The sequence below is a fragment of the Ziziphus jujuba genome, chromosome 2, assembly GCF_031755915.1.
Source record: "Ziziphus jujuba cultivar Dongzao chromosome 2, ASM3175591v1".
NCBI classification, from domain to species: Eukaryota; Viridiplantae; Streptophyta; class Magnoliopsida; order Rosales; family Rhamnaceae; genus Ziziphus; species Ziziphus jujuba.
The window spans coordinates 23,427,650-23,499,738 of NC_083380.1; the positions used below are offsets into that span (position 1 = coordinate 23,427,650).

Below are 72,089 nucleotides of genomic sequence, written 5' to 3' on the forward strand. Positions count from 1 at the left end.
AGTCATCACCAACTCTCCTTCGGGTGTTTTGCTCATTGGTCCACCATTGGAGTGCATAATGACCGAATTCCATTGCTGCCAATTTCACCTTCTTAACCTCTGAATAGTTGTGACAATCGAAGATCATCTCCATATGCTCCTCCCATTCCAAGTAAGCCTCCAGGTCACTTTTCCCCGTGAAAGGTGATATGTTTACCTTGATGTTGCCAAGATCATCATCTATCTCCTCGCTGCTATGCCTCCCATGGCCTAGCCTCACTTGGACAGCAAGTGTTTCATCCATTCCTTCCTCGAAATCATCTCCAAATTTTTCCTCTTCAAACTCCTCTCTAGGTCGTCCACGGCATCCTCGGCCTCAACCTCGACCTCCATGGAACTCTTGCCTCAAACTTGGTCCTCCATGAGTTGTTTCTATTCTGTCCACCCTTTGATTTATGTGGTCGAATTGAGCATTCATCCATTGCAAATTTTCCAAGATAGCCCTCATGTCCACTTGCTCACCATTCCTTGTAGTGCGGGAATAACCATGGAATCCTACGGATTCTTCTTCATTAATTCTTAGTGGTGAATGTCCTCTCATCAACCTTGAACCTGCCATGTTAGTATAAGTTATGCAAAATAAAATATATTCTCACCAAAAATCACTCCCTCACGTGTTTCACTCAATCAAGGTCTCGGCACTCGTGTTTTAACACTAATTTCAGCTTTTACCCTCTTCTAAGCTCACACACTCTTGCTTTTTTCCACTCAATGAATTATCACAAAGTTCTAATTAAAACACCCATAAAATAGAAATTAGATCACAAGTGTATTTTAATTAAACTTATCAACAAAACAGTAGCAAAAAGAAAGCAATACCGAATGAATTAAGAAAACCTAGTTTTCGGCTTTTTTAGGCAAATCAACAAGAAACTTTTGGAACTAATAAGAATTGGACTAGATGGTAAGAAATTAATAATCCAAAAATGAAATTTTAGAGAAAGAAATTCAAAGTCAAGCAAGAATCAATTTGAACAAAATTAAAGAGCAATGTTGGTTGTTGTTCTTGTAATTCTAGTTTTGTATCAATTTCTTTAATTAATTTTAATCCAAATAATTTAAGCACCCAAAATCCAAATATCCAGTAACAAAAATAATTCTCCAGAAACTCCAAATGTTAAATAAACAATTAACAAAACAGCATCTCCAATAAATTTGTAGCAACAAATTTCAACACCAAATTCAACAAGTCAAAAATTTTTAATTTTTTTTTTTATATTCGGCTTTTTCTGCTTCTTTTTTTTTTTTCCCCTCATATAACATAAGAAAACTGCAGTAGCAAAAATCAACACCAAAATTGCAATTCCAACACCAAACAATCACCAAACCCGTGACCTCCCAAATAAAATACAAATTGTGTAGTTTTTTTTTTTTATATATATATTTGTTTGACTTTTTTCTTTTTCTTTTTTGACTATATGAATGCAAATATTTAAGGCTAAAATGGCAACGAAAAATCAACAAAAACCAAATTAACAAGAACAATGCTAAAAGGCAACCAATAAACTAGGAAATAAAAATATAGTAAAACTAGGAAAACCTAATTTAACTAGGAATGATTTTTTTTTTTTTAATATGCAGAAGGTGTATGATGATAGAAGCAACCTTAACCTAATGCTAAAATTGTAGATTAGCATAAAAACAAAGAAATCAAATAAAGATAGATCAAACCTAAACAAAATTTGGCTCTAATACCATATGATACAAACCTAGGACGACCTGTGCCTAAACCTGTATTATATTAGCCCGGGTCTAATTATGTTCAAGTTCTAATGGTCACCTTGACTCCTAACCAACTTGTGATTAGAAACTTTGGTATATAATGAAGATGCCACAATAGGTGATGGAAGGCTTATTGATAAGTCAAACTAAAACACTCATTTACTAATGGTGTTTTAAGTGTTCAAAATAACAAAGAGAATTCAATCTCACAAATAATTTTCTATAAAACATTCAAGCCTGATTTCTTATTGAAAATAATTCTTTAAACATGCTAAGATTACAGAGCAAAATCCCTAAAAAATTAACTCAAAACTGGACACAAAGTGTTGAGAAAAAGAAACTAGGGAAAAGGAAAATGCCTAATTTTGCTTAGTTTTCTAAACTAATTTGGATTAATTAATTCCTTTATTTTGAATTAGGAATTAATTAATTTATAATTGAAATACTAAAATAATAAATTTTCTAAACTTATTTTTCCAGAAAATAAAAAAATAAACATCAAAGTAAATGACTAATTTCCTAAAACGAAAAGTCAAAATCAAATTAGAAAACTAGTTGACTACTTTGACTACTAAGGTATCTTTGACTAATCTTCAGCTTGTTTGGGCTCCAAATCAACTTCCATACGCCATGTAGGATACCATATATGATTAATAATGATTCACACATGTTGCCCCTTGATTGGAATAATTCAAACAAGAAGAAAAGTCAAAGCCAACGGCAAAACAACACATTTTAGGCCAAATTGAGAGGCTGTCCATACAAGTCCTTTTTAGATGCTTTTGATTCTGTCTTAGCTGGATTACATGTCCTATTAATGATATTCATTGAGTTCATGATGTGTTAGAACCATTCCTTGCTGCTCGGAGTCCAAATTTGCATGAAAATAGCTACCCGAGTTCGTATTAGTCTCCACCACTTGAAGGCTTAAAACGGGTCTTGACTACTGCCGCCGAGATGTATTCAGCCTCTGCTATTGATTATTCCATGGTTCCTTGCTTGTGTGAGCTCCATGGAAATGGACCTGAATCAAACATAAACAAGTATCCAGAGGTGCACTTCATGTCTTCCAAGCTACCTGCCCAATTACTATCACAATAGCCAACTAATTCACGCATGTTGCCATGCTTGTATAGGATTCCAAAGTTGCTCGTGCACTTTACATACCTTAGGACTCTTTTATAGATTGGTAATGGTTTTGTGATGGTGCACTCATGAACCTTGATAGCACACTTACAGCATACATAATATCAAGTCTTAAAGCATACAAATAAAGCAACCTTCCAATTAAGCTTCTATAAACCGAAGCATTCACTTTCTCACTACCATCATCAAATTCAAACTTGGCATTTTGAATCATTGGTTTTTCAACAACCTTGGCATTTTCTAGTTGAAACTTATCAAGCAAATTCAAATCATATTTTTCTTCAGATAGAATTATACCTTTACTTGTTTGCTTAATCACCGAACCTAGAAAGTAATTCATTAATCCAAGGTCGGACATTTGAAGGTTTCCATCACTTTGTCTTTGAACTTTTGAATACCTATGGTATTGCAACCTGTTATGAGCAAATCATCAACATAAAGAAAGATTACCATTCCATCTTCATGTGATTAGCTTTGATATCGAGTGTAGGCTCATTACCACTTCTTAGAAAGTCTTCATGATGTGAATCTGCCAAAACCCGCACAACCGTCAACCCACTGGGGTGCCACCCCAATATGGATGAAGATCGGGCCGATCACTAAGGCTCAAGCTAAGAGGTTTAGGGACAACCTTCTTGGGTGCCATCCCGATACGGATGAAGATCGGGCCAATCACTAAGGCTCAAGCTAAGAGGTTTAGGGACAACCTTGCTGCCTTTATCCGGGGAGTAATTCATTTTCAAGAAGGCTTGTCCATACCCGAAGATACAAGGCATGTTTTGAGCATACAAGTGGTGGAAGCCGATACAGGCCCGAGTAGCCATTTTGGTGCATTTATGGAATTTGGGCAGTATGAAATGGTTCCAATGCTTAATGGATTCAATAAATATCTCTAAAAGGACATGGAATCAAGTCCATGCAGCTTCAAGGCATCCAAAAAGGGGTTGTGCGCACAACATGACAATTTGGCCGGTTTTGCTGTATTATTTGCTTGCTAAGTTGTCTTTTTCTCTTTCGTCCAAGCAAGGAAAACATGTGGGACTCTTTAAAAATCTTATTTGGCATCCTAAAAAGGATACAGAAACCGATTTGGAGTTTAAATTGGTCAAAGATTGGTCAAAGTCAACTCAGTCAAAAAGCTAGTATTATAGTTTCCTAATTTGATTTCTACTTTTTGTTTTACGAAATTACCTTTACTTTCGGTTTTTATTTATTTATTTGCTGGAAAAATAGTTTTGGAAAATTACTATTTTATTATTTTTATTGTAAGTTAATTAATTGCTAATTCAAAATAAGGGAATTAATTAATCCATATTAGAGTAGGAAAAGGTGTGAAATTGAAATCAGGCAATTTCCTAATTAGATTCTATGTTGGCCGAAATTTCCTAATCCTTTTAGGGTTTTATTTTTTTCATTCAAAGCCTATTTAATGGCTTGTTTTCAATGAGAAATTAGGCTTGAATTTTATGCAGAAATTTATTTGTGAGGTTGAATTCTCTTTGTTCTCTTGGAACACCTATCAAACCATTAGTGAATGAGTGTTTTAGTTTTGACTTATCAATAGGATATCCATTACTTATTGTAGCATCTTCAATATATACCAAGGTTTCTAATCACAGGTTGGTTAGCGGTCAAGGTGACCATTAGAACTTGAACTTAATTAGATCTGGGTTAATATAATACGGGTTTAGGCGCAGGTCAGCCTAGGTTCGTATTATTTGGTATCAGAGCAAAATTTTGTTCAAGTTTAATCTATCTTTGCTTGATTTATTTGTTTTTGTGTTATTCTCCAATTTTAACATTAGGTTAAGATTGCTTTTATCATCATACACGTTCTGCATACTTTAAAAAAAATAAAAAAATTCATTCCTAATCAAATTAGGTTTTCCTAGTTTTACCGTATTTTTTGTTTCCTAGTTTGTTGGTTGTCTTTCATCATTATTCTTGTTAATTTGGATATTGATGATTTTTCTTTGCTGTTTTGGTCTTAATTATTTGAATTCATGTATTCAAAAAAAAGAAAATTCATTCCTAGTAAAATTAGGATTTCCTAGTTTCATCATACTTTTGCTTCCTAGTTTGTCGGTTTTTTTTCATCATTGTTCTTGTTAATTTTGGTTTTTGTTGATTTTTATTTACTGTTTTAGTCTTAAATTATTTGCATTCATATATCCACAAAAAAAAAAATAAATAAAGAAGAAGGTTTTGCGGAATTAAAAAATAAAAAAAAATTTCACATTTGTTTTTTGTTGGAGGCCACGGGTTTAGTGAGATTTTGCTATTGGAATTGCTATTTGGTTGCTAATTTTTGTTGTTGGATATTTTAATTTTGGGTGCTTAAATTATTTGGATTAAAATTAGTTAAAGGATTTGATACAAAACTAGAATTACAAGAACAACAACCAACACTATTCCTTAATTTTGTTCAAATTGATTCATGTCCGTGTTTGAAATTGTTTTTCCTAAATTTTATTCTTGAATCCTTAATTTCTTACCATATAGTCCATTTCTTATTAATTCTAAGAGTTTCTTGTTGATTTGCCTTATTTTTCCTAGAAAAGCCGAAAACTAGGTTTTGTTAATTCATTCGATATTGCTTTCTTCTCGCTATTGTTTGATTGATAAGTTTAATTGAAACATACTTGTGATCTAATTGCTGTTTTGTGGGTATTTTAATTAGAACTTTGAGATAATTCATTGAGTGGAAAAAGGCAAGAGTGTGTGAGCTTAAAAGAGGGCAAAAGCCGAAACTAGTATGAAAACATGAGTGTCGAGACTTAATTGAGTGAAACACGTGAGGGTGTGATATTTGTTGAGAATTTATTTTATTTTACATTATCTATACAAACATGGCATATTCAAGGTTTAGGAAAGGAGATCCACCACTAAGAATTAATGAAGAAGAATCTATAAGATTCCATGGTGATTCTCGAGCTACAGAGAGTGGTGAGCCAACAGACATAAGGGCTGTCTTAGAACAATTGCACCGGATGAATGCTCAATTTGACCACATAAATCAAAGGATGGACAGAATAGAAACATCTCATGGTGGACCAAATTTGAGGCAAGAGTTCCATGGAGGTCGAGTAGGCCGTGGACGACCTAGAGAGCAGTTTGAAGAGGAAAATTTTGGAAATGATTTCAAGGAAGGAATGGATGAAACACTTGCTTTCCAAGAGAGGCTAGGCCATGGGAGGCATAGGAGAAAGGAGGTAGATGATGATCTTGGCAACATCAAGGTAAACATACCACCTTTCATAGAAAAAAGTGACTTGGAGGCTTACTTGGAATGGGAGGAGCGTATAGAGATGATCTTTGATTGCCATAACTATTCGGAGACTAAGAAGGTAAAATTGGCAGCAATGGAATTTGGTCATTATGCACTCCAATGGTGGACTAATGAGAAAAACACCCAAAGGAGAGTTGGTGATGACTTAATCACTACAGGGCAACAAATGAAAGGAGCTATGAGGAAGCGGTTCGTACCATCACACTATCATAGCTTGCTACATCAAAGACTTCAACCTTTATCTCAAGGAACTAGGTCCGTGGATGATTATTACAAGGAGATGGAGATAATTATGTTGAGGTTAAGTGTGAATGAAGATAGAGAAGCAACCATGGCAAGGTTTCTTGGTGGTTAGAATCATGAGATAGCCAATCAACTAGAACTGCAACAACATGTGTAATTGGAGGAGATGTTGCATGTGGCTATTAAATTAGAGCATCAATTCAAGAGGAGGGGTGTAGGCTCATGGTTTGGAGGTGTTTCAAATAGTGGAAGATCAAAACCAAGTGGCTGGAGAAACAATCGTACCTATGAAAACAAGCCAAAACCGAAAGTTGGAGAATAAAGTTCAAATCGGCCAACAAGGGAGTCCAAAGCCAAATCTGTCCAAGCACCAAAGAATGAGGTCAAATCTAATCCTAAACCTTCAAGATATACATAAATTGTTTGTTTTAAGTGCCAGGGATGAGAACACATTGCTAGCCAATACCTGAATAGAAGAATCATGGTGTTAAAGGGTAATGGTGAGCTCGAATCGGAAAATGAAGAAAGTGAGTGTGAGACAGAACAAGGAGAGGAAGAATTTGAAGATGAAGCCGAGACACTCCATGCATCCAATGCCAAATTAAACTTGGTTTCTAGGAGAGTACTTGCTATATACAAGGATGAGGATCAAGTTTAAAGGGAAAATATTTTCCACACCGGATGTGAAATCCAAGATAAGATTTGTAGTATGATTATTGGTAGTGGAAGTTGTACAAATGATACGAACCTAGGACAACCTGCTCCTAAACCCGTATTATATTAGCCCGGATCTCAATTAAGTTTAAGTTCTAATGGAATGGACCTCAACCCCTAACCATCCTATGGTTAGAAACCTTGGTATATTGTAGACGCCATAATAGGGGATGGAAAACCTATTGATAAGTCAAGCTAAAACAACCAATTCTCTAATGGTGTTTTAGGTGTTCTCAAAGAACAAAGAGATAATTAATCTCACAAGTATCTTCTTTATCAAATCAAAGTTCTATTCTTATTGAAAAATAATCCTTTAAATAGGCTACAAAGCCACGAAATAAAACCCTAAAAATAAAGGGAAAACCGGCCATACAAAGTTGTTTCCTATGGTGGCCGAAATTCTCACTCCTTTCCTAATCTAATTTGGATTAATTAATTCCTTTATTCTGAATTAGGAATTTATTACTTTACAATGAAAATAATAAAATAATAACTTTACTAAACTTATTGTTCCAGAAAATAAATAAACAAAAACTAAAAAGTAATGGTAATTTCCTAAAACAAAAAGTAGAATCAAATTAGGAAACTATAATACCAGCTTTTTGACTAAGTTGACTTTGACCATTCTTTGACCAATGTGAGCTCCAAATCAGCTTCAATATGCTTTTTAGGATGCCGAATAAGCTGAATATGAAGTCCCACACGTTGCCCATGCTTGGAAGAGGAAGAAAAAGCCAACTCAGCAAAATACAGTAAAGCTAGTACAAAATACAGTAAAAAACAGGCCAAATTTGAAGCTGTCCGTACAACCCCTTTTTGAATGCCTTTGAAGCTGACATGACTTGATTCCATATCCTCTCAGACATTTGTATTGAATCCATAAAGAGTTGTAACCATTTCATGCTGCCTGTTGTCCATATTTGCACCAAAACTGCTACCCGGGTCCGTATCAGCTTCCACCACTTGGATGCTTAGAACAAGCTTTGTATCTTCAAGTATGGACAATCTCTGTTGATATTGATTACCCCCTATATAAATTCTCCCAGTTTGTCCTTAAATATCTTAATCTGAGCTCTTGTGATTGGCCTAGTCTTCATCCGTGTCCGGTCAGCACCCCAGAGGGTTATCGGTTGAGCGGGCTCGAGCGGAATCACATCAACAAATGTGATTAGTAACATTGTGGTTGATAAATTAGGCTTAAAAACTATTAAATATCCAGAACCTTATAGATTACAATGGCTTAATGATAGTGGTGAGATGAAAGTGAATAAACAAGCCAAGGTAAAATTTAGCATAGATAAATATGTGAATGTTGATTTGTGTGATGTTATGCCTATGCATGCCGTACATATTCTATTAGATAGATCATGGTAATTTGATAAAGATGCTACTCATTATGGTTAAGAAAATTGTATTGTTTTTAGATTTAAAGATAAGAAGGTCAAGTTGGAGCCATTGACCTCGAAGGAGGTTTTTAGAGATCAACTACAAATGCAACAAAGGAAGGAAGCCGAGAGGCTCAAAGAGAAGGCTAGTATGGCACCAATGGTTCCACCATCCATTCAAGAGGGGAAAGGTGAGCTTGCTGTCCAAGGTAAGTCCTCTAAAACTCAAGGTGAGTGGAAAAATTAACAAACCCAAGAGTAAGAAACTTGGAGAAAAATCTAAGAGTGATGTAAAATTCAATGAAACCGTGATTTTGAGAAAGGAAAATTCTTATTTGAGTTTTGGGAATGTTAATAAAGCCATATTAAGTAAAAAACCATTGCTAGTCATGAATTAGAAAGATGCTTATTTAAAAATGTTTTTGGTGTATAGAACTTTATCTGTCTTGTTGAGAGCTTCACTTTGTGGAAGTTTGAAAATTAGGAAAAGATTTGTTGCTAACTTCAAAAGGTGTAATTTTTTCCACAATGAGCATGTATTTCTAGATTTTATTGTGATAGTGCTTGACCCAAGAGATTTGGTTTGGTTGCACTTACAAAAGGAGAGGTTTCCAGAATAAAGAAAATAAAAGCTTATACCGCGTGTGGATGGACCTTTTCAAGTTTTGGAGCGGATTAACGAGAATGCCTGTGAACTTCATTTAACATGTGAGTAAAATGTTAGGTCCACATTTAATGTTGCTAATTTATCTCTTTTTTCTGCAGGTTACGACTTTGATTTGAGGGAAAATCCTTTTCAAGAGGAGGGGAATGATGTGAATCCAGCCGAACCCGCACAACTGACAACCTGCTGGGGTGCCGACTCGATACGGATGAAGATCGGGCCAATCATGATACGAACCTAAGACGACCTGCTCCTAAACCCGTATTATATTAGCCCGGATCTCAAATAAGTTCAAGTTCTAATGGAATGGACCTCAACCCCTAACCAACCTCTGGTTAGAAACCTTGGTATAATGTAGGCGCCACAATAGGGGATGGAAAACCTATTGATAAGTAAAGTTAAAACAACCAATTCTCTAATGGTGTTTTAGGTGTTCTCAAAGAACAAAGAGATAGTTAATCTCACAAGTATTTTCTTAATCAAATCAAAGTTGTATTCTTATTGATAACTAAGCCTTTAAATAGGCTATAAAGCCATGAAATAAAACCGTAGAACATAAAGAAAACCGGCCACCACACATAAAGAAACCTAGTTGGCGGAAACTATACTTCATTTCCTAATCTAAGTTTGATTAATTAATTCCTTTATATTAAATTAGGAATTAATTAATTTACAATGGAAATAATAAAATAAAAACCTTCCTAAAGTTATTTGTCCAGAAAATAAATAAATAAAAGCCAAAAAGTAATGGTAGTTTCCTAAAACAAAAAGTAAAAACAAATTAGGAAACTAAAAATGCTAGCCTTTTGATCAAGTTGACTTTGATCAATCTTTGACCTCTTTGAGCTTCAAATCAGATTCTAGATGCTTTTTAGGATGCCAAATAAACTGACTATGAAGTCCCACACGTTGCCCATGCTTGGAAAAATAAGAAAAGGCTAATACAGTAAAATACAGTAAAGCCAGCAAGCAATACAGCAAATTCGGCCAAATTGTTGATGCTATCCGTACAAGCCCTTTTTGATTGCATTTGAGGCTGATTTAACTTGATTCCATGACCTAATTGGCATATGTATTAAAACCATAAAGCATTGGAACCATTCATGCTTCCCGGACTCCAAAAAAGTACCAAAACCGTCACCCAGGTCCGTATCGGCTTCCACCACTTGGATGCTTAGAATGGGCTTTGTATCTTCAAGTATGGACAAGCTCTGTTGAGATTGATTACCCCCTATATAAATAATCCCAGGTTGTCCTTAAATCTCTTAATTTGAGCTCTTATGATTGGCCTAGTCTTCATCCGTGTTGAGTCAGCACCCCAGCGGGTTATCGGTTGAGCGGGCTCGGGCGGAATCACATCATTCCCCTCCTCTTGAAAAGGATTTGTCCTCAAATCAAGATCATCACCTGCAGAAAAAGGAGTTAAATCAGCAACATTAAATGCAACACTCATGTTATACTCACCCGGTAAATCAAGCTTGTAGGCATTCTTGTTATTCGGCTCCAAAACTTGAAAAAGTCCATCCATAGGTGGTATGAGCTTTGACTTTCTTTGTTCAGGAAACCTTTCCTTTCGTAAGTGCAACCAAACCAATTCTCCTAGGTCAAACCACTAAGTAAAGCTCTGAACAATGCAGATAAAGTTCTATGCAATAAAGACATCTTTAAATATGTATCTTTAAAATTCATGGTTAGCAATGATTTCTTATTCATAATTACTTTATTAACATCACCAAAGCTAAGATAGAAATTTATATTTTTCCTTTCTTGTCTTCCTTTTCCTTTCTCACTCACGGCCATCTCACCTTCCTCACTCTCGGCTATTGCACCAAATTTCTCACTCTTGGTTTTATTAAAATACACAACCTGAGTATTAGAAGGCTTACCTTGGACAGCAAGCTCACCTTTTCCCTCTTGATTGGATGGTAGTCCACTTGGAATTTCATTTAGGAAGACGTCTCCAAATTCCTTCAAAAAAGAAATCATTGAACTTGACAATTCAAGTTCTTCAAAGTTAGTTTGATCATTAAAATAATTTTCTTTATAAATCATGACCAGCAAAGGTTTCTTACACTCAATAACCTTATTAATATCCCCTAAACTCAAATAAAAGTTTCTACTTGATCTTTCTTTTCTTTCTTTTTCTTTTTCTCTCTCGGATTGGCACAAACCTTCGGATTTCCCTTCCTTCTCCAAGCTCTCGGGTTTGCCACTTTCTTTCCACTCTCTTTCAGTTTTTCCTTGATCTTTCCACTCAATATGAGTCTTAGAAACCTTACCTTGATCAGCAACCTCATTCTTACCTTCTTGAAAGGACAGTGAAGCCGTTGGTGCCATATTTGCTTTTTCCTTAAGCTTTTCGGCTTCTCTCCTTTGTTGCATTTGTAATTGGTCTTTGTAAACCTCTTTAGGAGATAATGGTTCCAGCTTGACCTTCTTCCTTTAAACCTGAAAACAATACTATTTTCTCAACCAAAACGAGTAGCATCTTTATCAAATTGCCATGGCCTACCTAATAGTATATGTCCAGCAATCATGGGTACAATATCACATAAAACTACATCCTCATATCTACCTATATTAAATTTTACTTTGGCTTGTTTGTTTACTTCCATCTCACCACTATCATTAAGCCATTGTAATCTGTAAGGTTTTGGATGTTTAATAGTTATTAAGCCTAATTTATCAACTACAATGTTACTAATTACATTTGTACAACTTTCACTATCAATAATCATACTACAAATCTTATCTTGATTTCACATCGGGTATGGAAGATGTTCTCTCTTTGAATTTTGTCCTCATCTTTGTATGCAGCAAGTACTCTCCTAGAAAGCAAGTTTAATTCAACATTGGATGCTTGCAAGGTTTCGGGTTCATCCTCCAAGTCCTCCTCCTCTTGCTTGGCTTCATCCTCACTTTCTTCACTTTCCGATTCTAGCTCGTCATTGCCCTTTAACACCATGATTCTTCTATTAGGGCATTGGCTAGCAATGTGTCCTCCTCCCTGGCACTTAAAACACACAACATCATGAGTTCTAGAAGGTTTAGGATCTAATTTTACCTCATTCTTTGGTGCTTGGACAGATTTGATTCTAGTCTCCTTCCTTGGCCAGTTTGAACTTTCTTCTTTAACTTTCGGCTTTGGCTTGCTTTCATAGATGGGATTGTTCCTCCGGCCACTTGAATTGGACCTTCCACTGTTGGAAACACCTTCAAACCATGATCTTACACCCCTCCTCTTGAATTAATGCTCTAATTTAATAGCCACATGCAACATCTCCTCTAATTCCACATATTGTTGCAATTCTAGTTGATTGGCTATTTCACGATTCAAACCACCAAGAAACCTTGCCATGGTTGCTTCCCTATCTTCATTCAAGTTCAATCTCATCATAAGCATCTCCATCTCCTTATAATAATCCTCCATGGATCCATGTCCTTGAGATAAAGATTGAAGTCTTTGATGCAGCAACCTATGATAGTGTGATGGTACGAATCGCTTCCGCATGGCTCCTTCCATTTGTCGCCATGTAGTAATCAAGTCATCACCAACTCTCCTTCGGGTGTTTTGCTCATTGGTCCACCATTGGAGTGCATAATGGCCAAACTCCATTGCTGCCAATTTCACCTTCTTAGCCTCTGAATAATTATGGTGGTCAAATATCATCTCCATCTTTTCTTCCCACTCCAAATATGCTTCGGGGTCACTTTTTCCCATGAATGGTGGGATGTTGATCTTGATATTGCTAAGATTGTCATCTGTTTCTTCCCTCCTACACCTTCCACGTCCAGCTCTCTCTTGGACAGAAAAGGTTTCGTCCATGCCTTCCTCAAAGTCTCCACCGAAATTCTCCTCCTCAAATTCCTCTCTCGGTCTCTCTCGGCCTCCTCGTTCTTGACCTAGACATTCATGGAAATCTTGCCTATTTCTTGTGTTTGGCAATCCTTGGGGAATTTCTAGCCTTCCCATTCTTTGATTCATGTGCTCAACTTGAGCACTCACCCGCTGTAATTGTTCCAAAACAGCTTTCAATTCCATTTGCTCACCACTCCCGGTAGCTCGTGGATCACCATGAAATCCTACGAACTCCTCTTCATTAATTCTCAGTGGTGTGTCTCCTCTTCTTATTCTAGAATCTGACATGTTAGTAAAATACTGCAAAAATAAAATAAATCCTCACAATATTCACTTCCTCACGTGTTTCACTCAAACAAGGTCTCGACACTCGTGTTTGCACACTAGTTTCAGCTTTTACCCTCTTTTAAGCTCACACACTCTTGCCTTTTTCCACTCAATGAATTATTTCAAAGTTCTAATTAAAACACCCACAAAACAGCAATTAGATCACTAGTATGTTTTAATTAAACTTATCAACAAAACAGTAGCAAAAAGTAGGCAATACCGAAAGAATCTAACAAATCCTAATTTTTCAGCTTTATAGACAAGAAAACACATAAAATAATGGGAAAACGTTGGAATTTTTGAAAACTACACCAGATGGTAGTAGATTATGAGTTCAAGAATAAAATTCCAGGAAAAGAAATTCAAATACGAACAAGAATCAAATTGAACGAAATATAGAATAGTTATTGGTTGTTGTTCTTTGTAATTCAAGTTTTGTACCAAATCCTTTAACTGATTTTAGTCCAAATAATTTAAGCACCCAAAATCCAAATATCCAGCAGCAAAAATAATTTCCCAGCAACTCAAATATTGAATAAAGAATCAAAAAACCCATCAGCTCCAACAAATTTCCAGCAAACAAATCAAACTCCAACAAACCGAAATATATATATATATATATTTTTTATATTCGGCTTTACCTCTTCTTTTTTTTTTTTTTTACTCACAGAACATAAACAACTGCAGTAGCAAGAGTAAGTATCAACATTGCAATTCCAAATCCAAAACAAATACCAAACCCGTGACCTCCAAATAAACACAATGTGCAGTTTTTTTTTTTTTAAATGTTGCCGCAAACTTCTTTTTTTTTTTTATTATTATATGAATGGAAATATTTAAGACTAAACCAGCAAAAAAAAATCAACAAAAACCAAATTAAAAGAACAGTGATGAAAGACAACCAACAAACTAGGAAACCAAAAATACGTTAAAACTAGGAAATCCTAATTCAACTAGGAATGAATTTTTTTTTTTTGTAAAAGATGTAGAACGTGTATAGGATGGATGCAACCTTAACCTAATGCTAAAATTGTAGAATAACACAAAAACAAATAAAGCAAATAAAGATAGATTCAAACCTGAACAAAATTTAGCTCTGATACCAAATGATACGAACCTAGGACGACCTGCTCCTAAACCCGTATTATATTAGCCCGAATCTCAATTAAGTTCAAGTTCTAATGGAATGGACCTCAACTCCTAACCAACCTGTGGTTAGAAACCTTGATATAATGTAGACGCCACAATAGGGGATGGAAAACCTATTGATAAGTCAAGCTAAAACAACCAATTCTCTAATGGTGTTTTAGGTGTTCCCAAAGAACAAAAAGATAGTTAATCTCACAAGTATTTTCTTAATCAAATCAAAGTTGTATTCTTATTGATAACTAAGCCTTTAAACATGCTACAAAGCCACAAAATAAAACCCTTAGAACATAAAGAAAACCGGCCACCACACATAAAGAAACCTAGTTGGCCGAAACTATACTTCCTTTCCTAATCTAAGTTTGATTAATTAATTCCTTTATATTAAATTAGGAATCAATTAATTTACAATGGAAAGAATAAAATAAAAATCTTCATAAAGTTATTTGTCCAGAAAATAAATAAATAAAAGCCAAAAAGTAATGGTAGTTTCCTAAAACAAATTAGGAAACTAAAAATGCTAGCCTTTTGATTACGTTGACTTTGATCAATCTTTGACCTCTTTGAGCTTCAAATCAGCTTCTAGATGCCTTTTAGGATGCCAAATAAACTGAATATGAAGTCCCACACGTTGCCCATGCTTGGAAAAATAAGAAAAGGCTAATATAGTAAACTATAATAAAGCCAGCAAGCAATACAGCAAATTCGGCCAAATTGTTGATGCTGTCCGTACAAGCCCTTTTTGATTGCATTTGAGGCTGATTTAACTTTATTCCATGACCTCTTAGGCATATGTATTGAACCCATAAAGCATTGGAACCATTTCATGCTTCCCGGACTCCAAAAATGTACCAAAACCGTCACCCAGGTCCGTATCGGCTTCCACCACTTGGATGCTTAGAATAGGCTTTGTATCTTCAAGTATGGACAAGCTCTGTTGAGATTGATTACCCCCTATATAAATAATCCCAGTTTGTCCTTAAATCTCTTAATTTGAGCTCTTGTGATTGGCCTAGTCTTCATCCGTATCGAGTCAGCACCCCAGCGGGTTATCAGTTGAGCGGGCTCGGGCGGAATCACATCAAATCACTAGGGCTCAAGCTAAGAGGTTTAGGGACAACCATGCTGCCTTTATCCATGGAGTAATTCATTCTCAAGAACGCTTGTCCATACCCAAAGATACAAGGCACGTTTTGAGCATACAAGTAGTCGAAGCCGATATGGGGCTCGGGTAGCAGTTTTGGTGCATTCATGGAGTCCGGGCAGCATGAAATGATTCCAATGCTTCATGAATTCAATAAATATCTCTAAAAGGTCATGTAATCAAGTCAAGGCAGCTTCAAAGGCATCCAAAAAGGGGTTGTGAACACAACATGACAATTTGGCTGGTTTTGCTATATTATTTGCTTGTTAAGTTGGCTTTTTCTCTTTCCTCCAAGCAAGGGCAACGTGTGGGACTCCACAATAATCTTATTTGGCATCCAACAAAGCATATAGAAGCTGATTTGGAGCTCAAATTGGTCAAAGATTGGTCAAAGTCAACTTAGTAAAAAAGATAGTATTCTAGTTTCCTCATTTGATTTCTACTTTTTGTTTTACGAAATTACCTTTACTTTTGGTTTTTATTTATTTATTTGCTGAAAAAATAAATTTTGGAAAATTATTATTTTATTATTTTCATTGTAAATTAATTAATTGCTAATTCTAAATAAGAAAATTAATTAATCCAAATTAGATTAGGAAAGGGTGTGAAATTGAAATTAGGCACTTAATTGGATTCTCTGTTGGCCGAAATTTCCTAATCCTTTTATGGTTTTATTTTGTTCATTCAAAGCCTATTTAAAGGCTTATTTTCAATGAGAAATCAAGCGTGAATTTCATATAGAAATTTATTTGTGTGATTGAATTCTCTTTGTTCTCTTGTAACACCTAAAACACCATTAGTGAATGAGTGTTTTAGTTTTGACTTATCAATAGGATATCCATCACTTATTGTGGCGTCTTCAATATATACCAAGGTTTATAATCACAGGTTGGTTAAGGGTCAAGCTGACCATTAGAACTTAAACTTAATTAGATCCGGGCTAATATAATATGATTTGAGGCACAGGTCGTCGTAGGTTCATGTCACTTCATGAGTGGGGTAGTCATCAATTCTTGCATACCAAGCTATTGGAGCTTTCTTGAGCCCGTATAAAGCTTTATGAAGCTTGTACACTTTCTCCTCCTCTCCTTCTATGACAAAGCCTTCAAGTTGTTCAACATGTGCCTCTTCTTCTAATATGCCATTTAGAAAAGCTGATTTCAAATCCAAATGGTATATTTTCCAAGATTTGTTGGCAGCATGTGCAAGTAAAAGCCGAATGGTTTCATGTCTTGCCACAGATGCAAAAGTCTCCAAGTAATCTATGCCATATTATTGAACATAGCCTTTTACAACCAGCCTTGTTTTATGTTTATTCAAGGTGCCATTAGGGTTTAGTTTGGTTCTAGAAACCCATTTGACACCTATTACATGTCCTTTCTTTGGTCTCGGCACCAAACTCCAAGTTTTGTTCTTTTCTATCATGTAAAGCTCCTCATCCATTGCATCTTGCCATTCTTTGTGTTGTGAAGCCTCACTATATGTTCAGATGTTGCCATCCTTACACTTGCATAAATTTCTGCAATTGATTTTATGCCTCTCTTCCCAACATTTCATTGGTCGGGTCATCATCATCTTCATCATCATTGATAACATCAAAATCACTTTGATCGGTGGAAGGAGTTCTTGATTGAATATAAGTGTTTACTTCCACTTTATGCTCCTTCAAACTCCAATATTAATTCTCATCTATAACAACATCTCTAGAGACAATGTTCTGCATTTTAGATACATTAAAGATTCTATAGCCCTTTGAAACTGATATATAGCTTACAAATATACCAATATTTGCTTTCTTATCAAGCTTGGTTCTTTTGGAGTCATGGACATGCATATAGCAAATACTTCCAAAGACTTTTAAGTGAGAAATTGAAGGTTTAAAACCATACCACAATTCATTTGGAGTTTTAGACTCAATTGCCTTATTTGGAGGTCGGTTTCATACACTTGTGTTGGCAGCTTCGGCCTAAAATTTCTTTGGCAAGCACTTCTTAAGCAACAAGCATCTTGACATCTCCATGATGGTTCTATTCTTCCTTTCACTCACTCCATTTTTTTGTGGTGTGTATGGAGTAGTGAGTTGATGTATGATGCCATTTGTCTTGCAAATATCTTGGAAAGCTTTGGAAGTGTTTTGAACTCTTCAAATGTGGCTGCTGCTTTTGATTTTTATTTGAGGAAGTATATCCAACACTTTCTTGAATAATCATCAATAAAGATGATAAAATATCTCCTCCCTTCATGAGTTGCTTTATTCATTGGTCCACACAAATCTCAATACACCATTTGTAACTTTTCCTTTGCTTTACCGAGTGTTGTCAAAGGAAATGGTTGTCTTTTGATTTTTCCATGTTGACATGTTTGGAAAACAGTTCATCTTCATAGATTTGTGGTAAATTCTCAACAATTTATTAAGTATGCATTTGGCTCCTGGTGGCATAGTTGTAGTGGCCAAGCCTTCTATTCTATAATCTTGAATCTTCTTTGACTTTAGTATTCATAGCCATTTGATTTTGTTGATTAAAATCAATTACAAGGCTATTATCCTTCATGTGGACAATAATACAATTTTGTCATCCTTAGATATTTCACAACTTTTATCTAAGAACTTCAAAATATATCCTTTCTTGATAAGTTGTGGTACACTTAGTAAATTTTTGGACAGATTTCGTACATATAAAACATTGGCTATTTGAATTGTACCTTTCGGTGTTTTAATGACCAAATCTCCTTTTCCTTGTGCCTCCATGATTTGTCCATTTGGTGCCCTGATTTTTGTTGCCATTCTTGAGTTGAACTTAACAAACAAGTCATGGTTGTTGCGCATGTGATTAGTGCACCCGCTGTCCAAAATCCATTGATATTTGGTTGTGGTTGCAAGATTGCAAGTTGCTGTGAAAGTATGCTTATGCTCTCCATTTGATTCTTTAGGTTCATGAGCTTGCCTTGCCTTTTGCCTTTAGTTCTTTTGCTTGCAAACTCTTTCCATGTGACATAATTGCTTGCAAATCTTGCATTGAGCATTCAGTCTCCACCAGCATATCTTGGCCGTATGTCCTTGCTTCTTGCATATTATGCAAGGACCATAGGTGATCTTGTTCCCTCTTTGATTTGTGGTCTCCTTGCCTATATTTTGCCTTTGAAAAGGCCTTGATTGCTAGATTGGTTTGCCTTTGTTATTTGCCGCAAGGGCTGCTTCACTTGAACTTGATTCACCTTGTAGTCAAAGACTCCTCCTTTGTTCCGTGGCCTGCAAGGCATTGATCAATTCAGCAACTGTGAGTTGTGGAAGGTCTCTTATTTCCTCCAAAGTTCAGATCTTTGCTTCATATTTCTCTAGAAGACATATAAGGATCTTTTCAACAATCCTTTGGTCTGGAAAAGATTCACCGTGTAACCGAATTTGGTTGACAATCTTCATAAATTTGTTGGAAAACTCCTTCACGGTTTCAAGTTCCAGCATCTTCAAAATTTCAAATTCTCTTCTAAAGTTGAGCAGCTGCATTTGTCTTTATATTGTACTTCCTTGTAACTCCTTTTGCAGCTCTTTTCAAGCTTGTCTAGGAGTTGTACAAGTCATAATTCTAGTGAAGATGTCATCGGTCACAACAGCTTGTATTGCTGTGAGTGTTTTAAAAGGTCTTGCATTTTTTTCACTATGAAGTTTGATTTGATTCACAATAGCACCTGCTCTTAATGGTTCTACCTCATCATCAACTTCAATAAGTTCCCAAATATCATAAGCTTGAAACTAAGCTCTCATTTTGATTGCTCAAACAGGATAGTTTTGGCCATCAAAGATAGGAGGTGAAGGTGCTGAAAAGTGTGAGGATGCCATTGAAATCGATTTGTGTTTTGGGAGTTTTCAATCAGTTTTTGATCAAGGATTTATAGAAATAGGGCTTTGATACCAATTTGAAAGGATTAAGGCAAGGTTAATCCAAAGAGAACAAGGTTTTCAAATTTTGGAATTGATTTGGAGTTTAGATGTACTCGGCTTGTTTGAATAAGTTATTGGAAAATTTTTCAGTTTTGGCCGGTTTGTGTTTCTCTTGGTTTCAAAACAAGTCCTTCATGGTCAAGCAAACCACATGTGAAAGGTAACTTTTCACCATGCTTCCTAATTTGTTGACAAGTGTTGCTGCCTCATTAGGTACTTCATGTTGAAGTAGTCCTCATGCATGATGACACATGTCCTTTCATGCATTGGAGGAGTGAGAGGCCAAATGGTTAAGCTCCATGTCACCAAGTAGCTTCCATGTCACCATCGTTGTCACCAAGGTGCATTCCATGTCATCAAGGTGCTTCATTTCCCTAAACTTCCTAAAACCCTAATTTGGCTAATACATTTTATGATGTGATTCCACCCGAGCCCGCTCAACCGATAACCCGTTGGGGTGCTAACCCGACACAAATGAAGACCAGGCTAATCACAAGAGCTCAAATTAAGAGATTTAAGGACAAACTGGGAGCATTTATGCAGGGGCTAATCAATACTTGAAGATACAAAGCCTATTCTGAACATCCAAGTGGTGGAAGCCAATACGGACCCGGGTAGCAGTGTTGGTGCAAATATGGAAAACGACAGCATGAAATGGTTCCAAATCTTTATGGATTCAATAAATATGTCGAAGAGGATATGGAATCAAGTCAAGCCAGCTTCAAAGGCATTCAAAAAGGGGTTGTACGGACAGCTTCAAACTTGGCCTGTTTTTTACTGTATTTTGTGCTGGCTTTACTGTATTTTGCTAAGTTGGCTTTTTCTTCCTCTTCCAAGCATGGGCAGCATGTGGGACTTCATATTCAGCTTATTTGGCATCCTAAAACGCATATTGAAGCTGATTTGGAGCTCAATTTGGTCAAAGATTGGTTAAAGTCAACTTAGTCAAAAAGCTAGTATTATAGTTTCCTAATTTGATTCTACTTTTTGTTTTAGAAAATTACCATTACTTTTTAGTTTTTATTTATTTATTTTCTAGAACAATAACTTTATTTATTTATTTTCTAGAACAATAAGTTTAGGAAAGTTATTATTTTATTATTTTCATTGTAAATTAATAACTCCTAATTCAGAATAAAGGAATTAATTAATCCAAATTAGATTAGGAAAGGAGTGAGAATTTCGGCCACCATAGGAAACTACTTTGTATGGCAGGTTTTCCCTTTGTTTTTAGGGTTTTATTTCGTGGCTTTGTAGCCTATTTAAAGGCTTGTTTTTCAATAAGAAAACAACTTTGATTTGATTGAGAAAATACTTATGAGATTAATTATCTCTTTGTTCTTTGAGAACACCGAAACCTTGCAAGCATCCATGGCTGAATTAAACTTGGTTTCTAGGAGAGTACTTGCTGCATACAAAGATGAGGATGAAATTCAAAGAGAGAACATCTTCCACACCCGATGTGAGATTCAAGGTAAGGCTTGTAGCATTATTATTGATAGTGGAAGTTGTACTAATGTAATTAGTAACATTGTGGTTGGTAAATTAGGGTTAACACCTATTAAACATCCAGAGCCATGTAGATTACAATGGCTAAATGATAATGGTGAGATAAAAGTCAATAAACAAGCCAAGGTAGAATTTAACATAGATAAATATGTAGATGTTGTTTTGTGTGATGTTGTGCCTATGCATGCCGGACATATTCTATTAGGTAGGCCATGACAATTTGATAGAGATGCTATCCAATATGGTAGAGAGAATAGTATTGTATTTAAATTTGAAGGGAAAAAGTTTAAGCTGGAGCCATTAAATCTAAAGGAAGTATTTAGCGATCAACTTCAAATGCAACAAAGGAGGGAAGCCAAAAGGCTTAAAGAGAAGGCTAGTATGGTACCAAAGGTTCCACCATCCATTCAAGAGGGGAAATGTGAGCTGGCTGTCCAAGGTAAGTCCTCTAAAACCGAGGTTATGTGGAAAAAATTTAATAAATCTGAGAGTAAGAAAATTGGAGCAAAATCCGAGAGTGATGCAAAATTCAATGAACCTGTGAGTGAGAAAGGAAAAGAAAGGAAAGAAAGGAAAAATAAAATTTTTTATCTTAATTTTGGTGAAGCTAATAAAGTAATTTTGAGTAAGAAATCATTGCTCGTCATGAATTTTAAAGATACTTATTTAAAGATGTTTTTGTTGCATAGAACTTTATCTTCATTGTTAAAACCTTTACTTAGTGTAAATTTAAAAATTTAGGAAAGATTATTTGCTAATATTAAGAAGTTTGATGAACTTGTATTTCTAGTATTTGTTGTGATAGTATTTGACCCAGGAGGTTGGTTTTGGTTTCAACCAAGGAAGGAGAGGATTCCCGAACAAAGAAAGTCCAAGCTTATGCCCCAACGAGATTGATATTTTCAAGTTTTGGTGATGATCTTGATTTAAGGACAAATCCTTTTCAAGAGGAGGGGAATGATGTGATTTCGCCCAAGCCCGCTCAACCGATAACCTGCTGGGGTGCTAACCCGACACAGATGAAGACCAGGCTAATCATAAGAGCTCAAATTAAGAGATTTAAGGACAAATTGGGAGCATTTATACAGGGGGTAATCAATTCTCAATAGAGTTTATCCATACTTGAAGATACAAAGCCTATTCTAAACATCCAAGTGGTGGAAGCCAATACGGACCCAGGTAGCAGTTTTGGTGCAAATATGGACAACGGGCAGCATGAAATGGTTCCAAATATTTATGGATTCAATACATATGTCGAAGAGGATATGGAATCAAGTCAAGCCAGCTTCAAAGGCATTCAAAAAGAGGTTGTACGGACAGCTTCAAATTTGGCCTATTTTTTACTGTATTTTGTGCTGGCTTTACTATATTTTACTGAGTTGGCTTTTTCTTCCTCTTCCAAGCATGGGCAACGTGTGGGACTTCATATTCAGCTTATTTGGCATCCTAAAAAGCATATTGAAGCTGATTTGGGGCTTAATTTGGTCAAAGATTGGTCAAAGTCAACTTAGTCAAAAAGCTAGTATTATAGTTTCCTAATTTGATTCTACTTTTTGTTTTAGGAAATTACCATTACTTTTTAGATTTTATTTATTTATTTTCTAGAACAATAAGTTTAGGAAAGTTATTATATTATTATTTTCATTGTAAATTAATTAATTCCTAATTCAAAATAAAGGAATTAATTAATCCAAATTAGATTAGGAAAGGAGTAAGAATTTTGGCCACCATAGGAAACTACTTTGTATGGCCGGTTTTCCCTTTGTTTTTGGGGTTTTATTTCATGGCTTTGTAGACTATTTAAAGGCTTATTTTTCAATAAGAATACAACTTTGATTTGATTGAGAAAATACTTATGAGATTAATTATCTCTTTGTTCTTTGAGAACACCTAAAACACCATTAGAGAATTGGTTATTTTAGCTTGACTTGACTTATCAATAGGTTTTCCATCCCCTATTGTGGTGTCTACATTATACCAAGGTTTCTAACCATAGGTTAGTTAGGGGTTGGGGTCCATTCCATTAGAACTTGAACTTAATTGAGATCCGGGCTAATATAATACGGGTTTAGGAGCAGGTCGTCATAAGTTCATGCACCAACTTATCAAGCCTAGATTACACAAAAATGACTTTCACAAAATACAAAACAAACTACAAAAAACAAACATGAAACTGACCCTCCGCCAAGGCACCTTGATTGGTCTCGGGTTTGCTGTGTTCATGGTTAACAATACCATGATTCTCTAACATGGTGAGCATTGAAAGAACATGGAGGAAATGAAAGAAATGAGGGGTGTTGGATTTATATTAGCAAGAGTAGTGGAAAAAGTGGAGTTTCCATTGATTTAAGGCCCAAAGGCAAAGACCGAAATGCCAGTCCTTGCAAGATAAGTCATGTTTGTGCCTCCCTCTAGCAAGACTAATTTCCCCCCAAAAAAAAAATATATATATATATAATAATTAATTAATCAAAACATAAATTTTAATTCACCATAGTAAGATGTATACGTTATTAAATTCACAAGGTTTAAAAATAAAACAAACTTATACATGTACTCACATATAATTTAATACAAAAACAAAAAAAAAAAATATTCTTACATAAAAATTTGTAATTCCGAATTAAGCTTATCAATTTCAAAAAGAATAAAATTTCAAGAAAACAAAATTTTCCCACCATTTCTATAAAGAAATTAATAAAAATTTAAAAATGCACATATAAGCACAATAAAATTTCTTGGAAATTTAGAAATAGAATTTCCAAAATTCAAGGTGTTACACTAATAAATAAACCAATTCCAAAACAAGTGGTGCTAAATTAGTAAAAGATCAAAATGCTTTAAAATAGCACTAAACAAACTTTCCAATCGTAGGTGTGCTGTCAGTTGATGAATTTGTATTGACGCATTCTATGCAACGATATAAAGGTCAAAACCAAAACTTAACCATATCAAAATTCAGCTTTGGGATGTCAGATATTTTATGCGTGGTCCTCAAAATCATGTGACTCATTTACATAGCTTATTTGTGCTAGCAATGAGATTGACTTACTTGGATAACTTTTGTAGTAAGGCCCCTAAGTACAGATTCTGTGTAATATATCAATTGGCCTATTAAATTGAAGAATCTATTCTCTCTAGCAACTCAGTTAACTATTTCAATGTTTACTTTTATTATTCTATATTTATTTTTTATGTTTTTAAAATTTATGGAATAAGCCATATAACTTGCACAAAACTTCAAGCTTCAATTATCGAGGTGTCTTGGTAGTGCAAGCATGTGAATACAATATGGTACATTTCATAGAAGGCTTGGGATCATTTTAAGTCTTTCTGGAAAACCTGAGGATGTGAGACACATTTGAGAGTAGCGTGCCTACTAGGTACTACATTTTAGATTTCTTTATTGTTTTTTTTTTTTTAATAGATAAATGATTATACATATCAACAGTTGTGTTTAAAGGCTAGTAGCTCTAATCTCTTTAATTAAATTTCAAAATGTTTGTGTGTAGATCTTGGGATTATAATGCTGTATATAATTAAACCATGCTGATACTTTAATTTGTTTTAACATTATCAATAGGTATTAGAGCCACATACATGATTCTAAACTATATCTTATAATATGTGATTTATGATCAATGATTTATTAGAGCCACACACACCTTTTAGGCTCTCTTAGACTGTATTACTTATGTTGTGCTTTGTAGGTGTTTCAGAAATAGATAGCGAATATAGTTTATTCAAAATTTATGAAAATCATTTTTTGATCAAAATTAATACCTGGACTTGTGGAATCATATTTGTCAAATGAAATGGAGTTGCTTTTTTGGCCTTCAATTTAATCTATAAAACCCAATCTTTACAAATTTTTGGAGCAACTTGTTTTAGGCAAAAATTGAGACCTGGTTTTGTATTAAACTTAATTTTGAATGCGGAGCGCATTTGGATATTCAATTTAGTCGGAGACCAATTAAAATCCGACGACACTGTTAAGCTTAGGTCAACCTTTTTTTTCTTGTTTGGGTGCTTACTTTTTGGCTTCATTTGAGAAAATTGATTTATGGATTTTATTACCCATTTTGAGATGAAAAGAATGATAGAAAGATTGTTGGAATCAGTGGCAAAAAAAATGCATATTGGTTAGAGAATTGGTCCACGACCCACTTATCTGAAAATAGAGTCTACCTACAACTTGGCTAAAGCTAAAATAAGCTCCATAAGGCAAGTCATTTTGTGCCATTCTATTGATGTCAACTGATGACATTAGCAAATGATGTGTTGCTTACTGCTTGTGCTAATGTTGGCTGCAAATGTTTTCTAAAAAAATTGTTTTATTTTCCTAATTTTCGATATGGTTTTATTTTTATCTGAAAGATTTACTCCATTCCTAATTTATTTAAATTAAAATTTCCATGTTCAAATTAAATGTGTTTTGGTTAAATTTTTCATTTGATCTCTTTATGTCATAAATGATATAGTCATGAATGACGTGATTCCGCCCGAGCCCACTCAACCAATAATCCGTTGGGGTGCTGACCCGATACGGATAAAGACCGGACCAATCACAAGAGCTCAAATTAAGAGATTTATGGACAAAATGGAAGCATTTATACAGGGGGTAATCAATTCTTAACAGAGCTTGTCCATACTAGAAGATACAAAGCCTATTCTAAGCATCCAAGTGGTGGAAGCCGATACGGACCCGGGTAGTAGTTTTGGTGCAAATATGGACAACGAGCAGCATGAAATGATTCCAACTCTTTATTGATTCAATACATATGTCTAATAGGATATGGAATCAATTCAAGGAATCTTCAAAGGCATTCAAAAAGGGGTTGCACGGACAGCTTCAAATTTGGCCTGTTTTTTACTGTATTTTGTGTTGGCTTTACTATATTTTGCTGAGTTGGCTTTTTCTTCCTCTTCCAAGCATGGGAAACGTGTGGGACTTCATATTCAGCTTATTTGGCATCCTACACAGCATATTGAAGCTGATTTGGAGTTCAAATTGGTCAAATATTGGTCAAAGTCAACTTAGTCAAAAAGCTAGTATTTTAGTTTCCTAATTTGATTCTACTTTTTGTTTTAGGAAATTAGTCATTTATTTTGATTTTTATTTATTTATTTTATGGAGAAATAAGTTTAGAAAAGTTATTATTTTAGTATTTCAATTGTAAATTAATTAATTCCTAATTAAAAATATAGAATTAATTAATCCAAATTAGTTTAGGAAACTAGGAAAAATTAGGCACTTTCCTTTTCTCTACTTTCCTTTTCTCTACTTTCTTTTTCTCCACACTTTGAGCCCAGTTTTGAATTAATTTTTTTAGAGTTTTTTCCTTGTAATCTTAGCCTATTTAAAGGCATATTTTCAATGAGAAATCAAGCTTGAATTTTATACAGAAAATTATTTGTGAGATTAAATTCTCTTTGTTCTTTTTGAACACCTAAAACACCATTAGGGAATGAGTGTTTTAGTTTTAACTTATCAATAGGACTACCATCATCTATTATGGTGTCTTCATTATATACCAAGGTTTCTAATCACAGGTTGGTTAGGGATCAAGGTGACCATTAGAACTTGAACATAATTAGATCCGGGCTAATATAATACGGGTTTAGGAACAGGTCGTCCTAGGCTCATATCATTTGGTATCAGAGACAAAATTTGTACAGGTTTGATCTATCTTTATTTGCTTTATTTATTTTTGTGTTATTTTGTAATTTTAGCATTAGGTTAAGGTTGCTTTTATCATCATACATGTTGTGCATCTTAAGAAAAAAAAATTTCATTCCTAGTCAAATTAGGTTTTCCTTATCCTATCGTATTTTTGTGTCCTAATTTGTTGGTTGTTTTTCATCATTGTTCTTGTTAATTTTTTTTTGGTTGATTTTTCTTTGCTGTTTTGGTCTTAAATATTTGCCTTCATATATGCCAAAAAAAAAATTTGAAGAGTGGGGTTTGCAGAATTAAAAAAATAAAAAAATCGCACAATTTGAATTTTTGATTGGGAGGTCATGGGTTTGGTGTTTGTTTTGGAGTTGGAATTGCAATTTTGGTAATTATTCTTGCTACTGCAGTTGTTTATGTTCTGTGAGTGAAAAAAAAAAAAAAAGGTAAAACCGAAAAAAAAAATTTGGGTTTGTTGAATTTGGTGTTGAAATTTGAGTTTGGGAACTTGTTTGATTTGGAGATTTGATTTGTGATATTTTGAGTTTCTGGAGAATTATTTTGTTGGATTTTTTATTTTTTGGTGCTTAAATTATTTTGATTAAAATTAGTTAAAGGATTTGATACAAAACTTGAATTACAAGAACAACAACCAACACTTTTCTATATTTTTGTTCTCTTTAATTCTTGTTCGTATTTGAATTTATTTTTCTAGAATTTTATTCTTGAACTCATAATCTATTACCATCTGGTCCAAGTCTTCAAAATTCCAAAATTTTCTCATTAATTTACCTTATTTTGCCTAGAAAAGCCGAAAACTAGGTTTTGTTGAATTCTTCGGTATTGCCTACTTTTAGCTACTATTTTGTTGATAAATTTAATTAAAACATACTTGTGATCTAAATGCTGTTTTGTGGGTGTTTTAATTAAAACTTTCATATGATTCATTGACAGGAAAAAGGCAAGAGAGTGTGAGCACAAAGAAGGTTAAAAGCCAAAATTAGTTTGCAAACACGAGTGTCGAGTTCTTATATTGAGTGAAACACATGAGGGAGTGAATCTGGTGAGAATTTATTTTATTTTTGTATTATTCATACTAACATGGCAGATTCAAAGGTAAGAAGACGAGATCCACCTTTGAGAATTAATGAAAAGGAGTCCATAGGATTTAAAGGTGATTTCCAAGCTGCGGGGAGTGGTGAGCAAACGGACATGAGGGCTATATTGGAGCAATTACAATGGATGAAAGCCCGATTTGACCATTTAAATCAAAAGATGGACAGGATAGAAACATCCCAAGGAGTGCCCAATATAAGGTTAGATGCTCATGGAGGTCGAGGTCGAGGAGGCTGAGGGCACCTAAGAGAGGAATTCAAGGGAAGTAACTATGGAGATGACTTGGATGAGGGGTTTGATGAAATTTTTGAACCTCAAGAAAGGCTAATCCATTGGACACCAGCAAGGAATGAATATGATGATCTTGGCAACATCAAGGTAAACATCCCACCATTCATGGGTAAAAGTGATCCGGAAGCATATTTAGAATGGGAAGAAAGAATGGAGATGATCTTTGATTGACATAATTATTCGGAGGCTAAGAAGGTGAAATTGGCAGCAATGGAGTTTGGCCATTATGCACTCCAATGGTGGACCAATGAGCAAAATACCCGAAGGAGAGTTGGTGATGACTTGATCACTACATGGCGCTAAATGAAAGGAGCCATGAGGAAGCGATTCGTACCATCACATTATCATAGGTTGCTGCATCAAAGGCTTCAATCCCTATCTCAAGGAAGAAGGTCTGTGGAGGATTATTACAACGAGATGGAGATGCTCATGATGAGGTTAAACATGAATGAGGATAGAGAAGCAACCATGGCAAAATTTCTTGGTGGTTTGAATCGTGAGATAGCCAACCAACTAGAATTGCAACAATATGTGGAATTGGAGGAGATGTTGCATGTGGCTATTAAATTGAAGCATCAATTTAAGAGGAGGGGTGTAGGCTCATGGTTTGGAGGAGTTTCCAATAGCGGAAGATCAAATCCAAGTGGCTGGAGAAACAATCCTACCTTTGAAAACAACCCAAATCCAAAAGTTGGAGAAGAAAGTTCAAATTGGCCAAGGAGAAAGACTAGAACTAAATCTGTCCAAGTACCAAAGAATGAGGTAAAATTAGATCCTAAAACTTCTAGAACTCATGATGTTATGTGTTTTAAATGCCAGGGATGAGGACACATCACTAGCCAATGCCCGAATAGAAGAATCATGGTGTTAAAGGGCAATGGCGAGCTAGAATCGGAAAGTGAAGAAAGTGAGGATGAAGCCAAGCAAGAGGAAGAGGACTTGGAGGATGAACTCGAAACCTTGCAAGCATCCAATGCCAAATTAAACTTGGTTTCTAGGAGAGTACTTGCTGCATACAAAGATGAGGGTGAAATTCAAAGAGAGAACATCTTCCACACCCGATGTGAAATTCAAGGTAAGATTTGTAGTATGATTATTGATAATGGAAGTTGTACAAATGTAGTTACTAATCTTGTAGTTGATAAATTAGGTTTAACAACAATTAAACATCCCAAACCATATAGATTACAATGGCTTAATGATAGTGGTGAAATGAAAGTGAATAAACAAGCCAAAGTAAGATTTAGTATAGATAAATATGTGGATGTTGTTTTGTGTGATGTTGTGCCTATGCATGCCGAACATATTCTATTAAGTAGACCATGGAAATTTGATAAAGATGCTACTCATTTTGGTCGAGAGAATTGTATTGTTTTTAGATTCAAAGGCAAGAAGGTCAAGCTGAATCCATTAATTCGAAAGGAAGTATATAGAGACCAATTACAAATGCAACAAAGGAGGGAGGTCGAAACACTCAAGAAGAAGGCTAGTATGGTATTAACGACTTCACCATCCATCCAAGAAGGTAAGTCCGAGCTTGCTGTCAAAGCTAAGCATTTTAAAACACAAATTGAGTGGAAAAACCATGAGAAGGCCGAAAGTGGGGTGAGAATAATGGAGAAACCAGAGAGAAATGGTGAGAAAACAGAGAGGGAGGAAAAATGTGTGGTGGCCGAGAGAGAGAAAGGAAAAGAAAGGAAAGAAAGAAAAAGTAAAAATTTTTACTTGAGTTTTGGGGATGTTAATAAGGCTATCTTGGGTAAGAAACCATTGCTGGTTATGAGTTATAAAGATGCTAATTTAAAAATGCTTCTATTGTGTAGAACTTTATCTGCATTATTAAAAGCTTTACTTAATGGAAATTTGAGAATTTTGGAGATATTATTTGCTAATGTTAAAAAGTGTGATGAATTTGTATTTCTAGTATTTTTTGTGATAGTTTTTGACCTAGAATATTTGGTTTGGTTGCACTTAAGGAAGAAGAGGTTTCCCGAGCAGCGGAAATAAAAACTAATGCCGAGAGGAGATGGACCTTTTCAAGTTTTGGAGCGGATAAACGACAATGCTTACAAACTTGATTTACTGGGTGAGTATAACATGGGTGCTGTGTTTAATGTCGCTGATTTTTTTCCCTTTTTTTTCAGGTGATGATCTAGATTTGAGGACAAATCCTTTTCAAGAGAAGGGGAATGATGTGATTCCGCCCGAGCCCACTCAACCAATAAGTCGTTGGGGTGCTGACCCGACACGGATAAAGACCGAACCAATCACAACAGCTCAAATTAAGAGATTTATGGACAACCTGGGAGCATTTATACAGGAGGTAATCAATTCTCAACAGAGCTTGTCCATACTAGAAGATATAAATCTTATTCTAAGCATCCAAGTGGTGGAAGCCGATACAGACCCGGGTAGCAGTTTTGATGCAAATATGGACAACAAGCAGCATGAAATGGTTCCAACTCTTTATGTATTCAATACATATGTCTAAGAGGATATGGAATCAATTCAAGGCAGCTTCAACGGCATTCAAAAAGGGGTTGTACGGACAGCTTCAAATTTGGCCTGTTTTTTACTGTATTTTGTGCTGGCTTTATTGTATTTTGCTGAGTTGGCTTTTTCTCCCTCTTCCAAGCATGGGCAACGTGTGGGACTTCATATTCAGCTTATTTATCATCCTACAAAACATATTGAATCTGATTTGGAGTTCATATTGGTCAAATATTGGTCAATGTCAACTTAGTCAAAAAGCTAGTATTTTAGTTTCCTAATTTGATTCTACTTTTTGTTTTAGGAAATGAGTCTTTTATTTTGATTTTGATTTATTTATGTTCTAGAAAAATAAGTTTTGGAAAGTTATTATTTTAGTATTTCAACTGTAAATCAATTAATTCCTAATTCAAAATAAAAGAATTAATTAATCCAAATTAGTTTAGGAAACTAGGAAAAATTAGGCACTTTCCTTTTCTCTACTTTCCTTTTCTTTACTTTCTTTTTCTCCACACTTTGAGTCCAGTTTTGAATTAATTTTTTTTAGGGTTTTTGCTTTGTAATCTTAGCCTATTTTTCAATGGGAAATCAAGCTTGAATTTTATACAGAAAATTATTTGTGAGATTGAATTCTTTTTGTTCTCTTCGAACACCTAAAACACCATTAGGGAATGAGTGTTTTAGTTTTGACTTATCAATAGGACTTCCATCACCTATTGTGGCGTCTTTATTATATACCAAGGGTTCTAATCACAGGTTTGTTAGGGGTCAAGATAACCATTAGAACTTGAACATAATTAGATCTGGGCTACTATAATATGGGTTTAGGAGCAGGTTGTCCTAGATTCGTATCAGTGAAGATTGACTAAGTGTTTACCTTTCGCAAAACTTAGTATGTTTACTCCATGAATTACCATAAGGCTTAGTGTCTAGCTGGTATAGTATCGTGGAATTTTGAGTAATCACCTTTCATGGGCTTTATTTTGTCTATATCATGGGTACAAGTGGAATAAAAGTTAACATAATAAGTGGAATTTTAAGTACTTGCCTACTGTGAGACTTAATTTCTCCAATTTATAAGTGTCAATATGGAATTGACATAGTGGTTGTAGTCTCTAAGTGCTTGCCTATTGGAAGAATTAGCTTACTTATTTTATGAAATTGCCAATGTACCTTTTATCTCCCACCTATATACCAAGGTCCATATAGGTGATGTTGTGAGATTTTCACTTGCAAGTATACAAAATATAAAATGGTCATGATAAGTAACCAAATATCAAACCCACAAAGAATATGTAAGTTTTCAATTAATTTATTATAAAGATCCAATTATTATATTATTGAAAGGACTATCATTATTACAAGAACCAATTAATTTTAGAACACTTAAATTAAAAAACACAATTTAAATTAAAGAAAACAAATATTATTAAAGAAAAATCAATTGACTATTGTAGAAGAAAGCTATACTTGTGAAAATTGACTTACAATAATAGGTTTTGTAGAATACAAAAATTTAAGAATTGAAGAGATTGAACAAACACTCTAATAGTGTCCAGAGGCTTGTTGTCACTTGCCCTTAATCCTTCTTTAATGCTTTCCTTCTTTTTTCTTTAGATCTCTGAAGCTTCTACTAAATTTCTTTAATGGTGAAGGATAATTATGGTAGTGTGAGGTAGGAAAGGAGGAGTAGGCACGTAGGTTGTAGATGTCTCTCCCCAGCTCCGTATGTGAAAATCAAACCATTAATAGAATTAGGCTTTCCTCCTCTGTAATTTTCTAAATTATTAAGAATTAAATAAAATCTTTGCTCTTATATAATTTAGGAATGAAACGGTGAAACCCAACATCCACTAAAAAAAATAAATTGATTGAGCTTCTTGGCCTAACATCTTATAAACTGTTGAAATGGACTCTATCTTAATCTCTCATCTGAATTAAACACTTGCATTCAATCCCTTAGCCTATTTCCTACTCAAAATAAATATGATATTGTTACTGGGCCAGTTGGATTCTTCAGTCTAATATTCCCATCAAATACATCTTCACGTTCAAATCTCTAACTTATTAATAGGTTAGCAAGCGTCGCGCGGGCTGGGAATTTTGGCAAAGCTGTTTCGAGCTACTTGAAGTGAGAATGTGAGCTGCTGCAAGCGGGAAATGGGAACCTTGGCCAAAATTCTCATGTGAGACCAGCTTTTGTCCAGGACCGTTGATGCCAGATGAGCAGATCAGAGGGCCCTAATTTTACTCACATTTTTGGTCCGCACGTAAGGCATGCGGTTGGTCCCCACGGTAGACCTTCTTTATATATATATATATATATATATCAAGATTTTTCAGGCTGCGAGCAATGAATTACCAGAGAAAGAAAAGATGGCCTGAAACAGAGAACTGATAGCAGCACTGTCCCATTCACTCACCCATTTCTTCATCTAACACGTGTTTTTTAACTTTTCCAAAACAAATTTACATAAAAAGATTGCCCATTAATTTTACATCTTATTACCATATTGCCATTAGATCAATTTCACATAAAAATTATTCATTAATTTTGCAACTTATTACCATATTACCATCAATTTCAGTACAAAAGCTTCTTTCACTTTTTTTTTTCATGTTCTATTTTTTTGTTTCACATGTATTTTTTAAATGTTACATATCACGTTCAATTTAATCATAAAACTAATATTTATCCTTTATTTTTAACTAAAGCAAAAATAAATGTTTTAATATAATAAAAACTTTTATTTCACTTTTTCTTTCAACTAAGCCAGTTTTGTTTATTTAACTAACTCAAACTATAAAAAATTTAATTAAATAATTAATACTATTCAAAAACTAAAATAATCAATAAAAGTTGACAAATCAATAAATATGTATTATTAGTTATTATTAGTTAATTAAATATGTCGATTACGTATTTTATTTCCGTTTAAGTTAGAATCTTTAATTTTTTTTATTAAGGTTTTCCCTTATTTTCCATTCCTACAATGCTTTTCTTCTTCTTTTTATTAAATTATATTATGTTGATAAATCTATTAACAATTTATATTTTTTACTTTAATTAGAAATAAATAAACAGCTATTTTTGAAATGCCATGGAGTTCTTTTGAATATTGATGATGTGTTATGAATTATATTTGAAAATTTCATATATCTTAGTATTATTTGTTAAATTTTCTATATTTTAGTATTAATAAACATTGTAATTTCTTTATTTACAATAATTTTTAATATTTATGAACTGTTTTATGATTATTATATTTTAATTATTCTATTTTTTTATATTATTTTATTATATTAATTATTTAATGTGTAAAAATATGTATTCTAAATTAATATTTACAGTTTCTATAATTTATTGATATTTTTGTTGATATCGATATTTCCAATGATATTTCCATCGATACCGATATTTTCATCACTGATTACAATCAACCACCCGCAACCCCAGCCCAAAAAATTAAAAAAGAAAAAATAAATAAATAAAAAATTAAAAAAGAAAAAATAAATAAATAAATACAACTTAAAAGAAGCTTTTATATCTGGCTGTCAAATCACATAAAGCTAATAATTATTTAGCAAGAATTGATTGCATCTATTAAAGTCGGAACTATCTGTCCACATAAAATCTTGCCATGGCCCTCATCTTTTATTTCCATAGAAAATTGCAAGGTGGAAAACAATTCACTGAAGAAAAACTTGTGCTATGTATCTTGAGTTTTACAGATGAATTGTCAATTGATCTGTTTTTAAGTTATGAGTAAAAATCTTCCCTAGCTAGATATAAATAGAGATCGACGATATGAAGTTCAAGATAGAACCGAAAGAAGTTTTCATGACATAAAATGGATTCAGGAGATGAATTGAGCTCCACCAAGCTCCTTCAAGCTCAAGCACTTATCTGGAATGTTTCCTTCAATTACATGAAGCCCATGTCTCTAAAATGTGCCATTGAATTAGGCATTCCAGATATCATCCACAACCATGGCCAAGCTATTACTCTTTCCGAGCTCATCCAATCTCTCCATATCCACCCTTCTAAAACTTATTGCATTTATCGCCTTATGCGTCTCCTAGTTCACTCTGGCTTCTTTGCAAACCATAAAGGAGATGACAAAGCTCAACAAGAAGAAAAATACTCTCTCACTCCCGCTTCTCGCCTTCTCCTGAAAGACGAACCTTTTAGGGCTACTCAAGTTTTTCTAAACTCTTTTGTACCGGAGTTTGTTACCCCATGCCTTCACTTAAGCGCTTGGTTACAAAACACCGATGAAACTCCATTTGAGACGGTATATGAGCGAACAATTTGGGATTTCTTAGCTGAAAACCCAGATCATAAGCAGAAATTCTACGAAGAAATGGTAAGTGACTCACTGTTAATTGGTAAGGCTGTAATGGAAGAATGTAAAGAAGTGTTCGAGGGTTTAAAGACCCTGGTCGATGTGGGAGGCGGCACTGGAACTATGGCCAAGGCTATAGTGAAAATGTTCCCATCCATTAAATGCGCTGTGTTTGATCTCCCACATGTTGTTGCTGGTTTGCACGGTACTGAAAACTTGCACTTTATCGGCGGAAACATGTTCGAGGCAATCCCACCAGCAAATGCACTTTTACTAAAGGTGGTGTATATGACTGTTATCAAATTGTTGTTATTATTTGAAGTATATTATTTTTAATGTTTTATTATTTGTTTTATATATATATATATATATATATATGTATATATGTATACACAAACGAGAAGAATAGCTAGCTAATTGTAACTTTCATATGGAAATTAGTGGGTTCTTCATGACTGGAAGGACGAAGAGTGTGTGGCTATATTGAAGAAATGTAGAGAAGCAATTCCAAGTAAAAAAGAGGGAGGAAAAATTATAATTGTAGAGCTAATAATTGACGACCCGAAGACTGATAAGGAACTAAGTGAGACACAACTCTGCTTCGACATGTTCATGCTGACCGGAGGTGGGAAGGAGCGTAGTCAAATGGAATGGGAGAAGCTTTTCTTGGCTGCCGGTTTCAGTGATTATAAGATAACTCCTCTTTTGGGAGTAAGGTCACTCATTGAGGTTTTCCCTTGAAGCCATCTATGGTTTTAGCAAATCTGTAAATCAGATCAAATAACTGATAAATTTAGGAATGGATCTCAATGGAGTTGATGATCACTGTCAATGCTACAAGCTAATTATTGCAGTTTCTAGGTTGAACATTCAGAACTATGCATATATATATATATATATATATATATGGGGGAAATGAACAATGAAGATATATTGAAGTAATTTTTTTTTTTTATTTTGATAAATTATATTTGAAGTAATGTTAGATGTATATATACGTAGTTTAAGAGTATGGCTTTTAACAGCACTCCAAAATTTGCTAAGCCTGCCGCGTTCTACAAGCTCACATTTAATTATATGTATTCGTTTGGCTCATTGACAAAATATATCCATTCTATCCTAAATTTAAAGAAAAATAAAAATCTCCAATTCTTAGAAAGTTAAATTTTTTCTTTAAAAAAACAAGAAATAAAAATGTCATTACTACCCTCAAACAAAATAAAAAAGAAAAAAGTATAGCTTAGTTGGAACCATATAAGTTTTGGTATGCGGAATAAATAAATGTAAGAATATAATAGCTATTTCATAGGATTAAATTATATTCTATTTCATAGGATTAAACTATTAATATGTTTGATGTATTTTAAAGTTAAAAAATACCTATTCTATACGAATACTTATTCCCTTATTTCAAGGAAAAACTATTCCTCTTAAATGGTTCAAAATTGGTAAAGCATCTCTAATGGTGAATGTAGATTGTCACTTATGTGGTATAGAAATTCATATCGTATAAATTTAGATGACATAAATGTACAATCAATTTTAAAATTATTGTCTAATGGTAATCTGTAGAATGCTATTTATAGCTATTATTTGCACATATTTCATTATTATTATTTTTTAAAATTGACTTTTTAAAGAAAATTTTGCTTTTAGCAAAATTTCACAGTGTTTAACAAACCCTCCAGAAGTATAGAAACACCTTAATAATCTACATTTTCTTTTTCGTGCCACATCAGCTTGATAGGTATTTAGACGAACCCATTGGAGAAGATTTCTTTTTTTATTTTTTTTGAGTAGTTATTAGTTTTTCTAATGTGGTTGAAAAAATAAAATCTAGCAATAGATGAAGCCATTGTAAATGCTTTGTTCTGTCTTTTGAAGGATAATTATTTGTAAGACTTATGAGTCCTCAAAGATGTGAAGCAAGAAAGAGCAAGATTAGTGAACAGTTAGAGGATGGGTCGTAAAACCAATGAACCCTTAATGATGCAAGGCAAGAAGGAAAAAAATGAGTAAACAATCTTACATCACTTAAGTGTAGTACAGTAGAACAATAATAGTTTAAATATAAAGATATGCACTTTTTTAACAATTGAAATCCTTTCAGAGTTGTTAGCTTCAGGGTTCAAAAGAACTCTAGGCTAAACGTGCTCTAGTAGATGCAATCTGGAGATAGGTGACCCCCTTTGGAAATCAGGACCAAAAAAAAAAAAAAAAAAAAAAGGAAAACAAAAACCCATATTGTCCAAGTGCAATGGATAAATTATGACAATATCAGTGGAACAAGAATGATGGGATGCCAATGAGTAGGGCATTACAGATGGTGTCAAAATTTGTACCCAATCGAAAATGTGCCAATGAAGATGCTGGACCCCAAGGAAGGTGAATTGTAAAACCTATGAGCTTTGAAGAATACAATGTAAGAAGAGACAAGATTAGTGAGCAATCCCACATTTACTGGACATTAAATGATAATAGTTTAATTGTAAAGATAGTTATTGTTTTCACAATCGATGCCTTTTAAGAGTGGTTCGAAAGAACTCTAGGGTCACGCAAGGTCAATAAGCAGTCTCACATAGTCCAGATGTGTAATGGTAATGGTTCAAATATAAAGATAGTCGCTCCATTAATAATTGAGGCATTTTTATAGCGGTAAGCTTCAACGTTTAAAAGAATTTTGAAGTTAAGTACGCTAAAGTGAGAGCAATCTCAAGATGGATGATTCCCTAGAAAATTTGAATAAAATCCAATATTGTCTAAAGTGCGATAGATAAACTAAGGACTACATTGTGGAGTAAGAGAGTGTAAGTAGGCCGGGTGTTACATTATTCTTACTATATTTAAAATATTCTCCAATCAGGATTGATTATTTTAAACTGAAAATATATTAAAAAAAACTATAAAATCTGAATTTTAATTAATTTTTATCAAATTTGATATTTTTGAAAAGAAAAAAAATCTTTATAAAGATTAAATATTAAACTTAGTCAAGAAAATGACCAAACATATTAGTAGGACTATTTATTATTTTTTCTTTTTTTAATTCCTATGAATATGTATTCTTATTTCATTATTACTAATCATTCTATATATCAAACGTGACCTTGTTCTTGCTGAAATAGTCCAATGACAAAGCAAATAAGATATTCATAAATTTTGATTAGGATGGTACCATTGAATAATGAAATATATTTTTAAAAGCTATGAAATGTAGGTGCTTTTATAGGAAATATAATCTAACCAATATAAAATTTTGGAAGTATAATTTATTTGCTACAATTTTGAGTAAACTTAAAATAAAATATAAAAAGGAGAAAAATTTAGATATGTTAACAATAGAGAGACAAATAACAAGATACAAAAGGAAAATTTAAATTGAAAAATAGCAGATAATTCTTATGCATATTTAATTTCCATATAAATAGTAACGATTCTAAGGAATAATCCCAATTATTAATTTAGCAAAAAAGTCTCAATTATCAAAAGACTACATTGCAAAATAGTGAATACAGTACAAATTTTTAAGAAAAGATAAAGGCAGTCTTGTTTGCTTCTTTTTTTTCTTTTTTTTTTAATTTTATAGAGGAACATTATTTTTATTATTACAGTTTTCTTCAAATAATTGAATATAATATTATTATTATTATAAAAATTATAAATAAAAATTAAAAAAAATTTGAGGTGGGCACTTATCTGTCAATCCTTGCCTTTATTTACCATACGCTAAAGCCACTGTTCGAAAAATAATCCTCCATTTGAATTTTGATGCCCCAATATAAAATATATCTATAGTAGATATGGCTTTGATTTGTTGGTTTCATCTTATATTGGGTATATAGTGATATAGTAAGTGTTAAATCAGGTTGCTACTTGACCGATTAAAATTTTAATATTAATATATTAATTGAGATGAAACTCTTAATTTGATGTTCCGTATTGAGAAAATACTTTGGAATTGAATTTTTGAACATTTTGATCAAGGCTAATCAAGTTTGACCAATTAGACTTTTTATGTAGAACCATTGACTTTTTCTTAAAGTTAAAATTTGACTTTGACTATTATATCCTTGTGTAGATCTCGTCGATTCAAATTTGTTGATTAATGGCACACTTGATTCAAAGTTATAGATCAAAAGTTATAGTTTTACAAGGTTTCACATGTGGTATAACTTTTATAGTGTTCAAGCATGTGCCTTCTGTCATTTAGTGGATCCAAGGTTTATATAACACCTAGAAACCAGTGCTGAGGGTTTCTCATGTCTAGAAACTTTACTTAAAGACCAAAACTAACAAAATACCCTTAAGAACCCTTGAAACTCATGTAAAACCCTAGACCCGTCAAAACCCACCTTGGACCACCACCCATCACTATGGTTTCACTCCATTTGACCTATCTCAAGCCACCATCTCACTACACATGCATCGGCTAGTCGCCTTACCCACCTTAAGATCAGATGAAAACTAAAGTTTTAGGACATTCGGATTGGCGATGGGCTAGCAATTGCCTCCGCTGGTGGTGAAGCTTTGGCCAAACTCTAATCTGGCTAGTTTTTGGCCCACCTAGACCAGGTGACCATCATATCCCACCTATTTTGACTTTCTTGAATCCATATCCAGTGCTCATTTATCCATACTCTCATCGGTTCGAAAGAAACAAGCTTTGCAGTGGCTTTTTAGCTATTTTTCAAGCACTTACAGTGTAATATAGTCAAAGTGAGTACACCATCATAATCCTTGTATCTTATGCTTTCCAGCAACATATTATTTGCAAGTTTATGATGTCATTTGGGTTGTTTTCTAATTTCTAGTTAAACCAAGTAAATTAGGTGATTATCGGATAACAATTGGGCCATAATCATACGCCTTAAGACAAATTTGAGTTGAAAATTGAAATTGAATTTTACTTATTGGATGCTTCAATTTCATTAATTGGGCCTTAGATTGAAAAAAATCCAATTTCTAAGGTTAGGATTTTCAAAAATATTGGTAAATTAGGTTGTATGCCTTAAAGACACATACACTACTTAGTTCACATGCCCTGGACACACACACACACACACACACACACAACTTAGTTTATCGATTTATGCTACGTGATTGAGTAATTTTGGAAATATTAAGAAACATCGAGAAAGAGATTGAAGGTCATCTGATTGCGAATCAGGAATGAGTTGTATCTCTGCTAGTGAATTTTACTTTCAAAATGATTTGGTGTTATAAATATGATTTATAATATTATTTTCATTTTAAGAAGTATAAATTTATGTGACTTTATATTATATTATAGATGCCTCGCATGATTTATTAATTTGTGAGATGACTATGGAATATTTTGGTAAAAATATGATTTTCATTTTGTTAATATAAATGTAGGGGGCTATAAATATGCTGGCATTTATGGAATTTTTAATATGATGGAATAGTTGAAAAATAATATTTTTCTATAATGAATATGGTTTTGGATTTATGAAGTTATAGATTTTGGTGTATACCATTGCCTTACTTGGGTTATTGGTTATGATGGATATGGTTATGTGCGCTTTATATATTTTGCCATCCCCTACTTTGATCGCTTGATATTGAGATAGATGTGGCATCCCACCTTTAACACATCTAGCATGCCAACTGTAATTGAGAAATTTCCTCTCCTATGCAACCTGCGACACCTTAGGATGCTAGGTGTGAGCATATGATAGGTTTCATAATGGTCATAGTACAGTGGGATATAGTATTTATGGTTATTGAGATTATCTAAATTATGAACTATAAATGAAATGCTATTTCATTTATCGAAATTTTGTAGTTGTTTGATATTATTTTCTTGTCTTATGATTATGGAAACTATAATATCTTGTGAATAATTATAGGTATTATGAAAATTATTTGCCATAATAGGAGAACTTTTAAAGAGTAAAAGTAAGGTTTTGAGGGAAATGATTTTTAATCATGACATGTATTTTTGTTATATTTTATTTGTTCACTTATTGAGCTTGTCTCACGTGGCGCTTATTATTTATGTTTGTATTATTTACCTTTAGAATCTTATACTTCCATTAAGCTGCTTTGGTGGATTAACCTAACATGTATGCTCTTATTTTATTTATTTATTTTTTTTTTGTTTTAGGTTAGGAACCTGATGAGAACCTACCTGTACCCGTACACTCAACTACTTGCTAGGGTGCTGATCCTATATAATTGAAGAACGGACCAAATACTAGAGCTTAAGCTAAAAGGTTTAAGACAAACCTTATTAGTTTTATACAAAATGTAATTAAATCTCAACAGGGCATATTAATATCAAAAGATTCTAAGCCTATACTGAGCATCCAAGTTGTGAAGGCAAAAATGGATCCAGGAAGCTGTTTTGGCCCATTTGAGGACTTCGGGCAGCAAAAGGTGAGTTTTTTGGCCTATGAACGTGTTTGAGCTCATCAAAAGGCTGTGAAATCATGCCAAGGTAGAATCAAGCATGCCCAAGTATGTCATTAGCATCCAAGTTTCCACATTGGTCGGATTTAACTAAATTGGCGCTGGGAAGAAGCTTACTTGCATTCTAAGCAAGCTTTGATCATTCCAATCAATGAAAACATATGGGGACCAGTTTTAATCCTACTAGGCATCCTATATAGCATGTTGGATCAGATTTAGAACCTAAATTAGCTGGAGATTGGACAAGAACAACTTATTTAGAAAACTAGCCAACTACTTTCCATATCTGAAATTTAACTTTTGTTTTAGGAAATAGTCTTTTATTTTTTTTTATTTAATAATTTTTTTGGACAAATTAATTTAGGAAGGTTGAATTTTATTATTTCTAATTGTAAGTTAATTAATTACTCTTTAAAATTTAAGGAATTAATTAATACAAATTAGATCGGGAAAGACTTGTAAAATTCGGCCACACCTTTTTGTTTAATTTTACTGGCCGGTTTCTACCTATTGTTTTAGAGTTTTGATTTTGTCACTTTAGCCTATCCAAAGACATATTTCTCAATAAATCACACTAAATTATTCATCTAGAAAAATTATGGTGAGAAAGATTTCTCTTTGTTCTTTTAGAATACCTAAAACACCGATAGAGAACGAGTATTTTAGTTTAACTTATCAATAGGACAATCCATAACCTATTGTGGCATCTTCGATCTATGCCAAGATTTTTAATCACAAGTTGATTAGGGCTAAGGTGACCATTAGAATCTGAACTTAATTTTGATCTGGGTTAATATAATATGGGTTTTAGAAGCAAGTCAACCTAAGTTCGTATCATTTGGTATCAGAGCCAAATCTATTCAAGTTTGATCTATCTTATTTGCATTTTTTTTTGTGTTATTCTACAATTTTAACATTAGGCTAAGGTTGCTTCTGTCCATACATGTTCTGCATCTTTAAAAAGCAATATATATATATATATCATTCTACATAGCCAAAAATTAGGGTTCCTTTTTTGTTAGCCGAATTTTTGCTTTCAAGTTTGTTGGTTGTTTTTGCATATTAGTTCTTGGTAATTTGGTTTATTGTTGATTTTCATTTACTGTTTTTAATCTTAATTAGTTGCACTTATATATTCAAAACCAAAAAAGAAAAAGAAGAGAAATTTTGGAAAACATATTGCAAAACCCCTAAATTATTGCAATATGTTTTGTTCGGAAGGTGTAATTCAGATTTAAGAAATTGTTAGGCATTGGAGTTGCATTTTTTATGGTGATTGTGCTGCTGAAAATTGTGTGATACTATTCTGATTGTGATTAAAAAAAAAGCCAAAAGTAAAAAAATAAAATAAAATAAAAATATTGTACAAGAAAAGGCCAGTTTGAGAATTTGTAAAATCGAGCTTTGTTTGGATTTGGAAATTCAATTTTGATAGGTGGAGTTGCTATTTATTCAATATTGGTTGCTGGATATTGGAATATTGGTGCTAATTGATTGGATTAAAATTGGTTTAATGATTTGATACAAAGGCTTAAATTACGAGAACTACGACTAAAAATTATCTCATATTTTGATCGAATTGTGTTCTTGTTAATTGTTTGGATCCTTTTCTAGATTTTATCCTTGAATTTTGGCCTCTTAATATTCTGGTTTGATTCCTTAATGAATCCAAAAATTACTTTATTATTTTCTTTATTTTTGGATAGTAAAGTTGAGAGTTAGGTTTTATAATTCACTTGGAATTTGCTTGCTGCTTGCTTATTGCTTCTGTTTTATTGATAGATTTAATTAGGACATACTTGTGATCTAGCTGTTGTTTTAAGTGTGTCTTAATCGAACTTTGAGATAATCTTTCAAGTGGAAAAGGCAAGAGAGTGTGAGCTTATAAGAGGGTCAAAATCTAAAACTAGTGTGAAAACACGAGTGAATGGGACCTTATTTAAGTAATACACATGAGGGAGTGAATTTGGTGAGATTTCTTGCATTATTTTGCTAGCATGACAGACTCAAGATTACGAAAAGGAGGCGATTCTATAAGAGAACTTGGATAGGATTCCATGGGATTCAAGGGAGAATCTAGAGCATTAGGTAGTTTAGCTGAACCTACTGACATGCATATTGCGTTGCAGCAATTGAAAAGGATGAATGCTCGGTTTGATCAATTTGATCAAAGAATGGATAGGTTTGAGAACCAACAAAGGAGATTGAACCCTAGGATGGAACCATAATGAGGATGTGGTAGAGGCGAAGGAGGCTGCAGACAGATTCAGGAAGAAATTGAAGAAGAGGACTTTGGAGACACTTTTGAGGAGGAGTACAAAGACATATTTGCACTCCAAGGAAGGCAAAATCATAGTAGGCAACACCAGGAAGAAGGTGATGATTTAGGAACTATCAAGGTTTTAGTATACCACCATTTTTAGGGAAGAGTGATCCGAAGGCTTACTTAGAATGGAAAGAATGTACGGAGATGATTTTTGATTGTCATAATTATTTAGTGGCAGAAAAGGTTAAGTTGGCAGCTTTAGAATTTGGACATTATGCTTTACAATGGTGGAACAATGAGCAAAATACCCCAAGGAGAATTGGTGACTAATTAATAACCACTTGGAGACAAATAAAAGGAGCCATGTGGAAAAGATTCATACCCAGCCATTATAATAGGATGTTGCATCAGAGATAACAATCTTTATCTCAAGGAAGCAGGTTGGTAAAGGATTATTACAAGGAGATGGAGATGCTCATGATCAGGTTGAGTTTGAGTAAAGGATGAGAGGCAACAATGGCTAGGTTTCTTGGAGGGCTTAACCAAGGGATTGCAAACCAAATGGATCTACAGTAATATGTGGAGTTGGAAGAGATGCTGCATGTAGCAATCAAAATTAACCAAGGGTAGTAACACATGGCTTGGAAAAGCTTCAAGTAGTTGGAGGACCGGTTCAACTAGTTGGAGAAGGAGTCTCACATTCGGTCGAGACCAAAGCTGAAGCAAAAGGAAAGAAGTGCCATTCGGCTAAGGAGAGACAACCAGGGCGAACCTGTACAAGCACAAAAGCCAAAGGGTAAGGATGATCCAAAACCATCTAGAGCTCATGATATTGTGTGTTTTAAATGTCAGGACCATGGACATATTGCCAACTAATGTCCAAATAGAAGAATTATGGTGCTAAATGATAATGGAAAGTTGGAATCCAACAGTGAGGAGTCAGAAGCTGAGATTGAGCATGATGAGGAAGAATTTGGAGAAGAAGAGCATGATAAACCTGTGACTCAAAAGGCTTCAAGGGTCGAGTTAAGTTTGATAGCACGAAGAGTCTTGACAATGTATCAGGATGAAGAGCAAGTGCAAAGGGAAAACATCATACACTCAATGTGACATCCAAGGTAACATTTATAGTATGATTATAGATAGTGGAAGTTATGCCAATGTTATTAGCACTATTTTGGTGGAGAAATTAGGGTTAACATAATTAAACATCTAGAACCATATAGGCTCCAATGGCTTAATGATAGTGGAGAGATGAAGGTAAATAAACAAGTTAATGTAAAGTTTAGTATTGATAACTATGTGGATATCATTTTGTGTGATGTTGTACCAGTGCATGTGGGATATATTTTATTGGGAAGACCATGGCAATTTGACAAAAATATCATACACTATGGTTAGGAAAATTCCATTGTGTTCTGATTTCAAGATAAGAAAATTAAGCTTGAGCTGTTAACACCAAGGGATGTGTTTAGACATCAAATGCAAATGCAACAAAGGCAAGAGAAGACCATCATGCCACCCACAACTTCAATAAGAAAATAAGAGAGCAATGCCTAGTCATATCACTCAAGTAAGCTTTCTAAACCTGAAAGTGAGAAGAAAAATGAAGAGAAGAAAAAGACCAACTTTTATCTTAGACAAAGTGAGGATTAAAAAGGCATTTTTAAATAAGAAACATATGCTAGTCATGATATATAAAGATGTATTTTTAAGTCATCTAGCTAACCCTAAATAGCCTGCATTACCGTGCTCTATATCTCCTCTTTTGCAGGAGTTCGATGACATTTTTTCAAAGGAGATTCCTAGTGGTTTACTACCTATTCAAGGAAATTAAAGACCAAATAGATTTAATCATCGGAGCCACGATTCCTAATAAGCCTGTATATAGAAGTAATCCCGAGGAGATAAAGGAGCTTCAATGCCAGGTAAGTGAATTGCTAGAAAAATGATACATTAGAGAAATCATGAGTCCATGTGTTGAACATGTATTGTTAGTGCCTAAGAAAGATGGATCTTAGAGAATGTGTGTTAGATTGTAGGGCCATTAACAACATAACTGTCAAGAATAGGCCCTACAATGAATGCACCTAGTACTTTTATGAGATTAATAAACCATGTTATATTCCCATTCATTGACAAATTTGTGGTTGCTTATTTTGATGATATTCTTGTATATAATAGAAACTTAGAAGATCATGTAGGACACCTTAGGTTAGTGTCAAAAGTATATAGGAAAGAAATATTTTATGCTAAAAAGTGTGATTTTTGCCAAAATGAGCTTATATTTATAGGATTTATTATGAATGCTGTAGGAATTAAAGTTGACCAATCTAAGATTAAAGCAATCCAATAGTGGCTGAAACCTAGCTTTTACAAGAGATTTGTCAAAGATTTCAGTACTATTGTAGCACCATTGACTGAAATTGTCAAGAAGAATGTGGGATCCCAATGGGGAGAAGCATGAGAGAAGTCTTTTAATTTGTTGAAAGAAAAATTAACCAATGCTCCTTTATTGGTTTTACCTAATTTTTCTAAGACTTTTGAAATTGAATGTAATGCTTTAGGTATAGGTCGTGGAGCTGTATTGATGCAAGAAGGAAGACCTATAACATACTTTAGTGAAACGTTGAATGGGGCAGCATTGAAGTATCCAACCTATGACAAAGAGATGTATACTTTAGTTCGAGCTTTGGAAATATGGCAACATTACTTGATACTGAAGGAATTTATAATTCACATGGATCATGAATCTTTGAAGCATATTAAAGACCAAGGAAAGCTTAACTAACGGCATGGAAGGTGGATTAAATTTATCGAGACATTTCCTTATGTCATACACTACAAGAAAGGTAAAGAAAATATGGTAGTTGATGCCTCATCCCAAAAGTATGTATTGTTTTCAACCTTAGATGCTAGATTTCTTGGTTTTGAACAATTAAAAGAAATTCATGAGCATGATAGTGAATTTGTTGAGATATATAGAAATTGTGCTAAACATGGATATGGTAAATTCTATATATTGGAGGGGTCTTTTTTTGGCAAAAGTCAACTTTGTATACCTTTTTGTAGCGTTAGGAAGTAGCACAGACTTTGTCCATTTTACAAGAATACTTTTACTAGCCGACCATGAGGAGAGATGTAGAGAGGGTGTGTGAGAAGTGCATAAATTGTAGGAAGTCAAAATCAAAGTTAAAGCCGGACGGTTTGTACATGCTGTTAGCTATTCCTTCTCATCCATGGGTTGATTTATCTATGGATTTTGTACTTGAGTTACCTAGGTGTAGGATGAGTAAAGATTCAATTTTTATGGCTGTCGATAGATTTTCTAAGATGGCACATTTCATTGCATATAATAAAACTAATGATGCATCTCATGTAACTAATTTGTTCTTTAGGGAACTGGTACGACTTCATGATATGCCTAGAACAATTGTTTCAAATAAGGATGCTACATTCTTAAGTTATTTTTAGAAAATATTATGGGCTAAGTTAGGCACTAAACTTTTATTTTCCACTACTTGTCATCCACAAACTGATGGGCAAACTGAAGTAGTGAATAGAACTTTGTCTACATTGGTGCGATCATTAATTAGTAGAACTTTGAGAACTTCAGAAGATTGTTTACTGCATGTTGAATTTACTTATAATAGAACTATACATTCTACTACTAAATATTTACCATTTGAAATTGTTTATGGTTTTAATCCTTTGACTCCATTAGATTTAACATCTTTACTTTTAAGTGAGCATGCTATTCTAAATGGCAAAAAGAAAGTTGAGTTTGTTAAGCAGATTCATGAAAAAAATATAGCAAACATTGGCAAGAGGACTGAACAATATGCTAAAGTTGCTAATCAAGGCCTGATTAAAGTAGTGTTCGAACCAAAAAATTAGGTTTGGTTGCACTTAAGAAAAGAGAGGTTTTCTGAACAATGCAAGTCAAAGTTTATGCCTCGAGGAGATTGACCTTTTCAAGTTCTGGAGAGGATCAATGAAAACGCCTACAAGCTTGATTTGCTAGATGAGTATAATGTGAGTGCAGCATTTAGTGTTGCTGATTTATCTCATTTTTCTGCAGATGATGACTTCAATTTTAGGGAAATCACTTTTAAGAGGAGGCGAATGATGAGAACCCGCCTATATTTGTATCAGCAACTACACTCTAGGGTGCTGATCCTATGCAACTGAAGACCGGGCCAATTACTAGGGCTCAAGATATGAGGTTTAAGGACAATCTTGTTAGTTTCATACAAGGAGTAATTTAATCTCAAGAAGATATAATTATACTAGAAGATTCTAAGTCCATGCTAAGCATACAAGTTGTGAATGCGAAAATAGACCTGAGAAGCTATTTTAGTACATTTGAGGACTCCGAGCAGCAAGGGACGAGTTTGTAAGTTTATGAACATGTTTAAGCTTCCTAAGAAGTCAAAAAATCTGGTCAAGACAGAGGCAAGGGTGTTCAAGCATGTCCAAAGCCGCACAAGTTTCAACATGGCCGAATTTACCTATTTTTCGCGCCGTGAAGGAGTTTGTTGGCATTCCAAGTAAGTTTTGACTATTCCATTCAATGGCAACATGTGAAGACCGGTTCTAATCCTATTAGGCATTGTACATAGCATATTGGATCTAATTTAGAGCCTAAGCTAGCTGGTGATTGGACAAAGACAGCTTATTTAGAAAGCTAATTAAATACTTTCTAAATATAAAATTTGACTTTTGTTTTAGGAAATAGTCTTTTATTTTTATTTTTATTTACTTATTTGCTGGACAGATTTATTTAGGAATGTTGATATTTTAATACTTTGATTGTAAATTAATTAATTCCTTTTTTCAAAATTAAGAAATTAAATAATAAAAAATTAGCTTAGGAAAAGACTTGGAAATTTGGCAATTACCTTTTCTTTTGCTATGTTGGCCGAATTTGACGTAATTGCTTTAGGGTTTGATTTTGTATCTCTAACCTATTTCAATGTTTATTTTTTCAACAATATACAGAACATTAATCATATAGAATATTATTTGTGAGAGAGATTTCTCTTTGCTTTTTTAGAACATATAGAACTCCATTAGAGAACTAGTATTCCAGCTTGACTTATCAATAGGACATTCCATAACCTATTGTGGCGTTTTCGATATACCAAAATTCCTAATCACAAGTTGATTAAGGGTCAAGGTGACCATTAGAATCTGAACTTAATTTCAATCCGGGCTAATTTAATACGGGTTACCTAGGTTCGTATAAAAAAGGGAAAACAATAAAAGAAAAAAAAGAGTAACAACAAAAAGAAAAAATAGTTATGTCAGGAAACAAATCTAAATCGGCCCCATATAAATTAGAAGCATAGGTAGCTATAATATTGAAGGGAGCAAATTCAACCATGAAGCAGAATGGGCTTCAGTAGCAACTTTAGAAAGTTGATAAAAAACATTATTGCCTTTATGATATATATGTGACACCTTGAAACTCATATTTGTAATAAAATGAAGAAAAGCCAACCAAACCCTAAATCTTTAAGGAACCTCTAATGAATAGGATATCATAAGGTTGACAATGTACTTGAAATCACACTTAAACCAAATATTATTCCAAACATTCTTGGGCAATCTCTAAAGCATGCATAATAGAGAGTAACTCTACCTCAAAAGCTATAAAATATGCAAATGACACAATGTAACAACCTCGAAAAAATCTAAGAAAGTTACGAAAAACATCTCTACCATCTAAAAGACCAAGATTATCGAAAGAAGCACCATCAGTATTTAGCTTAACCCATCTGGAAAAGGCAAACTCCAATGGATAGGAATAATTCTCAAAGGTTTGATTAGTCATACAATCACATGTGCTATCCTTAACAACAAATCTTTCAGAGTAATTAATAAAACCACAGATGGAGAAACAAGAATCAAAGAATCTCCATGCAAGGCTAATTTCCTAGTAAATAAGATGGAGGCAACAACTGCAATAATGGATGCCTTCCAAAGACAAGCAATCTAACAGCTTAAATTAAAATATATTTAAGGCAGATAAAAATAGAACCAAAGGGTAGAGGAAACATTAACTCATAAAGAGAAAAAGGGAAGCAATATACCCCCATATAGCAACTGCATAAAGGCAAGATACAAACTGCAAAGCAAACTCATCTTTATACTCTACACTTGCATAAAGGACACCTGGAAATGATCATGAGACCCTGTTTAGAAAGAAAATTATCCATAAAAAGCTAATTATAGAAAACTTACCAACAAAAATAGCTTATGATAAAGAAATAAAAGAAACCCAAAGATGCTTGGCCTAAAGAATAACTAGAGAACTACCTGAAATAAAACCATAGAAATCTCCGCAGCTCACTTCACCTATAGAAGCATGCATCTAAAAGCTTATCTGTCAGGACCCGTCCAGAATTCCTTCCCCGGAACCCTAGACAGCCCTGATCCCAGGGAAACCCTACCGAACCTTCCAACGGAAAATCCGGCAGAGCCTCCCCTAAGGGATTTACTTACCACAAATTTACCTGCACTGAAAACACACTTCAAAAATATCCCCTTATTCCTCCCACAAACTACAAATTGATTCCACAAATTGCAGCACTTCAAAAATAAAACAACAGCAGCAACCCAGTGCATAAATAAAAACAACACGTCCAATACAGTATACAGAGCGTTATACAGAAACATGCGGAATTTATAAAATGACAGATACGGAAACAATACAAGATAGAGAGGAAAAAGGGAAGAAAAACTTCTTGAACCTTCGGCAACGAACTGAGACGTTGGACTCGCCCCGGACAATCAACGTCTCCAACCTGAACCTAGGGGAACGGAATTTAAGAGTGTGAGATGCTAATCATCTCAATGAGTGACCCTATCTACTATACACCTTTAATAATAATAATATAAAAATAAAGGAATTTAATTAAGCAATACCGAACAATTAAATAAATAAATAAATAAATATTTGAAGTAATAATTTCTCTCAAAACCCTCACTATTCACTTTGTTTGAAATGTTCCCCTTTTAAAACATTTTCACAAAACCCTTGTACGTACTTCCCAAAAACCAAGGAACCAAACGAATTAATAAACAACAAATAAACAAATAAATAAATACCCCAAATATAAATATTCTGTAATAAATTATAATAAATAATTTTTTTGAACACCTTTGGGGTTTTAAACTTTAATTGCAATTTACACCGACAATTACACCTGACGCACCACACCATATACCGGTGATGCCCTCCGATACCCAGCGTCCCGAGCACCGACTGGCGGGAGGTTAAAGAGAGAAACCTGCAGCGGTCACTTCGGCGTCCCGACAGTACCGACTGCTAAAAACCATCACCCGGCCAAGGAGGGGGGCGGCTGTGCACAACAATAACCTTGCCTGCCCACGGTCCAATGGCAACTCACGGGTGAAGTAATAACCGTGCGCTAAACCAGATAATAACCGCGCACTACCACGTGTCCATACACCATACACCAGAACACCAATACTGTATGAGTGCGTCTAAAAATAAACAATAATAACCAACCGTACCGTTTTACAAAATTACCGTGGGAAGTATACCAAATTTTCACAAAACACCATCCCACATATTTTATCCAATCACCCGGTACGAAACAGCGATAACAACAAACCACAATTTTCCTCGAAATACGAGATGCAACCATAAAAATACCACGGGCATAATTTATAAAATATAACCAAATATTTTCGTAAAATATTTAACCCAATTATGCCCGGAAAATCAAATTTAAAACCACGTACAAATACCATCAAAATTCACTTTGCTCATGCATAATAAATTAAACAACAATAAGACCATAATTAAATCACACCACATGAGCATAATTTAAATATCAATTTAAATACCAATTAAATATAATTAATTGCCCAAAAATGATATAAAATCCAGACGCAATTAATTATTGAAAATACTTGCTCATGTGTAATAATTACCATTTAATCATAATGAAATAATAATCGGGAATTTCTAATGACCCAAAATTTCATTTAACACCAATGGGTAAATATATATATAACATAATATTTTTCCCGATTATATTTAAAATACACCACATGAGCACAAATTACAGATATCAAATTAATACCACATAAATACAATTAATTACCCCAAAAATATTTTTAAAGGTGGGTCACTCACCTGGAGCACGCAATTAACCCATGATCCACCACGGGATCAATTCTACGACTCACCGGTGCTCCTAGAACAAAATTCACAGACAGTCAAATAAATTAATATTTTAATCGGGTAAATAATACCCGGTACCCGGGGGGTCAAACGCAAACTTTAACCAAAATAGGCGAATGATATACCGAATCGAAGCTTGTGGGACGAGGATCACCAATCCGGTCTCCGTCGACCCCAATTCCACCGGAGGTGGCCGGAATTTGGCCGGAAAGGTTCGGCCGGTGTTCACTTCTCCATATCTCGCAAAGCGCTTCGAATTTTTGGGATTGAAGGCCATTTTTGGATTCAGAGGACCCAAAATAGGGGGATAGGAGGCTCAATTGGGAGTGGGCTGGCCGGAAAACACAAGAAAAGAGGAGAGAGAAACTTGGCCGGCCGGCGGCTTCTCCGGCCCGATCGGCGCGCGTCCGGCGGTGGCTGGCCGTGAAACTTGGCGGCCAAGCTCGCGAGGTGGCGGGCTTCCTTGGTGGCTGGCGCGTGAGGGCTATGGGTGGCCGGAATTTGAAACACAGGAGAGAGAGGGACGGTCGGGAGAGAAGAAAGAAAAGCTGCGTGTGTGTGTGTATTTGGGGGAAGAAGAAAGGAAAAAAGAAAAGAAAAAGAAAAAGAAAAAGAAAAAGAAAGAATGGTGTTTTCCCACGTGGGGAAAGAAAAAGAAAAAGAAAAAGAAAAAGAAAAGAAAAAGGAAAAGAAAAAGAAAAAGGAAAAGGAAAAAGAAATAATAAAAAAAAGAAATAATTAAATAATAATAATAATATTATTATTATTTAAAATAATAATAAAATAATTTGATTTTTTTTTTTTTACACATGGTTGACATGTGTCATTTCACCATGTTGACACATGGTCACCTTTATTGAATCACACGTGACACATCGTTATGCGTGTAAAAATAATAATAAAATAATACAGTATTTGAAAAACTTTACAGGTCCATAACTTTCAAACCACATGCCCAAATCGGACGTGCCGCTAGTCTACGGACTCGTATCGACGAGCACTTCACAACCATGCATGAGTCAACACTCAACCTTGCATGAATAAAAAGTCAACTCCGGCACCTCTTGGACAGTTTGGACCTCAACTTGTTTTGCTCATAACTTTCAAACCGTAGCTCCGTTTTCAACGTGCTACCAGTCTACGAACTCGTGCCAATGTGTACTTCGTAACGGTACCTCAGTCAACCTAGAATTCCAACCGAGTCAAAAAGTCAACTTTTGACCCCTTCGGTCAACGGTCAACGGTCAACCTCGGTCAACGTGCAAAAATTCCGACATGGTTCGGGACGGGGTGTTGCATTATCACTAGAAGATAAATCAACTTTGGAACTATCAATACAAGCAGACAAATCTGAAAAAGCCACTTGAAAAAAACTAGGAAGGATCCAATTATCGGTGGCAGAGATAAAGCTACTACCTTAATGTTTGAATCCCCAACTTGGGATTGAACGTTTCAAAGGCTTAAAATCGGTGATTTACCCATCCAATTGTTCTAAAAAAACTTACATTAGAATCTTTCCCAATTATCCAACGATAACGCTGATAAATTTCATATTGACGCTCCCCAATAGTATGCCAAATCGAGGAATGCACGTAGAATAATCTATTAAACTTCCTTTTGTAGCAAGCACATATAAACTCATAAGCAAAAGGAGAACTAATCATAACCTTCCAAGTTAATTTTCAAAATAAAGCTTTGTTAAAGCTAGGCAAATTTTGTAGCCTAACCCACCACATTTAGCTGGAAGAAAACAAGCTGCCCAAGAAGCTGTGACCCTTTTTGGATGGGAAATGAAACCATTCTAAGCAAAATTTTTGATATCCCAATTAAAAAAACCCTAAACGATCTGAGAGCCGTTTCATAGATAAAAAAATAATAAACAAATTTGAAAGTAATCACATAATTGACAGAGCAAAATGACCAATAAATGATAACGATTCCAAATATCAAATTAGCTCCAAAGCTTACTAGTAATCGGGTGTGGATAAAACTGCGAAAGGTTATAAATAAATGAACCAATAAATAAATAAAAGGAGAAAAACCTAACCTTGCTCCGAGAGCTATAATAACCCCTCTATCTAGCGATTGAAAAAGAAGATCCTACATATGAGGAAGACTTATCCCAGTTAACTGTCTACCAAGAAAAATCATTATAAGTATGAAAGGTTCTTCAATAATATATTTATATTCTCTCAAAAGTGCCTTTGCAAATAATAATAATAATAATAGAAATCCTTAGCCTAATAAGAGTATTTTTAATGGTAAATCTTAATTGCTTCCTATATATGCCATAAAATTTTATATTGTTTACGGTCAAATCTAAAATTTTAATCCAATGGTAATGTATACAATAGTTATTTATGACTATTAATTAATTATATATTTTATTTAATTTTTTATTCTTTTTTTAAAATATTTGACTTTTGCAAATAAAATTTGCTTTTTAGTAAACATTACACTATCTAACTGAGCCATTAAAAGTAAATATTCACCTTGACAATGTTTAGATCACACCAACTTGGTATTTAAACAAATTTGAAAATAGTAGTTGGATGGATGACCTTTTAAAAAATCCTTGTGCTGTACTACTTTATTTTTTTCTATTTATCTAGTTGAATTGATGACTTATGATACGAGCCTAGGACGACCTGCGCCTAAACCCGTGTTATATTAGCCCGGATCTAATTATGCTCAAGTTATAATGGTTACCTTGACCCCTAACTAACCTATGATTAGAAACCTTGGTATAATAAAGACGCCACAATAGGTGATGGATTTTCTATTGATAAGTCAAACTAAAACACTCATTCACTAATAGTGTTTTCAATGTTCAAAGAGAACAAAAAGAATTCAATCTCACAAATAATTTTCTATATGAATAAGGTACTGAATATTATTGATAAAATAAGCCCTTATATAGGCTAAAAGTTACAAAATAAAACCCTAATTATCTAGGTAAAACCAGCCACCAAAGGATAAAAAACCTAGCTTGGCCGAAATTCACCTCAATTCCTAATCTAATTTGGATTAATTAATTCTTTTATTTAGAATTAGGAATTAATTAATTTACAATGAAAATAATAAATAATAACTTTCCTAAGTTGATTTTTCCAGCAAATAAATAAATAGAAACTAAATAAAAGACTAATTTCCTAAAACAAAAAGTCAAAATCAAACTAGAAAACTAGTTGACTAGTTTGACTACTAAGGTATCTTTGACCAATCTCCAGCTTGTTTGGACTACAAATCAGCTTCCATATGCCATTTAGGATGCCAAATATGATTAATAATAATTCCCACATGTTACCTCTTGATTGGAATAAGTCAAACAAGAAGAAAAGTCAAAGCCAGCAGCTAAATAGCACATTTTCGGCTAAATTGAGATGCTGTCCGTACAAATCCCTTTTAGATGCTTTTGATTCTACCTTGACTGGATTACATGTCCTATTAATGATATTCATTGAGTGCATGAAGTTTTGGAACCATTGCTTGCTGCCTGGGGTCCAAATTTGCACGAAAACAGCTACCCAGGTCCGTATCGGGTTCCACGATTCGAATGCTTAGAACAGGCTTTGTATCTTTAGGTATGGACATGCTCTTTTGAGAATGGGTTACTGCCTGTATAAAGGAAGCAAGGTTGTACTTAAAGCTTTTATCTTAAACTCTAGTGATCGGCTCGGTCTTCATCCGTATCGGGTCAGCACCTCAGCAGGTTGTCAGTTATGCGGGTTCGGGAGGATTTTCATCATTCCCCTCCTCTTGAAAAGGATTTGCCCTAAATCAAAGTAATCACCTGCAGCAAAAGGAGATAATTCAACAACATTAAATGTAGCACTAACATTATACTCACCCGGTAAATCAAGTTTGTAGGCATTTTCATGAATCCGCTCTAAAACTTGAAAATGTCCATCTCTACGAGACATAAGCTTGGACTTCCTTTGTTCGGGAATCCTCGCCTTCCTTAAGTGCAACCAAACCAAATCTCCTAGGTCAAACACTAACACAACAAAATCTATAAATACATGCTCATTGTGGTAAAGATTACACTTTTTAAAGTCAGCAAATAATCTCTTCGAAATTTTCAAATTTTCACTAAGTAAAACTTTCAACAATGCAGATAAAGTTTTATACAACAAAAACATCTTTAAGCAATAGTCTTTATAAATTATAATTAGAAATGATTTCTTATTCAAAATTTCTTTATTAACATCCCAAAACTCAAATAAAAATTTTTATTTTTCCTTTCTTTTCTTTCCTTTCCTTTCTTACTCACAGTTTCATTGAATTTTGTAAGACTCTCGGCTTTTGCACCAAATTTCTCACTCTCAGGTTTATTACAATTTTTCCACTCAACCTAGGTTTTAGAGGACTTATCTTGGACAATAAGCTCACCTTTTCACTCTTGAATGGATGGTGAAACCATTGGTGCCATTCTACCCTTCTCTTTGAGTTTTTCGGCCTCCTCCTTTGTTGTATTTGTAATTGGTCTCTATACACTTCCTTGGAAGTTAATGGCTCCAACTTGACCTTCTTACCTTTAATCTAAAAATAATACAATTCTCTCGACCATAATGAGTAGCATCTTTATTAAATTGCCATGGCCTACCTAATAGAATATGTTTGGCATGCATAGGTACAACATCACACAAAACAACATCCACATATTTATCTACGCTAAATTTTATCTTGGCTTATTTGTTCACTTTCATTTCACCGCTATCATTATACCATTGTAATCTATATGATTCAGGATGTTTAATAGTTGTTAAGCCTAATTTGTACACCTTCTACTATTAATAATCATACTACAAATCTTACATTGGATTTCACATTGGATGTAGAAGATATTTTCCCTTTGGACTTGATCCGAGTGTCTCAACTTCATCTTCAAGTTCTTCCTCTCCTTGTTCAATCTCACACTCACTTTCTTCACTTTCTTCACTTTCCTATTCTAGCTCACCATTACCCTTTAACACCATGATTCTTCTATTTAGGGCATTGGCTAGCGATGTGTCCTCGTCCTTGGCACTTAAAACAAATAATTTCTCTAGATCCTGAAAGTTTAGGATCAGATTTTACCTTACTTTTGTGTGCTTAGACAGATTCGGCTGTGCACTCATTTTTTGGCCGATTTGAACTTTCTTCTCCAACTTTCAACTTTGGCTTGTTTTCAAAGGTAGGATTGTTTCTTCAGCCACTTGGATTTGATCTTTCGCTCTTGGAAACACCTCCAAACCGTGAGCCTACACCCTTTATCTTGAATTGATGCTCTAATTTAATAGCCACATGCAACATCTCCTCCAATTCCACATATTGTTGCAATTCTAGTTAATTGGCTATTTCACGATTCAAACCACCAAGAAACCTTACCATGGTTGCTTCTCTATCTTCATTCATGCTTAACCTCATCATAAGCATCTCCATCTCCTTGTAATAATCCTTCACAGATCTAGTTCCTTGAGATAAAGATTGAAGTCTTTGATGCAGCAACCTATGATAATGTGATGGTATGAACCGCTTCCTCATGGCTCCTTTCATTTGTCGCCATGTAGTGATCAAGTCATTACCAACTCTCCTTCGGGTGTTTTGCTCATTGGTCCACTATTGGAGTGCATAATGACCAAATTCCATTGCTGCCAATTTCACCTTCTTAGCCTCCAAATAGTTGTGGCAATTGAAATCATCTCCATAAGCTCTTCCCATTCCAAGTAAGCCTCTGGATCACTTTTCCCCATGAAAGGTGGTATGTTTACCTTAATGTTGCCAAGATCATCATCTACCTCCTCTCCCCTATGCCTCCCACTTCAAGCCTCTCTTGGACAGCAAGTGTTTCATCCATTCCTTCCTCGAAATCATCTCCAAAATATTCCTCTTCAAACTCCTCTCTTGGTCGTCCACGGCCTCCTCGACCTCCATGGAACTCTTGCATCAAATTCGGTCCACCATGAGATGTTTCTATTCTATCCATCCTTTGATTTATGTGGTCACATTGACCATTCATCTGCTGCAATTGTTTCAAGACAGCCTTCATGTCTGTTTGTTCACCACTCGCGTAGCTCGGGAATCACCATGGAAACCTACAGATTCTTCTTAATTAATTCTTAGTGGTGGATCTCCTCTCCTCAACCTTAAATCTGCCATGTTAGTATAAATAATGCAAAATAAAATAAATTCTCAACAAAAATCACTCCCTCATGTGTTTCACTCAATCAAGGTCTCAACACTAATGTTTTCACACTAGTTTCGGCTTTTACTCTTTTTTGAGCTCACACACTCTTGTCTTTTTCCACTCAAATAATTATCTTCAAGTTCTAATTAAAACACCCACAAAACAGCAATTAGATTATAAGTATGTTTTAATTTAACTCATCAACAAAACAATAGCAAAAAAAGAAGCAATACCGAATGAATTAACAAAACCTAGTTTTCTGCTTTTCTAGGCAAAATAAGGCAAATCAACAAGAAAATTTTAGAATTAATAAGAACTGGACTAGATGGTAAGAAATTAGTAATCCAAGAATGAAATTTTAGAGAAATAAATTCAAACTCAAACAAGAATCAATTTGAACAAAATTAAAGAGTAGTGTTGGTTGTTGTTCTTGTAATTCTAGTTTTGTATCAAATCCTTTGACTAATTTTAATCCAAATGATTTAAACACCCAAAATTCAAATATCCAGGAACAACAATAATTCTCCAGCAACTCCAAATATTGAAAAAATAATCAACAAAAGAGCAGCCCCAAGAAATTTCCAACAACAAATTTCAACAGCAAATTCAACAAATCGAAATTTTTTTTATTCGGCTTTTCTTTTTTTTTTTCACTGAATATCAAACACAACTCCAGTAACAAAAATTAGCAACCAAATTGCAATTCCAACAGTAAAATCTCACCAAACCCGTGGCCTCCAACAACAAAAATACAATGTGCAAATTTTTTCTTTTTAAAATTCCACAAACACCTCTCTTATTATTATTATTATTATTATTTTTTTTTTTTACTCGCGGATCATAAAAAACTGCAGTAGCAAGGATCAACACCAAAAATTTCAATTCTAGAGCCACAAATTCACTAAAGCCGAGATCACTATTCAAACAAAAACAAATTGCACAAATTTTAGGTTTTAATGCAATATGCTTTCAAAACTCTCTCTCTTTTCTATTTTTTTTTTTTTTGAATATATGAATGCAAATATTTAAGACTAAAACATAAAAGGAAAAAAATCAACAAAACCAAAATTAACAAGAACAATGATAAAAAAAAAACAATCAACAAACTAGGAAAAAAAAATACGGTAAAACTAGGAAACCTAATTCAACTAGGAATGAATTATTATTATTTTCTTTTGAAATATGCAGAACGTGTATGATGATAGAAGCAACCTTAACCTAATGCTAAAATTGAAAAATTACACAAAAACAAATAAAGCAAATAAAGATAGATCAAACCTGAATAAAATTCGGCTCTGATACCAAATGATATGAACCTAGGACGACCTGCACCTAAACCTGTATTATATTAGCCCGGGTCTAATTATGTTCAAGTTATAATGGTCATCTTAACCCCTAAACAACCTGTGATTAGAAACCTTGGTATAATGAAGACGCCACAATAGGTAATGGATTTCCTATTGATAAGTTAAACTAAATCACTCATTCACTAATGGTGTTTTAGGTGTTCAAAGAGAACAAAGAGAATTCGATCTCACAAAAAATTTTCTGTATGAATAAGGTACTGAATATTATTAATAAAACAAGCCCTTAAATTGGCTAAAAGTTACAAAATAAAACCCCAATTATCTAGGTAAAACCTAGCTTGGCCCAAACTCACCTCCTTTGCTAATTTAATTTGAATTAATTAATTCCTTTATTTTGAATTAGAAATTAAATTAATTTACAATGAAAATAATAAAATAATAACTTTCCTAAGTTGATTTTTCCAGCAAATAAATAAATAAAAACTAAATAAAAGATTAATTTCTTAAAACAAAAAGTCAAAATCAAATTAGGAAACTAGTTGACTAGTTTGACTACTAAGGTATCTTTGACTAATCTCCAGCTTGTTTGGGCTCCAAATCAGCTTCCATATGCCATGTAGGATGCCAAATATAATTAATAATGATTCCCACATGTTTCCCCTTGATTGGAATAAGTCAAACAAAAAGAAAGCCAGCAGCTAAACAGTACATTTTCGGCTAAATTGAGATGCTGTCCTTACAAGTCCTTTTTAGATACTTTTGATTCTGCCTTGGCTAGATTCCATATTCTCTTAATGATATTCATTGAGTTCATGAAGTGGTGGAACCATTTCTTGTTGCCCAGAGTCCAAATTTGTACGAAAACAGTTACCCGAGTCTGTATCAGCTTCCACGACTCGGATGCTTAGAACAGGCTTTATATCTTTGGGTATGGACATGCTCTTTTGAGAATGGATTACTCCCTATATAAAGGAAGCAAGGTTGTCCTTAAACTTCTTAGCTTGAGCCCTAGTAATTGGTCCGGTCTTCATCCGCATCGGCTCAGCACCTCAGTGGGTTGTCAGTTGTGCAGGTTCGAGAGGATTCTCACCAACTTGGTAAAGAACCTTGAACTTGGACTATAACCAAGAGGGCAAAGGTTCAAGTTTATAGTCCAAGTTCCACCATCCCTCGAATTTACAAGCTTAATCATACATAAGAAACCATAAACATAGATTTATCATCTTGCTTAACCAATGCAAAAGGGTCCACCATTTGGGGTTATAAAGATACACTAATTGCTACCTTGTCAGACCTTTTTTATCTAACCAAAAAATAACATATATATATATATATATATATGTATATATTTTACATATACACTTACACTCAGTGCCCAATTGAATGGATAAAGTAAACCTTATTTAGACCCATTTATACTTCAAAAATATTTTTATATATCAATCTTTAAAGTAATAAAAGTGTTGATACATAAAGTCTTAATAAGAAAAACCATCAGAATGCCTTGATAAGATAATTATATTGTATAGTTATATACATATATAACAATTATAACTCTTCATTTCCATTTTTTCTTCTTGCCAGCCTTTCATTGTCTAAAGAAGATATGACATGTAATTAACACCTTTGTCCAACAAGCATTAAAGACCAATTTAATTAATCCCTTCAACATCATCAATATAAGGACTCCAATACCACACATCCAAAGCAAACATAAACCACATATTATTTTTAGAGTATTGCTGTTTGCTAGTGAGTCCAATTGTTGATACGATAGCATTTGTAAATCAGTTATCCTTACAAAAAGAGAGTAGGTTTAGTTTGGTATTGCTATAGCTTTTAAGAAAAACAGCTTTAGTTATGCTTAAAAAAAAAAAAGAAAAAAGAAAATGCAATTGCGGAAATAATTGGTAAAGTTTATCCTTACAAAAAGAGAGTAGGTTTAGTTTGGTATTGTTATAGCTTTTAAGAAAATCAGCTTTAGTTATGCTTAAAAAAAAAAAAAAAACAAAAGGGACAATTGCAGAAATAATTGGTAAAGTGTTTGATAAACTGTTATTTTATAATTGTTGTATAATTCAAAATAAGTATTTGAGTGATTAAAAAATTAATTGTGGAAATAATTGATTAAATACTTGATAAACTGTTATTTCATAATCATTGTATAATTCAAAACAAATATTTGAGTGTTTGATAAATAAAAATGTTTAATTGCTGCTACGATACATAATTACTAAAAATTAGATTATTTATTATCACCTCTGTGTTTGTAATATTATATTTTTATTGTTATCGTTAACATAAATTATTAAATATATAACATGATTTTATTTCATCACAATTATGGCAAATGTTGATCCAAAAAAACTATGGTATATGGAAAAAAAATATAAAAAATGTTCATTATAGCATTGTTCAATAAAATACCAATAAATCCAGAACAAACATGATATTAAATTTTAATAAAAATTGGTACTTTAATTATGGATACTTGGAGAATCTAAATTCAAAATCTCAAAAGCTATTCAAAAACATCTTCCAAAAAATATATATTCTTGTAAAATTAGAATTTTCAAACTTACTAAACATTCAAAGGAACATTAAATTATTTGATAATCAATTTTGAAACTCTAAAATTATTCGGTCCTTTAAATTTTTTGATAATCAATTTTGAAACTCTAAAATTAATTACCAACAAAGTTTTAATTAGATGATATGGATAAATATGACTAAAAGACTAAATAAAATGGAAAGTTAAGATGACTAATTATTAACTAGTTGGATAAAGGATAGGACACGAGTTTAGGACAAAAGATTCACATCTCTAAAGTCATAAATGGAATGGCAAACTCATAACGTTTGTGCCCTTTAAATCATATTGGTCATTGATCACTAGCAGTTATCAAATTGTATTGCCATCTACCTTTCGATGGCGCTTACGAGTTCTACCTGACCTCAAACAATAAAAATAAAAATAAAATTAAGTAACAGATAACAAATAAAAACAGATTTACATATTAAAGCCAAAATAAATAAAATAAAACAACAAATAGATAATAACGGTATACCATGGATATACCTTATATATGCATAGTCCAAGAGGGATAAAATAAAAATGAGTCATTTTTGTAAATGAAAGAGTATAATTAAATCCAACAAGTAACTAAGTTATAGACTATTTTTTGGGTTAATTGAATTTTGGTATTCTTGATTTTAAATACTTTGTGATTTACACTTCAATTTTAAAAGTAGTGATTTTGACTTATAATTTTTTATTTTTTTTTTATAGAACATTGGTTTAATACTCAATTTAGCCAAACAAATTAGTCATAGTTCATCTACGCAATTACTTTCTTCTTCTTTATCGATATTCCAATTTTTTTCTTCACAAAACTTCTACAAATTTCAAGAAAGAAGGCAACCAATTTGTTTAGTCAAACTGAAAATTTAACTAATATGCAACAAGTTGAAAAATTAAAAACCTAAATCATCATATTTGAAAGTTTTATAAGTTAAAAGTACTCAATTGTAATTAATTCATATATATATATATATTTTTTTCCCTAAATGATGTAAAATTGAGATATTTATGAGACAGAAATGGGAGCATGGGAGAGAGGATCCCTGTTTGTAAATTTAAAAAAAAAAAAAAAGGATTAATCCATATTTTTCTAAATGTTGTGAAATTAAGAGATTAGCGGGATAGAAATGGAAATATGGATAGAGGATCTCTACCCGCGTGCGTCCGACTGCTTTGGAAAAGAATTGTACACCACAATATCTTATGTCGAAACTTGCAAGATGTTAAAGCTGTGCACAACTGGGTAGCAAAAGCTATGTCAATTGCCCTGATCTAATCTATGTGGGACAAATGCTGTAATATCATTTGATAGAAAAATGGCAATTAATGTTGCATGTGTCAGCAATAGTAGACACTATAGGAACGATTTACATCATATTATTGAGTAGGAGAAACAAGTGGATCAACAAGTATTCAATTGATTAGACCCTAGAGCGAGAAAATGTTTTATTTTTTTTCTTTTCTTTTCTTTTTTTTTTTTTTTTTTTTTTTTTTGTTGGGGAATGGCATTAATTGTTGCTAAGTGGTTGCTTGTTATATTGTTGTGGTCATTTCATCTCCCTTTTTTGCGGGGTCCTCTCTACCTTGAGGTGGTTGTTTTTTCTTTCTTTCTTTTGTTTTATTTTATTTTATTCTCTTTTCTTTTGTTTTCCACTTTTTTTTTTTTAATGGTTATTTCAGCAAAAGAGAAAAAATATCTCATGTCTTGCGAGGTATTTCGTCTGATTAGACATAATAATAAGGGATCCGGCAGATGACAAAACACGTTAGAATTACGTTTAAGGTTAGAATTTCTATTTTTATAAATTGGAAGCCCAGCTACAATTGATTCGGAGGATAGAAAATTTTAAAAAATTATTTATTTATTTCTTTAGCTATATTTAAAAAGCCGAGTGTCCACAAGTGTTCCAATTTTTGGGCCCTTTGATGGGTATAAAAAAGGTTATTACAGGTATTTTAATTTGGCTTTTTGAAAATATAAGTATACCTCTCGTTTCATTCATTTGTTACTTTTTATGTTCAGCCACTTGCTGTGTAATTACCAAAAAAAAAAAGCCCATTTCTGTCTTCAAAACAGCCCGATTCTATTTCCGAGTAATGCCCAATTCTGCCAAGCTAATGCAAAATCATATATGCATATATATATAGTACCATTTTAAACAGAAAAATTGTTTAAAAGTTCTATTTATTTTACTAAAAAATAAAGGTATTTGGTAGAGTTAACAATGTAATGACCCATACCAAAATATTCTTATTGATCAAGTTTGACTAGATTTGACCAAGTTGACTGTATATGGATCCTAGGTTGATTTTTTCTATGTTTAAGATTTTAGTTTGACCATTATGTCAATGTGTAGAGCTCATCGATACAAGTTTATAGACTGGCGGCACGTCAAATTCTAGATTACGGATAAAAAGTTCTAGTTCTAAGGAATTTAAACATTAATTTTATATTAGTATCCAAACCAGTCTCAAGTTTTTGTCTGTTGGTGATCTAAGATTCTACATAAATGTTAGGACATGTATCCAATGGAAACAAGTCCTAAAATATCCATTTTGTCCCCAAACCTGAGAAATTTCTCTCTAGACCCACGGATCCGAACAAGATCACTTCAAACCCGTTTTATGCCCAACCGGATCATCACTGTTTTGTTTAAATCCAGCCACCATCTTGATGCACACGCCAGCCACCTTATTACCCATCTCGAGAAGACCACACGTGCCAAATTTCAGGCCAAATCACCAATCGACGCTCAGGGATTGGCTTTTTGAAGCCTGCAGTGACCATTTGGACTTTTTTGGCTATTTGGCCATTTTTCGGCCATTCCAGGTCGACCCATACACCTCTACTCCCGTTTTTGGACCTTATGAACTCATTTTCATGCTCCGTTTGCCAAGATTCATAACTGTTTGAGGGATACATCAACGTGGAGTTTGGTAGAGTACTGCGACAAGTTTTTCAGCCACCAACGACACTTTTGGATCGAGGTACTCAAGTTGAGCCTGAAGGCTATCCTGCAAGGGAGCAGAGTGAGCATCTACAATACAGTGAGTGGTTATATTTTTAAAATGTTTTGGGCATGTAGCATAATATATATGGTTCGGTTATTTTACATATATATCATTTGATTTAAATGATTACTTTATGCTTATATGAATATCAGCATTTACATATATGTGTTATTATTTTATGTGGATTTTGATAAGATTTTAAATGATTTCAAACTTTGATGAGTTCATAGTGAACTTGTAGATCATGTTATTTAAATGTCATGATATTTGAATTGAGGTTTTAAATAATTTTGGAAATTAATTGATTGGAGAAAGTATATTGAAAATTATATGATGTTAAGCATGTTCAAGTATTTTACAATTTTATGTGCTTAAAATTGATTATGATCATATATATTTCACAGTGGTATTTATGGTTTTAGCATGAAATGATGATTTGAAATTTTTGAAAAATTTAAACAACCGGTTGAGTTTGAATATTAAATTATGATTTAGGGATATTGGTAGCCAAGCACCCCAAAATTTATTGAGATTGACACATTGCACCCTAAACTTTTTTTTTCTGGCATTTTGCACCTCAAACTTCTTTTTTACTTGCACCATTGGTTTTTCTATTAAAAATGCATAATGGAATGATCAAATGCCTCACACGTGCTCTTTAAACGAGGGTAGATCAAGTAATTTACAACTTTTAGGCTCTGTTTGGAATTTAGGAAATGTGGAGAAAAAAACAATTGAGGGAAAAAAAGGGGAAAAAAAAAGCTTCGATCCATTGCTAAAAATGAAGTTTGGCTTTCCTAAATATCAGTTAGAGAGAGGAGACAAGCAGAAAGAGTTACAGAGAAAGAGAGAATACATTAAAAAAAAAAAGGACAGAGAGAGAAAGAGGAGAGGGAGGCAGACAGATAGAGAGATTTACAGAGAAAGAAAGAGTACGTAAAAAAAAAAAAAAAAAAAAGAGAACAGAGAAAAAGAAGAGATAAAAAGAGAGTACACAAAAAAAAAAACGAGAGAGAAAGAGATAGAAAGAGTAGACCCCTAAAAAAAAAAGGACAGATACAGAGAAAGAGGAGAAAGAGAACTTTATTCCATTGCAGTTTTGAAATTGTTGGTGTTACTGAGAGGTGGCTTGGAAGAAGAAGAAGAAAACGAAAAAGAATGGGTTTTGGATTTGAAAGAGCAGCTGAGAAGTGGAAAAGGTGAAGAATGAAAGAGAACAGACATGGACATAGAAGGAAGAAGAAGAAGAAGGAGAAAGGGTTTCGATGAAAAAATTTCTCAAATGAAACCCTAATTTCTAAATTAGGAACAGTGAAATTACCTGATCTACCATCGTTTGATGAACACGTCTAAGGCACTTGATCATTCCGTTATGTATTTTTAATAGAAGAACCAACAGTGCAAGTAAAAAAGAAGTTTAGGGTGCAAAATGCCAAAAAAAAAAAAAAGTTTAGGGTGCAATGTGTCAACCTCGATAAAGTTTAGGATGCTTGGCTGCCAATATCCCTATGATTTATGATACAGTATCATTTGGAAAATTATGATTTCATAAGATTGTTTTAACGGATACTGTATTGTTTATTTTTAATTGATGTACCATATAATACCAGTGTTTTGGATCAGTATTATATTATAGCGCACGAGTTTGCACAGTACCGTAAAGTTAGGTTTATCCCGCAAGTTTATTATTACTACGATGCTGTGAGGTTAGGTTCATCCCACAGGTTATTTTTGCCACAGGCTGTAAAGTTGAGTATATCCCAACGGTTTATTATTTCCCTGATATGTTTTGTACATTAAGGGTCATGAGGTAGGTGTAGCCCATGGTTTACGGTTTGGTATATCGTATGGTACATTGTATATGTTCAGAGTATATTGTTGGTTTTCCAATGTTATGCTTATTACTGCATTTCATAATTATTTGTGAAATTATGTTTATAATATTTTATGCTCAACATTTATATCTTGATTAAGACATTTATAATACTACAATGATCGTTCACCTTATATCTTTTTTAGCATCAGTTTTATGATATTAAATTGGCGTATAATTGTGGGTTTTATGAAATGATTTTGAAATGGAAAACCTTTCAAAATAGTGGAATGAGAGGTTTTGAGAGAAGTTTTACATAAATTAAGTATTATTTTTCTATTTCACTATGCCACTCATTTAGATATCTTATCTCACATTTTATTTGTTTTCAATTCATTCCCCTAGGTATAGGCAGCCAGTTGACAATCTACCTCGCACACCGCTTGTTATTCCGTGCTTTCCACCGCAGCAGCAGTACTTGTCTTTCTCTATTATCTTTATTTTTTTAGACTTATTTGTATCAGTGGTTTCTTCTAAGTTTTACCGATGCTCGTAGAATGCTGCGATCTAGTTATTGGACAGTATTGACCATATTATATATATGTATATAATTATGGCCTATAGTACGATAGGTTGGTTATGGACCATAGTTGTGGACTTTTATGCTGTTGTAGTTTTATATATATATTTGTCCACATTTTAAATGAGGTTCCATTGGATATTTTTTAAGGATTGTCCAGTGGAGATCACCTGGAAGATCCTATGAGGGTTTTCGGGGTGGGTTCTGTCAAACAAGCACTTGTGGACAAAAAAAAATAGTTATTTTTTTAAATGTTTCAAAGAAGTCCAAATTTTGTATTTTTAAGAAAAACTATTTTTTTAATCTTATATGGAATCTAAAGCAGCTTTTTTTTATTTATAACCAAACACTTATTAGCTTTTTAATAAAAGTTATTTATCAAAAAGATCTATTATACAAAGCTCTACAGGCTAAAGCTCTGTTTGGTATAGCTGATGAAAGCAAAGCTTTAGCATGTAAGGTTTTTTATAATAGATATTTTTGAAAAATAACTTTTATTAAAAAGCTAATAAATATTTGGTTGTGAATAAAAAAAAACTGTATTAAATGCTTATTAATTGCATTGAATACTCATTAAGTTTCCATATAAGCTAAAAAAGAAAAGTTTTTTCAAGAAAAGCACAAAATTTGAGCTTATCTAAAACAGCTTAAAAAAGCAGTTTTTTTGGTCAACAAATGCTTGTTAACTCTTGCCAAACACTTTTATTTTTTAATAAACGAGCTTTTGACTTTCAAGTATAGCTTTTGATTAAAAAAAAAAAAAAACTTTGCTAAACAGACACTAAATATACAAAAGATATAAAATATTTTTAATATCTAAAATACCTACAATTCATATAGACTTAACTAAATCAAAAAAATATGCATTTTGTTTTCCACAAGTTGCTTACAAATTAAACACCACTCCACAAAAACTCTTCTTAATGTTTTTAGATGAAACTAATTGTCGTAGAAATTTCATAAAATTGTTTCCTGGTTAGAACACTTTTGGACAAGGAAAGATGTATTTATTGGAGTGATCAATCTCAAAATTATAAATGTTTCTAAAGATGTTCGGTTGTATATTTCTGAATATATTTGAAATATTCAGTCAAAGATTTCTACACATATTTGAGATGTTTATATTTGAAGACATTTAGTTGCATAACTCTGATGCATTTGAGATGTTCAAGTGCGTACTTCTAAACATATTTGAGATATTTATGTCTAAAAATGTTCAATCGCATATTACTAAATATATCTAAGATGTTCAATCACATATTTTTGAACACATTAAAATGTTCAATTCTATATTTCTAAAAATAAATATATTTAATTTGTAAATATCCTTAATAAAAATTTTAAATGGAAATAAAAATATAAATTTATAATAAAACTGTATAGAGTTCGTTTAGTATTACAACTAGAACTTCTCATATCCATATGTATACATGTAGACATAAACATACATACATTCTATTAAGAAAGTTACAAAAATTGCTTGCTGTGTGTTTTTTCATTTATCAATAAAATGCTCTAATGCTTTTTTTTTTATTGTGTTTTAATTTTATTTTTTTAAAAAAAAAGACTGTTTAGAATATTGTTAAACATAATAATATTTTAAGTTTTTCTCCAGATGAAAGGTCAAATAAAACTATTTGTTTTAGTATATCTGCAAACATATATATATATATATATATATTTTCATGGAATGCATATTAAATAAATGTCTTAAATAAGTATATGTATATTAAGAAACACGAAGGGATTTGTTCATCCCACCCCAATGCTCTGACTAACTTTACAAGAAGGGACAAAATTGCTTTATTCTATTCCAAATAAAAATGCTCCGACTAACTTTATCTTAGAGTACATAAAATATTGACCAATTTTATTTACCAAAATAAAATGGTAAATGTTATAACAACATTTTATTAATTAATTTTTATTTATTTATTTATCTTTTTAAATATTTATTTATTTATTTATATTTAAGTTACATAAATATGTCAATTTCTAATATACTAGCATATGTTATTTGATAAGTTAGTCCAAAACTGACAACTTTTTATTAAAACCAAAAATATCTAATTTTGAGCATGACAAATTATTAATAAAATAATATTTAACACTTTAAATAGTGGTCCGCCTGCAATGCATGTAAGTCATGCCAAGTGTTTGAAAAAAGTTAGGAGAATGAAAAAAAAAAAAAAATGTAACTATCATCTCCCTTGATGAGTATTGATTACATTAGATGTAGATATAGGATTAAAGAAAACAATAATTTCTTCTTTTAAATATGACAGTGGTAATTTGTTATGGTGTTGAATGTCCCGTTTAAAAAGTGTCAAAAATTTGAGGGAAATAATTCTAAGAAAATAAATTTTCTAAGAATAATTTTGATGGAAATCAATTTGGTGCTAGTTATTTTTTATGGTTAGTAATAGAAATTTTGGGACTTACAAATAATCAAATTGTTTGTTTTAATAAATTTGTTTATATATATATATATATAACTAATTTCCCAAAAATCTCAAAATGAAACATTTTTCCAAACGAACCACTTTCCGCTCCCACTTTTTTAATATTTAGAAAATCAATCTCCATATATTCACAGTATCCATGCTGTGAAAATTTGCCTAGATATAGAAAATTTTACTTTTAAAGGAATTTTAAATTCCTAGTAGGTTTCGCATTTTTCAAATGGCACAAAAGGTTTATGTTTAAGAAAGAATAATGCTACATATAACTTTTTAAGAACTTATTAATTATAATGAATAATCCCACATATAGAAGAACTTATTAATTATAATGTGGCCAGTGATATGGTTATACATAAAGGAAGAAACAAATATATATAAACTAAATATGAATAATTTTTTTTTCCATATTCGTATTGAATTTGATTAATTTAACTTCTAAATAAATAAATGCCTCTTTAAATATATTTATATATACAGCTTTTGATATAGTAAAGATATGAAAATTGTTATATGGCAAGGATTGTATATATGGTAGGCCTGGCAACATGTCGTGTTGAACTGTGTTCGGGTCGCATTGTATTGTGTACATGTTAAATTTTTTTGACCCGAACACGACCTGTTAAATTTTCATGTTGAAATATATAAATCCGAACCCATTCATTAAATTTTCGTATTATCCATCACTCAACTTGTTAATCCACTAAGCATAAATTTTAAATTTTAATAAGGTACCAAAATGATAAAATAAACCATTTTTTCTTTAAAAAAAATAAAATCAAATGAACATGTTTTCTGATAAGATAAACATCTCCAAAAAAAATTTTAAAAAAGGGAAAAGAAAAGAAATAAAGAGAAAAGCATTCAAGTGCTAAGCTTCTAAATGCATTAATAATTATAAATTAAAAATATTATAAATCAAACTCATACTAAACATTCATCATAGCTAATGAACATATATTGTCCATTTAAAATATTCATAAATTACAAACCAAATCAACATTCAAAATCTAACGTAACTATTAGAAAATATTAAATTTAGAACAATACATGATTGTTTAAATTTTTATAAAATTGTATCTTTCCACCACTACCATGCAATAAGGTGTGAAGCTCATAATTTCCTAACAAAAAAAAATTAATAATTAAAGAATATAAAAAGTAATCTATAAAAAAATAACTAAATAATTAAACATGTACACACACACACACACATACATATATATATATTTCTATCTTTCAAACATCAATGCAAACTCTATTTCAGCTTTGTTCGAACTTAGATTCCTCAATATCAAAATTGAACACATCTTCTGTTAGCTCTTCGAAGAGAGAATCTTCTACATCTTGAACTAGAAAAATAGCAAGAAGAAAAAAAAGAAAAAGTTGTAGTATATCCAATGGTGTATAAATGTATGATTATTTTACCTCCTTTTCCAAAAAGCCAATCTTGCGTACACAATAAAGCTTGCCCATTTTTCAAGCATTAATGAACTGAGATATTGATCCAATACTCTACCACTAATACTAAATGCAGATTCAGAGGCAACTGCTGAAATTGGCATGGCTAATACATCACGGGCCGAAAGAGAGAGTATTAGATAGCAAAGTTACTCCACTTTCCACCAACTAAAAACATCTAAATCTTGCTTTCTATCTAGCCTTTCTTCATTAAAATATTTATTAAGTTCAGTATTTTTACTCAAAGACGTACCATCCCTGTAGGAAATATTAAAATCCTTACTCCTATATGCAGGCCTATTAGGAATCGCAGCTCCTGGCACAAAATCAATTTGATGATCAATCCCTCGGATATGTGGTAAATCATTAGGAATCTCCTCTGAAAAGACATCTTCAAACTCCTGTAAAAGAGAAGAGATAGAACTTGGCAATTCAAGTTCTTCGGGGTTAGCTTGATCATTTAAATAAACATCTTTATAAATCATGACCAGCAATGGTTTCTTATTCAAAATTGCTTTATTAACATCACCAATGCTAAGATAAATTTTTTTATTTTTCTTCTCTTTTCTTTCTTTTTCTTTCTCTCTCTCGGCCATCTCACCTTTCCTCTCCTTCTCAACTTTTTCTAATTTTTTTCCAGTCTTCACTTTTTCATCTCTTTTCATCCTCTCGGCTTTTTCTCTTTACTCCCCCTCAAGTTTGAGTTTAGGACACTTACCTGGTTGGTCATGCTCGGTTTTGTCCCCT

The 72,089-nt window shown here is 33.2% G+C and overlaps 1 protein-coding gene and 1 long non-coding RNA gene across 2 annotated transcripts; one reads left to right on the plus strand and one right to left on the minus strand.

The window, feature by feature from the left end:
• Positions 1 to 34,348: 34,348 nt before the first annotated feature.
• LOC132800432 (trans-resveratrol di-O-methyltransferase-like) lies at positions 34,349 to 35,897 on the plus strand. Its single transcript, XM_060814041.1, has 2 exons — positions 34,349 to 35,323; positions 35,486 to 35,897. The coding sequence occupies exons 1-2, from the start codon at positions 34,550 to 34,552 to the stop codon at positions 35,783 to 35,785; spliced, it is 1,074 nt and encodes a 357-aa protein (XP_060670024.1). The 5' UTR covers positions 34,349 to 34,549; the 3' UTR covers positions 35,786 to 35,897.
• Positions 35,898 to 50,337: 14,440 nt separating this feature from the next.
• Positions 50,338 to 52,577, minus strand: LOC132800610 (uncharacterized). Its single transcript, XR_009635794.1, has 3 exons — positions 52,086 to 52,577; positions 51,913 to 51,973; positions 50,338 to 50,557 (listed from the first exon to the last, which is right to left on the minus strand). It is a non-coding gene; the product is annotated as an uncharacterized LOC132800610 (long non-coding RNA).
• Between the last annotated feature and the right edge of the window lie 19,512 nt (positions 52,578 to 72,089).

What these genes read in the sequence shown, in the direction of transcription:
- LOC132800432 (XM_060814041.1), top strand. Translation starts at nt 34,550, where the DNA reads ATGGATTCAGGAGATGAATTGAGCTCCACCAAGCTCCTTCAAGCTCAA. An exon ending in CAAATGCACTTTTACTAAAG is followed by an intron (nt 35,324 to 35,485) that starts GTGGTGTATATG and finishes TATGGAAATTAG; the next exon opens with TGGGTTCTTCATGACTGGAA.